Source organism: Copadichromis virginalis, linkage group LG16, assembly GCF_057382275.1.
Source record: "Copadichromis virginalis isolate Kocher_CV1m ecotype Utaka linkage group LG16, C_Virginalis_male_GT1.1, whole genome shotgun sequence".
NCBI classification, from domain to species: domain Eukaryota; kingdom Metazoa; phylum Chordata; class Actinopteri; order Cichliformes; family Cichlidae; genus Copadichromis; species Copadichromis virginalis.
In genome coordinates, this window is record NC_140633.1 from 10,256,001 (window position 1) to 10,328,089 (window position 72,089).

At 42.5% G+C, this 72,089-nt stretch overlaps 1 protein-coding gene across 1 annotated transcript; it reads right to left on the reverse strand.

The window, feature by feature from the left end:
- Positions 1-861: 861 nt before the first annotated feature.
- arhgap20 (Rho GTPase activating protein 20) lies at positions 862-34,012 on the reverse strand. The gene is made up of 15 exons (XM_085435249.1): positions 33,681-34,012; positions 31,063-31,148; positions 23,790-23,966; positions 22,509-22,658; positions 21,933-21,974; positions 21,586-21,670; positions 21,361-21,438; positions 21,059-21,125; positions 19,203-19,412; positions 13,355-13,545; positions 12,582-12,746; positions 11,766-11,869; positions 11,144-11,333; positions 5,327-5,438; positions 862-4,006 (listed from the first exon to the last, which is right to left on the reverse strand). The coding sequence occupies exons 1-15, from the start codon at positions 33,771-33,773 to the stop codon at positions 2,346-2,348; spliced, it is 3,411 nt and encodes a 1,136-aa protein (XP_085291375.1). The 5' UTR covers positions 33,774-34,012; the 3' UTR covers positions 862-2,345.
- Between the last annotated feature and the right edge of the window lie 38,077 nt (positions 34,013-72,089).

Below are 72,089 nucleotides of genomic sequence, written 5' to 3' on the forward strand. Positions count from 1 at the left end.
TTTGAAGACATTTTAATAAATTCATTTACAAATTAAATTCACTTTATTAGACACACCTGTTCAGCTGTGGTAAATGGGCTGATTCACCCATTCACACAGATCCCTGCTAGCATGTTTTTCTATGCTTTTTCTAAGAGCTTTCTCTCTAACACTTGATGCATTAGAGAGCAACTTGGGGTTCAGTATTTTGCACAAGAAGTCTTGCATGCAGTGTGCCGCAGCCAGGGATCAAACTGTTAAACTTCCAACCGATCTGCTGTACCTCTTGATCTACAGTCAGCCGAGAGATGTGTGCAGCAACAACAGAAGATTGGAAAATAAATGTTGCCTGGTCTGATGAGTCTTGATTTCTGTTGCAACATAAGGATGATAGTGTCAGAATTTGGCAGGAACAGCATGAAAGCATGGATCCATCCTGCCTTGTATCAACAGTTCAGGCTGGTGATTGTAATGATCTGAGCCTGAACCAAATTAGTTTACTTGGAGTTCACTGCACTTAAATGCCTCCACTGTCACCAGATCAGGAGATCATGGTGGTGCAGCAGACAAATCTTCAGTAATTGTGTGATGTACCAAAATCTCTGGGGGATGTTTCCAAGCAGCTTGTTAAAGCTACACAAACAATTAAGGATGTTGTGAAGGCAAAAGTGGATCCAACCCATTACAGCAAGGTGTACCTTACAGCAAACTGGCCTCGGTTTCCGAGCAGAGCCATCAAAGGGTGGAGTGTGTCCACACGCTGTTCATTTGTTTGCAATAAATGTTAATGATGATCCTCATCCTGTATCCCACCCTGGTGATAGCCACAAAACTGTCACGCGAAACCACCCCTGTGAACAAATTTCACATTTGACTGGCAAAGTAGTTTCACGAGAGCAACATTTATTGAAATCAATTATATTTTGGTTCTTGTGAATTCCTGCTGGAATTCAGATGTACACAATATACAAAGGGTGCATTTGGTAGCAAATACTCTTTCTATAAAGACAGCAGCAGCAGAATTGGCATGTACAAAAATACACATTTGATTTCCTCACACCACACACCACATACGAAACAACAAGATAATATATTTATATAGAGATTTATACATATATATATATATCTGCATCATAAATATGGAGAACTATACAGGCTGAACACAGTTCTGTAAAGGAGATAATAATATTAATAATAATACAGGACAAAGTACTCCATGAGATCATTTAAAATGGCAGCACATGACAATGGCCTTACTTCTGTGTGTGTGGTCCTGTGAAGAAGCTATGTAAGAGATAACACTGTTTATTACTGGTGCAAACTAACAATAGCTAACATTATCTGCGGGTATGTATTTACATACTTTTCATCACGGTAATAGACAGTAGAATAAGGCCATTTACTGTTAAGTGTCACTATGGAGTCAACACTGCAGCGCTGGAACAAAAAGATCATACATGTATGGACAAAACACACAAACTGGTACATCCAACTCAACATGCACTTGCTCAACAAGGTGTCTCCTTGCGATACCCAAAGGGTCCTGATGAGGATAATTAAGTGTTTTGAAAGCAAAACTAAATGCGATTTCTCTTTCAGCGGCACTGATTTTCTTTTGGCTCAGGACACGCTGACAATCAGCAATGCTTTCTTTTACACACACACACACACACACACACACACACACACACACACACACACACACACACACACACACACACGCAGATATCTTCTCCTTCCAGGTCAGAGATATTAACCAGACTTACTGAGGACGACGCTGTGCTGTGTGTCTGCAGGATGCTTATACGAACACAAAAACTGCCCCCACCGACTCACTGACTCAAACACTTCAGTCACTGGAAAAGAATTAGTTCACTTCATGGTTGCGATCGGTCACGAGCGGCACGAATGTTGCTCAAGTTTTTAATGTTACTGTTTGTACTGTCACGGCCTTCGTTTCCCATCAGCTGTAATGGATGTTCTGCTTGCTTTCTAAACATTTTGCAAGCTTCCCGAACATGAAAAAAAGGATTTCTTTGTCGTTTCTTTTTCTTACTGCTGACAAGCTCTCCAGACTTTCATCACATGCTGAAAAAGAAACAACCATAGATCTGGAAGGTGCACAAGGATGCGGTGAGAGAAACATTTTGTCCAGAGAAACCAGATTTTTGGTGTTCGAGACGCTACACTTACGCTGCATCTGTACCTCATAAAAATCTTAAACCGCTGATGTACCATTACAGTAGTCAGCAACAGGTTAAAGGAGTATATGAAAAATAATACAATAAAAAGACAGTTGTGTACAAGTTACAATATCACATGAAAGTCAGTCTCCCCTGTACAGTTTGTCTTTCCAAAGTTCCTTTTTACACATACGATTCTTCTGCAAAAAAAAGTTGCTCAAAGTCCTCCAGCCGCGGGTCACTGCACCGCCTGTTCTGCCACTCCTTCTTACCCTGCACAATTGCTAGCGTGACCTCATGACTCCTCTGCAGGCAGGCATCCACATCCTCTTGACCTTGTGAGGAAAAGTAGTCCCTTACAGCCCTGGTGGCAGAGGGTGACAAGCAGAGGCGCGGCTTGGCGTGGTTATCTGACGCTCTGCCGTCTTGGGGCCGGGCTTTAGAAGCAGGAAGTCTGTCTAAGATAAGGCTGGGGCCACGGTTAGAGTTCACATTGACCTTAGCAGGCTCAGATGCTCGGCGAGGAAGGGTCTTCCTCCCTCTGTGGATGTCCATGGCAGGAGTTAGAGAGTGGGACTTTTGTCTTTGGAGGACCAGAGTGGTGGCACTCTGTCCAAAGAAAACACCTTTTGGGGGCTGCACGCAGCCACCTTCAGCCAGCCTCTGTGCGATCTCAGCTCCTGGGTTTGGTTTGAGTTTGTTAGGAGAGGTCTGGTCATGGAGCTGTCTCAGATCTTTGACTGTCAGAGGCTTCTCTGTCGCACCGTAAAAAGGAGAGTGGCTGCGCTGCAGCTGCAGCAGAGCCTGCTGGTAAGATGGAGGGCTGCTTGACCTATGTCTGCAGTCTTGATTTGTCACCATGGCCTCCTGGGCACTGACAGAGAAGCAGTTAGTGGTTGAGAAGGATTTCCCGTTAACCACGGGCAGGTCCTCCTCAGTGTGTCCACTATCGGGCTGCCTTAGCGTCAGGCACCGGTCCCTTTTAAGCCACGTGTTAGGGTGGAGGCCATGAGAGTGGGAAGCACTTTGGCAGGTTCGAGGGGGTTGGGTGGCTTGTGGCCAATGAGCCAGCGCTTCTCTCTGAGGGGGAGAGCTCCTTGAGGACTGCTGTGGGCGTCCAGGAAAAAGGGGGGAGAGAGGAAGGGGTTCATTTAACGGAAGTGGCACATTTGTGGCGTAGTCAGTGGAGTACTGTGAGAAAGCAGAGTCTAAGGAGCTGAGGGAGGAGCCGGTTGGTGAGGTTGCCGGTGAAGACAGACTGGAACAACTGGCATCCAGTCGCAGTGGCGGTGGAGGGGCATGCTTCGTCTTCCTCCGCCCGCTGTTCTGGATTTTGACTCCTCTCTTCTCACAGCCATCCTCTCCCTCCTCTTTCAGCTGCAGCCCGTTCAGCCCCTGTTCAAGAAAAACCTCATCCACATCTGCTTCCCCTTCCATGGCAGCATCGTAGCTCGCCTTCCTCACTGACGGGTGGCGGTTATCAGCATGAGCCAACACCATGCTTGAACTCGGCATGCTAGCCAGGGCTAAGGCCGGTTCTGAGCTCCTCCTCAGTCTCCTAGGACCCTGCGACGAGCCGTTGGCGTGGCGTACGCGAGGCTGTCGAACCACGGGACTGAACCTACTGGGTCTGGCCAGAGGCGGGAGCTGCAGCAAAAGGTTAGAATCGGGGTCAGGTTCGGGGTCGCCATCACTGAGCGTGATGACAGAGTCACGGCTGCAGCTGTCCGGCTTGTCTTTGTCGCGAAGCGGAAGCTGTTCCTGGAAGGGAGACTCGGGATCATCGTTCAGCTCGTTCTCCAGACTGTCGTAAGACGAGTCGTTCATCTGGAAGGACGACACATCTGGGAAGAAAAGGAGAAAACATGGTTCACTTTATTAGCAATTAGCAACAGTGCCATTTTTCACTGTAAAGAGTCGCTTTAACTGATTGGTTGCCATTGCTAGAGGACAAAAAAAAAGATTCAATTAACTGAGAGCATTTCCTGAGCTGAATGAACAAAGTCACAGTTCACTGGTGCACATGAGGAGAACAGAGGACAAAGCATATCTCTGCTATGTGCTCTTTGACCCCTGGTGGTTACTTACAGCATGAGGAAGAGCTAACAGCATGAATGAGGATATTCAGTGCTATCTTAATCATGTGATCCTGGCAATCATTGAAATTACTGCAGGTCAATTTGTTGACCCCACTCAACATGACTTAAAGCTCCTGGGCAATTCAGTTGCACCCACACAGAGCAAGCTAGTCAGTCCCAAACCACCTTGATGCAACACAGTGAGGCTTTATCAGTACTTTTTCAGATAATAAATAAAGGATCCTTTATCCCACACACACAAAACACACACACTTGACCTTTAGAACAAATTTGACACAAGAACATCGTCTCCATGTGCATCTGTTTTTCTTTTGTTATGTTTTTTCACAGGACTAGCTGTGCTAAAACCCTCCTAGAACAAAGCTTTGCCACAAGAGCGTCATCAACTCCAGGCATTTATTTTGGGTTAAAATACATTTTCAGAATAACCAGTTAAATCTTAGATAGTAACGCTTAAAATGTTTGGTGGTTTTGCCCCCAAAATAAGGTTTAACAGGCTTTTCTTTCTTTTTTTACCAGCAGGTTATACAACTACATGTGCAACAACATTAGTGGCTTTTTCAGTTTCAGTTGATGGTAGGGGCGAGCGTGCAGAGTATTGTGGAATTTTACCATCTTATGCGTCAATGAAGTAGACTCAATTCAAGATTTTTTTAATGCCACACCTCTCCCTGTAATAGCTCTGGCTGTGCGGTTTCAGTTTGCATTTATTAAGTCAGAAAACTGAAAGCAAAAGAAACCCAAATTGCAAAATCTGTAAATGTTTCCATTACAGTTGCAGCCTGTTTGTTTTTTTATGGGATCAGACTCTTTAACAATGTAGGAATCAAGTCTCAATACTAAGCACTTTATTAGAGAGCAGTATTTTCTAGACCTCTTGGCTTTTTTGTCACTGTCTCAGCCATTCTTAACAGTTTTTTCCTACAAGCTTATACAACTAAACTGGATCACAAAATCATAAAATGTTAAGAAAAAGCCTGTACATCCTAATTAACTGTTTTTAAATTAAATTCCTACTGATATTCTGTCCTTTCTTTATTGTCTGGCCTAAATCTCAGTTCTTACCAGATCCATGGTCGCTGCTGCTGCTCTTCTGGCTGAAGGTTCTGAAGAGTGATGTGACGTCCCCCAGGAGGGTGCTGCAGTTCTCTATTAGGAAGCGAACAAGCTCACAAACCTGCAGGAACAAACAGCGCCTGATTATTTCATGTTGTCACCAACATCTTCACTTTGCTCTACTTCGGTGGCAAACGATTAGTTTTCACTCTTATAGATTAAGAGGTGTTTGTGTTTACAGATTCATTTGCTGAAGCTGGACCTCACGGAAGCAGCCAGTTCAGCCATAATTTAGCAACACAGAAAGTTTACTGTTATGTGTCTGTGCAATACCGATCGGACTCACAAACTGCAACGTGAAACACAAAACGTGGCGTCGTGACTGGGTTGCACCAGCCGACAGCTTGTGTCAGTGGTCCAATAAAAGCGATGTAGAGGCAAATCGGAGCAGAGAGAGGTCTGCCTGCTGCCACCACATCCCAGGCGGTGTGTAGGTACCAACTGCTGATTTCATTTGAAATTACTGACACAATCCATTTTTAATAAGACTAAAAACCGGAGTTTTGTGCAGCCATGGTCGTGTGAACGGCCTGTGTCATATTTTTAACTTGATACTTGTACTTGATGCACATTCTGCAGACATGTAAGTATTTTTAGATCTCACACCTTTCTATTTATCCAATAGCATTTAAAAGTGTAGATTTTCACAGCACCCTGATACATTTCTGATCTTTTAAATTGCTACACTCCTGCAAGATCGCTGAGGTCTGCGGATCAATTGCTCCTGGCTGTCCCGAGGTCCAGATTAAAGCACAGGGGAGATCCGGCCTTTGCTGTAACTGATTCGAAACTGTGGAACAAACTGCCCCTTCACACCAGGACCTCCCCAAAACTGGACACTTTTAAAACCCATCTGAAAAGACACTTTTATTCCTTGGCTTTTAAATCAGAATGAGTTTGTATTACTTTTATCTTATTTCTTACTCAAATCTTCTAATTTTATGATTCTTTTTCTTAACTCTTATCATGTCTCCCTATGTTTTTATTTCTTTTAATTATCTTAATTGTACAGCACCTTGGTCAACGTTTTCGTTTTAAATGTGCTATATAAATAAATTTGACTTTGACTTGACAGAAAAGCAGGAAACGGGTCACGCAGATGCTCAGAACAACGTCTGAGAAGCAGAGTGCTTAAACTTGTGTGTGGTTGTTAATACTGTAGCTACTGACTTGTGATATCACTGCTCTATGATATAGTGACCCAAATAACTTTGTGGCACTGTTTTCAAACAGCTGTCAAAAGCTCTTTTTAACATTTTTTTCCCATATTATCATTTTGGGGAAACATTTCTTTTCATTTGCTTGCGTTGATGTCAACCTCCACAGTGAACGGGAAAACATCGACTCCCTCTCCTCCATCCATTCCTTCTTACCAGCCCTGGAAAATGTCCTGATAATACTGGCTATGACATCATCAGTTGGCTTTGATACCGAATACAATGTAGGTGTAGTTTTTTTCCCCATTTTGTGTGCTTTTGTGTTGTTTTTTTTACTTAAAGCCAATCACGACTTTTCGCAGCAAAATCACGGCCACAAATGTCACAAAGGGGCAAGAATCTTTGAAAGGGATCCAAATACCAATCGTTCGCCGCTGAACGACTAATTTAAGCACATTCAGTTGATATCTTCAAACACTGTAACGCTGTCTGTGCTTTATGAGTTTTATCAGCCCAGTTGGAATCCATCCTCAAACAAATCACACTACTTGGCAGAAACCGCTGCCTTTAAAACTAAACAGACAAAATTTACACACATGACGTCCTGTGACACAAATAGTTGGCAAACGCCGGGGCCACTGGGAAATTTCCACTGAAATCTGCCTGATGTGTACATAAATAAGCCTGTGACACTATGGAAATACTACGCCGGTAAACACTCATTTGTTTGTTTGTGGGCCAGATGTTGTCTGGTCTGTGTCTGCACGGTGTCCGTATGCGCCAAAAAACCGTCGTCTGTCCAAACAAGGAGTAATCAGGCTGTGCTAAAAAGTCCTTTAAAATGGTTTTCTTTCCTCTAAACCCAGCGTTTTATTAAAGCTTGAAAAAAATCCACTTTTTAAACTACCACTCACAGTTTATTTATTTACATTTAAGCTAGCAGATGATGATGATGAGCTGTACATTCAGAGTTATGTAACGCAATGAACTCCACAACTGTTTCTTTGAAGTGTTCAGGAAGCCAATCATCATCACAAACAACTTTAGTCGAGGTCATACATGCACGCTATCAATCAAACGGTGGCGTTCGTGATCAACAGCACCCAGTCAATCTGAATTATGTCCTAAATCCGTCCGTTTACAAATGAGACATAATTTAAAACTGGATGATGTGGTTATTTATGACTCGTTGAACTAGTTTTTTTATTTCTATTTTCTATAAAAACAGTTGCTCACAGTTTGCTGCCGCAAAGTCCTGGAGGGTAAATTGCTCTTCCAGCAAACTCGGGTCAGGTTTTTAAAGAAGACAACTAAACATGTGTGAACAGGGTGCGAGTTTTGGGAACTTGCGATCAATATACAGGACCTGCCGCAGTTCCAACCACCAAAAACAAGTCCCTGCCAGACCTTGGCAATGATTTACATAGATCTTGTTGCAAATCTCTCCCGTGACACTGACTTTTTACATCTGCATGGGAGGCAACAGAAAGGTAATTGTTGATTTTCAAACAGAGCTAACATTAGGCGGGTATTTAAAGTTGATCCGCCTCCAATATTTTGGATATAACATATCTGATCAAGACTTTTAAATAACCCAACACTGACAACCTAGGTTTCTTTGGAAAGGAGGAATTGGTGCCATATGGCCATGATAAAACACCTAGACCTTGGATTCCTTCTTTTTGTTCTCGTTAGATACTGGATCTATAGCTCTATCTATGGATAATGGCATTAATAAAATTTAAATATTACAGAAAACAGGTGAGAAAGATCCTCCAACCGTGTTATGGGTGTTGACTTTGCATAGTATGTCAACCAGAGGGCAACTTCCCTGTTGGCAACACGCGTGTTTCGAATGAAGCAAATAATTAGCTGATATAAACCAGCAGCGTAAATAGGAGGCTAGCATCACGAAGGTGTAAAAATCTACCCTGAATCAAATCTGTGCATCCATCCACTGTGGCAACACTCAGCATTCCTCACTGTCACCCAGTGAGAGTGAGCACTGCTACGTGATGCAAAGCACTGAACAAAAGGAGCCTGTGGGCATCCAGGAGATTTTCACTTATTCATCCATCAGCAGCCCATTCAGAACCTCTTGTTCACCTCAGTGAGATGTCATCTTTAACTCTCTCAAGCATTCAGAAAACCAGGAAATACGAACTCTATGCATCATTCACAAAATATGTATCTGTTGCATGAACTGCAGATTCCTACTGTAAGAGTATACAATAGTACTGCAAGATTTGGAAGAAATCTTCCAGTATTTGGGTGTGTATGTGCGTAAAAATGCTGCAACTGTGCACGCTGGAAAACCATCCGTGCAGCATTCTGAGCTGGGTATCACTTTTCTGTGATTTTACTATAATATAGAAAAGCAAAACAAAGCAGAAGAAAAGCAAAAGTTGCATTCTCCAGAGCCAAGCCTGAGGAAAAACAACTTACTTCTAAATGATTTATCTCTTCCTGTCTCCGTTTAAAGTTAGACGCAAACTGCATTTACCTCAGATGCTCTTTAAGGGATATGTTCAGCCAAAAACCTTTAAATTATATGCTTCATGAAAGCAGGAGGGACACGAAGGCTAAACTGAACTGGCCAACAGTGAGCACAGACATGTCCTCGGAAAAGGTTGAAAACCGGCCAATACACATCCACGATCCCCCCCAAAAAAGTTTTAAATTGGCCCCTGTCTTTGACTGCAAGGTGGGAATGCTGAAAATTTGTCTCCCCCCCCCCAGAAAATAGCCGCCTGTGCTCGAGACGAACACACAAATATGCGGTGTGCGAGAGGGAAAGTGTTATCAGGGGAGTATTTGTGAAGCTGATATTTAAGTATTTGTGGGTGATGAGGGTATTTTTTGCCAACGAGCACTTATGTGAGTGTGTGTGTGTGTGTGTGTGTGTGTGTGTGTGTGTGTGTGTGTGTGTGTGTGTGTGTGTGGAGAGAGAAAGAGGGTGTTTCAGTGACACAATTTTCCACAAAAACATCCCAGTCCTCAGATTCTGTAGGAAATTCTTTGCGTGTTTTCTCAAATGAACCTCAACCACTTCTAGACAAACACGCACACACACATGCACACACACGCACACACAGATTGGAAAAGATAAGCAAAACAGCCACCCAGTGAGATTATGTGTAACTAAATAACTGTAACTTTCCAAACAGACCACAAATCAGCAGACTTTGTATGCTTAGGGTTTCAGTGACTATATGATGGGCTCTGGTGGGCGAGGGGCCTTCCTATGTGGGCTCTGGCTGTAGAATTAAGCCATTCCAGGCCAGAATGGCTGGCTAAGACATACGGTTGCTTCACTGCAGACTTCACTTTATATACACAAAAGTACAGAGAAACTGCAGTGATATTCATGCAGACTCTACTCCAACATTGTCACAAAGTAGTTCGAGAGGTAAATTAAATTTCCTGTTTTTGTTCTTGTTTTTCTTTACAATTAACGAGAATTAACCCCGGTGACACTCACCAAACTAGATGCTGTGCATGTGTTTCTCTATACGAGAAGCTAAACTTGCCGAGTCTTGTTCTAAACTGTCAAAGATCACATGTGAATGAGACTGACAGTGCGCGTCTGTGGGACGGGGGTTTGCGTGTGTGTGACTGCTGTGTGGCAGTGGGTCAGCTCCTGATCTGAGGTGGGCAGTCACGTCCACGGGGAAAGCCTTCAGTCTGCAGACAAATGGCTCTCGGCCTGACGTGAAGTATGCATGTGAGCACTTAGTGTACGTATACACCTGTGTCAGTGAAGCCTCTGTAACTTAACTGTCAGTCAAATTCAGGTCTCTGCTTGGTCACGAGCAGTTTGCTTCTGTTTTTTCCCTCCAAATGTTAAATTCCTCGCACTCTGCAAACTGCCTGTGGAAGCAGATCAGAGCACTTTGGCTTTTTGAGAAACGCATTTTCTTGCGAGCGGGATGATAACAACGATACTACTCTAATCTCTATACATTAAGAAAATTTAGCTGCAGGCAGCAGATCTCAGGGTAGTATGTAGATGGGAAACAAAGGAAGTAGGTCTCCTTGCTCTGTGTAACCTAATCCTCCTATTAGCACCTCTGAAAGTCTTTAAGTTTCATGCTGTGTCTCGTTTATTTTGCATGTACAAAAACCAAAGTGTAGAAATTTGTGGTTTTTCCAGAGGTTCTGTGCAGAAGTATTTCTTGGCCCCGAGCAGGCAAACTGCTCCGCTGTTACACTGAGACTCATATTACTCCAACAAACATCTCCCTCAACTCTCAGCAAGAAGGCTGGATAAGCGTTTTCCCCCAACATGTCACATTATTGTACTAAATGTGACCAGCCAAGTTAAAGATTTTATATTTGGATAAGTCTCTAAAGCAGGGGTAGGCAACTCCAGGCCTCGAGTGCCGGTGTTCTGCAGGTTTTAGATGTCCTTGATCCAACACAGCTGATTTAAATGGCTAAATTACCTCCTCAACATGTCTTTAAGTTCTCCAGAGGCCTGGTAATGAACTTATCATTTGATTCAGGTGTGTTGACCCAGGTGAGATCAAAAACCTGCAGGACACCGGCACTTGAGGCCTGGAGTTGCCTACCCCTGCTCTAAAGTGTCCATAGGCCTGTCCCGTCTCACCTTTTTAGTGGCCTCCCCTTCCATCTCAGGGGTGCTTGGCGCCGGAGACCAGAGCATGCTGGGAGCAATGCAGACAGACAGGTTGAAGGCGTTCATCTGGTTGTCGTCGGCACTGCCCTGTATGCAGTGGAGTACCGCGATCACGTGTCGCAGCAGAAGCAGATTGTCACTGGGAAGGAGGTGGAGGAGCCTAATGGGAGTGGGGCAGGAAATGAGATCAAACACATTACGAAAAACATCCTCGGTCCCTGCTTCTTCCTTTCAGTACGGCTGCTTGTTTCTGCCCGGACGAGAATTTCCACTGTTGCTTTTTCTCCTAAGCAGAAGGAATTTTGTTTGTTGCTACTGGAAATACACACATCCCTGCTCTCTGTTTTTAGTTCTCATTCTAAACATAAACTGTAGGTAATTAAAGGAAAAAACCAACAGCGTCTAAGGTGTTGCTCTACCACAGGCCACCAGAACAGCCATTTATTCAATCTTTCCTGTCCTGTGTTGCTGACTTATGTAAAATGCGCGTAGGATTTGCATCTTCTTGTCAGACACTGACAGCTATACGATTAGCAGGACGATCACGGCCTTAGATATCGCATGTTTTAGGATTTCAAGAGAGATCTCTTACCTCTGGACAGCTGGTATCCTCTCCTCTCCTCCTTCCATCGCTTCCATCCACTGGTCATACAGGTCCACGCACAGCATGCTGCCTGGGATATTTCGCAGGAAGTCCTGTATGCAAAACGTTTATAAGTGAAGCTGAAGAATGCCTTATACTGACAGACAGGCATTATAGACTGGAAACAACTGTCAAAGGGATTTTTGCTGCTCTCACTTTTTTATGGCTTCATCTGTGGTTGTGGTTCTTTCGATCCTAGCTTGGTGGTCGTATAATAATCACTGAACAAATCCAATTATGTTAGTGCATTTTTACTTGTGAAATTAAAGTTAGGCTACTGGCACAACAGGTAGGAGTTGTGATGATTGCTGACAGTGATATATCTTCCTCAAGGATACTTTAGCATGCAGACTGGAGCAGCCAGGGATTGAACCGGTAGACTAGTAAATGACTTCCTCTCCGTCCTGCAATTTAAAGGGCTACAGCCACCCCTTCATATCACAGGAGGCTGACAATCCTTGCACTCTATGTGGAAAACAAGTGAAACAAAATTTAAAAAGGGAGTTGGACCATCTCTAAAAAAAAGAAATAAATGAAGAAGAAGAAGGCCCGAGCTACTCCCTGGATGCCCGACTGTATGACAGCCGTTTGGCCTGGATCCTGAACAATGCTGCACCTTGTGTGTGTGACTGGCCGTCTGCCTGGCTATGCAGAGACAGATTATCCTGTCTGGACTAAGGTGACTTTGGACCAACATCAGTCGTGCCTGTTTTCAGTTTCAAACAAGAAAGAGAGACGGGGGAAGAGCTGTGTGTGTGTGGTTACCTTGAGGACAGCAGCGATGACGAACACAGACTGGTGTGTGATCTCCGCGTCCTCGCTCCCACTGTCCAGCCTGTCTCGGAGCTCCCGGCAGGCTTTTGCTCCAGCTGAACGCCTGAAGACGCCTCTGGTGTATGGCCCCTCCAGGTACAGAAATGCCAGCATGTCCTTTGGGGGAACATCGAAACAGAAGGTTACCAACTTGTTCAGTTTAATAACAATGTCATTTGATGAAACAGGAGAACTTAATGTCAGAGATTACACAAGCGGGAGCTTAGGAAACAGGCCCTAATGGCAGAAGGCATTTCATTCCACTGAGGTCTTAATTGCAAAGAATTCCTGCCAGAATTTTTATCTCGATTTCAATTTGGCACCTCCCTTTAACAGATTCTTCTGTGGACCAACAGGAGGAACGTGTCTGAATCAGTGTTTCTACAAAGAACGAAAGAAAGACGTCTCTCTTAGAGGACACCTCAGTGAGAGGGTCACTCACTCCCAATAAGAAGAATGTGTACATTAAAATATATTCTGTTTCCAGGAAAAAAAATCTGATTTAATCTAAAATGGAAAATGGGTCCGCCAATTATTTTAAGTGGTTGGTGGATGTATTAAAGTCATAGAATAGTAAGATTGCAGCAGTAGAAGTCAAATAAAATGCTCCTAAAATAATCTACTTTCTCACACCCTCAAGTCTCTCGTTCCCTAACTAAACAGTCAACCTGTGTTCCCTCAAGTCAGGGTCCTGACCCCTGTTATGTGAACTCCACTCGGCTTACCATGACAGGTTTAGGCAGGCCGTTTTCTGGAGAGCAGATGGAGCTCAAGGGCTGTCCGAACAGCCGACCGTGAGCGGCGGAGAGCAAGGTTGGGGACAGGGGCACGCCGTCCAGCTGTGTGCTCGAACCTCTCCAGAAAGGCCAATTGATCAGAGATCTCTTTCTCTTAAAAGACTTCTGCTGACCAGGCTCTGTGGGTAGGAAAATAAAAATAGAGGAAGGAGAACTTTAGTTTGAGATATAATCAAACTTTTGTTGTTGAGTAATGGATGGCGAATGCGCCCCAAGGTACGTTCAGGAAACCAAACTGTTTGATTCACATAGCTTCAAAAGTGCAGACTCAGAAACTGTTTCGTAATGTTTACTTTTGTGGGCTTGAATTTCGGGCAGAACTGCTTACGAATTGCCCATCAGTGTCAGATGCAGGAGCTTTTCATCATGCATCATGCTAACGCGCTGCTCATGGTTGAGAAATGAAAACCAATGAAAGCAGATGTGATAGACGATGGTTTACTCTGTTTACTCATGCGGGTGCGTTTAACAAAACCTCATAGCGAGCTGATATAGGTCACATCTCTGCTTTCCTGTCTCAATAAAGGCTAAAAAGAACATGTGCATGTGACTGCGTGTTCCCTTTCCTAAGTTTTTGCACAGCAGTGCAAAGGCACAATGTCTGCCTGTGTAGTTCAAGCACCAGCTCAGCATGTTTTTGCATAGCACGTGTGCACTGAAGTGCCTATAAATAAGAATGTACATTTACTTTAGCGTGTAATTAGACATCTAAAATAAACAAGCAGTTTAAAAAGCTAGTTTTAGCATGATTAACTCCCGTGGAGCGCATTAGAATTACAATTAGCTGCTAAACAGAAGAAATGTATATTTAATAATGACTTAATTTCTTTGTGTTTTGGACTGCTGATTAAATAAAATGTCACTCCGGGCTGAAATGCATTTCAAAAACCTTGATTCATATCACAAATGTTATGATAATGACTCATTCGTCACTAATTGTGGCAGCACTGCCTTTCTGAGCCACCGCCGACGTTTTTAGACGGGCAAAATGTGCAAACAGTGCATTAAATCTCTTAAAGGGCCATTGTAGTGAAATGTAATTGTAGCAGCTTTGAATTGCCAACAATCTTGAAATGATAACATTTATGTTATTAAGCGTCGGTGATTTGTATCCAAGGGTGGGACTCAACCTAACAAACAAAAGATTCTTTCGGTGGGCGGGGGACCCATCGGCCCCGAAAGGGCCCTCAGAATACACGCCATACCTCACATAGAATTCATTATTTAACAATCTGCCGTGGCGTGATGCCCAAATACACTCTGGAACAAAGTTCAACAGTAACAGATTTACTGGCCTGTTCTGGCACTTCTCAGCAGGCCTTTGCCATCAAAAAATGAAAAAACATGACCTTGGTGTAAATCAGGTGTTACATCATTACGGCTCTCGAGGCAGGGAACCGTTTTAGAGACAGTGGAATGAGGAAACAGACACAGACGACATGTCTGGGTGGGCAGTCTCTGTCATCTTACACTAATCTTCTACTGTGTTATAAAACAGGTGCTAGATGTTGTATTTCTCTTCATTGACAATGAAATTACCACAGACATGACTACACAGTGACGTCAGTGTCCTGTAATAGAAACCCCAGATTACAGGTGCTGACATGTTAGTAGTTTACTTATTTCATTTTTAGGCAAGTGGAATAATCTTTCATCTTTGCATAAATGCAATAATTCTATGCGATTCTTAGTTTTTCCAAATAACCAAATCAACACTGCCGGTGTAGCTAGGGTTGCCAACTCCCTGAAAAATAAATAAGGGACACCTCGTGGCCAGGGCCGGGCGACCCAATTGTCTTCACCCTTCCCAGTGTGGTGAATTTTCTAGCTCTTTTTTTGTGTGTGAAATTATTTTTTTTAACCATTTGACTTGAAGTTGATTTAAGTAGATGCATATTCTATTCTTTGTGATATAAACACATGTGAAACAAATGATCATTTAGCCATTTATTTTTAGCTCAAAATGACAACATTAACACGATAAAACAGGTCTCCTTCTTAAACAGAAGCCTGTCATGCTTAACTTTTGAGAATATAAGTAAATCTTTCTTTAAAAGAACTCTGTCCTGCTTAACTTAAAATAATAGAAAACAATAGAAAGAAAAACATTCTTGTAACAGTGCACATTTAGTGCATTTAGTATAATTGGCTTCAGTTGAGGTATTATTTCAGCTTTTCTAATGCTAATCAGCTGCTCCTGTTTGTAAACCCACTTGCTCCCATGATTACGCATCTTAACTCATCATCATTATTCATCTATGTATTACTTTTATGTATTAGTCATCTATTTGTTGTAATCATCTATCCTTGCAGTTGTTTATTACACAAAATAAATTATATTATCACACTTCTGGCCACATAGCGCTGATATTCACTGCACATGCCCATATTAACTTTTTCCAGCCAGGTGTTTTCCTTTTCCCATTCTTCCCTTTCTCTGAGGGAAACAAACATTGCTGCTCTAATGCTGGGCTTACACTGTGCGGTTTTAGGCCCATTTTGAGCCGATTTTGGCCTTCATCGTGCGTCGTGTAGTATACGTGGGGTAACGAGAAGTGATTAACACCTCACGACCAGCTCCCGATCATCAATCGCTCGTGAGGGTGTCACCACAGGCGCTCACACTGCTCACGCGCAAACGTAAACGTTGGTGTAAAAGATGGAGCAGCACGGCTGTGCAGCCTGTGATCTGGACACAAGCGATGGAGGCACAACTTGTAGAACTTTGGAAAGCTCATCCGAGCCTTTTCGATGTGGCATCACAAAATGATCACGACCACAACAACCGTGAAAATAGTTGGATCTACACTGCTGCTCAATCACAGCTGCCTGATCAATGTTTTTCATTAGCAATTTAGCAAAGTTGATGGTGGTGTGTGTGTCTGTGTGAGTGAAAGACAGAGAGAGAGCAAGCAACATTATTTCTGTTATAACCTTCATTTTATGGAGGCACAGTGTGAGCACTCAGGTCGCATCAGAGCATCTGGTCGTATAGTGTGAGACCCTGCATCGTGACCTGCAAACTTCTAATCCCTGCGAGTCAATCGTGCAGTTTGAGCAGGAGCTGAATAACGCGACTGAAAAAAATTGCACAGTGTCTGCCCAGCTTTAGGTGTACTGTCGTCCGAGACTTGCACCGCAGTGTCTGCGTTTGTTTCCCTGTTGGCCATGCTTCTTGTTGTGGTCATTTGTTGTCTTCCGGTATTTTCTCCGTAAGCGACCTTTCCTCGACCAATGAGATGAGTGGTAATCTGAATTGTCATACTCGTAAGTGTGCTGTCAGCTCATTGGTCACAAAGCAGGAGAGGGGCTGGGAATTATGTTTTCAAACAAAGCGTTAATTCCATTAAAAGTTATAGACTACTTTTGATTCTCACTGTATTACGGGACAAAGTGCGTCCCTTATTAGCTCAATACGGGACGTGTGCTTTTGTTTCTAAATACGGGACGATTCCGTATTTTAAGGGACGGTTGGCAACCCTAGGTGTAGCTAGCTCCAGAGGATGGGCCAACCTGGCTCTGTCAGTGTTGCCAACTTAGCAACCTTGCCGCTATACTTTGCGAGTTTTCAGACCCCCTTAGTGACTTTTTTTTTTTTTTCAAAAAAAGCGACTAACGACAAATATGGCGACTTTTGCTGGTGTTATTAGGAAGACGTATGACCACTTTTTGACGTGAAAGCACGTATCGCTCTTACTCTCAACAAGCAGCGGTGCTACCGTGGGCACCTCGCCCGTGCCGAAGCCCTCACAGGCGGCGGATAGTCCTCACGCAACACTCCCCCCCAGCTGCTGTCAGAGCAGGAGACGTTCACCCCTACGCATCCTGCAAATGAACCTCCAGTGAGCGAAGCCGCTGCTCCAGCCCTGACTGTAATGACGTCAGTTCTTCTTTTACTCTTACTTTTTGTGGATCACAAGCTTTAAACCTACTTAAAACACACACACACACAGACTTTTTTGTGTGTCTATGTGTGTGTGTGTAACTCCGCCAGAGGCTGTTTTGGGTCACAAGCCCGGATAAAGGAGGAGGGTTGGAATGACTAAAAAAACAATAATTGCTAAAAGAATTTAATTTGTAGTTCCAAATATATTCAGAATGCATTTAGGGTGTTTTTTACTCACTTTACGTCTCGTCCAGGATGCTATTTCTCTCTCCTAAAAGTTAGGTTACAATTACATAAGCATGACAAATTATGCAAATTAGGCGATGACGTCATTTAGCGACTTTTAGGACAACCAATAACGATTTTCCTTACTGAGGAGTTGGCAACACTGGGCTCTACTGAACTGTAGGAAATGAATGCTTTGACAAGCAGACTTTAAGCCACTTCCAAGGGTGGACATGCCAGTAATATGGTTCATATTGTAATGGGAACATAGAAAATCTCTTCTTGCAGTTGAATGCACAACAATACCTGTTTTTATAGGTCTAGTACAAAATCTTTGCTCATTTTTCAAGTGCTGAGACAGCATAGATCTGTGTTGCTGTGTGCAGTGGTTCTTTATCCACGTTCAGCCTCACTCTCTGTTGCTGCCATGAGCCACCTCAAAGGCTTTTTGTCCAGTTACAGTATCTCCCCAGTAGACTGGCACAAACTGGACATGAAGCATGTTGGGGAACAACTGGAGGAGTTTTATTTGTCATACACCCGCTAGTTGTTAAACATGTACAACTTCCTGTGTGATTGTTTGAGAATAAATGGCTGAAATGAGGCTTTTGTCAGGGCTACAAGCCAGTAAACACATATTCGTTAGCTTTCTGGTTGGGCGCGAGCAATTAGGCATGTATGGTGGCGGGGCTGTTATGGAGAGATTACGTAAGACCCTGTTGTGCCTGAAGCAAAGGAATCTGAGGCAAAGCTTGCGGTTGGCAAACTGGAGCCTACTTGACTGGAAAACACACATTTTTTTTCTCCTCTGCTTCTTCCCGCCACTAAACCTCATCATGTCCTTTTTCCATCCTGGTCTCCGTACCCGCAGTTCATCCTCACTCCTGTCCACCGTCATGTTGTTTTTCTTCCTCCTAATTTATCCGTACCTCTCCGCTTTAAGGTCCAAGTTTCAGTCTTTTGGTCTGCAAATCCTTTCTCTCTCTGCCATAGTTGTCTGTTTCTTTTTCCTTCACCTCTACTGACCTTCCACACTTACTCAATAGCTGTGTCATCTCTTTCTACTTTCCATCTTCCTATTCCCACATTTATCCGGTCCTTCTGGGGTTTCTTCCTCTTTGTCTGTCCGATGTTTTTCTTATTTTGACACCGCGTCTGTTCCAACCCCTGCTGTAACCCACCGCTCCATTAAAATGCTCTTCCCACCGTCGATGACGCTTTTTTTCCCCTTCTTGTCCACCTGCTGATTCAAACTGAGGACTAACAAACACGACGGTAACCTCAAAGACGAGCACAAACATACTGAAATGTTTTATATAAGTGGAACTCGCTCTGGGAAGTACTTTCAGTTCTGTATTAATACTTCTGTATCCTCATATTTCCTCTTGTGGTTTCACAGAGAGTTAGATTTATGGATGGATTCCTCACAGTGACCAACCATGTACTCAGAAAACCTAAGCTGCCACGGTAATGACAAAAACAACAATGTTTACTTCTCTCACTTCATGAATATTCCGTGGTGCATGAAGGGCCATCATCAGAATGCTACCGTTTTAAACCCCAAACGATTAACTTTAAATACTTAATGGTGGATGTAATTTTAATACCTACTACTAATAAACACAACCAAAATACCAGACACATACTGACTATGAAATCCCTTACCTAAAAGTTGAGTCTGCCCAAGGACAGCCTTGTTGGGTTTCAGTATAAATTGGCACTGCGTGTCTGGAGGGAGACACTGGTCCAACAGAAGAACCCCTGGGCAGTCTGTGGGACTCAGCACATCCTTCCCTCCTCCTCCTCCAAGTCCTCCACAATTGCTCCCAACGTCTCGAATGTGGCTCATCTTGATGCTGAAGGGAAACTCGTGGCCTGAATGAAAGGTCAAAGTTTAGCGCTGGAGGGCCTGGTGTTTGCAGTCTGTGCACCTCACATGATGCTTTAAAAAAAAGGGGCATATACAGCATTGCATTTTGCAACACAGCGTCATAAATTCTGTGTTTGCGTGTCAGGAATTCTGTGTGGACTACAAAACAAAAGATTATGGTAACACAAAAAACCCACAAGAAAACCACGTCCTCTGAAATGTTCCCAGATGGTGAGTTTTGAACCACTGATGCATGCATAGAAGTGAGAAGTGGAGAGTTTTTTTCTAAATACTCATTGAGGAAGAGACGCTGTGTTTCTAGATGTCAGTACGTTTTGTTATTCACCACATCCTACATCATTACCCAACTGTTGAACTACTTCTTTTAAGGGTGCCTTTAAAAGGGAAATATTTTAAGGTAATCAAATTCAGCCATATCTATTGTGTGTCCCAGATGTGACTGGAGACCCATAAAAACACAAGAAAGAGACCTTGTCTCCTTGTTCCTTTTCTCCGCAGATCAGAAAGTGTGCGTCTTTGAATGAGGTGCTCAGATTTGCAGCTGGTTGTGACATCAAAACTAGATAAGCACATACCCCAGCTGGTCAGCAGATCTGCCAAAATAGGACAGTGAGCCATTGTTATTTCCTAGCTAGAGCAGCTTCTCCAAACTCAAGGGCCAAACTGTTTGTTCTACGAGCACAACGTGCCAGCAAGTGTTAACAAATTACGCAGCTAATGATATCAGAAGGCTGAGGGAGAATAGGAAATTATGGGAACCAGTAAACAAAAGACTGTGTGTCAGTTACTGCGTTTTTTATGTTTTCTTTTGTTCTCTGGTCCTTACTGACCTCAGATTGTTTTTTTTTGGCTCCATTTTTACTCTGCTTACTTCTTCCCTTCTCTGTACTGAATTTTAAAACCCATGAAATCCCAGCAGGGTCCCTCTTGTTTCTGTGCTTTTCATTTTCTGCTGTCAGACAACACCGTGCCTATGAAGTAGCACGCGCAAACCATGTTCCAAGCTTCCCCTCTGCACTGATAAAAACCTGATTTTATAAAATCATGATACACGCACGGAGGCCTACGCTGTGCAATGATTTGGCCTCATTTAGATCTAAAATGATCACTTAAAGCAGAGGTGTCCAACTCCAGGCCTCAAGCGCCGGTGTCCTGCAGGTTTTAGATCTCACCCTGGGTCAACACACCTGAAGCAAATTAGTTCATTACCAGGCCTCTGGAGAACTTCAAGACATCTTGAGGAGGTAATTTAGCCATTTAGATCAGCTGAAAACCTGCAGGACACCGGCCCTCGAGGCCTAGAATTGGACATCCCTGACTTAGAGAGAAAGCCAGAAGCAAAATCATGGCTGCATCTGATATATGAATGGATTACTGCGCCAACTGGCTGCTGCAGTCATTCATTCACAGAGCGCTACCTAAAAAGGCCGTGGGCATCAACGGCTTAGTTGGATTTAAAAACGCCGATAAAACTGCGGGGTCTTCATGAAGGCTGAAATAAAGTTCTGTTTCATAACCAGTTCGAGGTACCTGTGAGACTTACATAAACTCATTAAAAAGGGGTATAATGTGACTGCTTTAAGCTATTTTTTATTATTTTGTTTTATACAGTGATGTCAGTAGGACTCACCGATAAGTGGATATGGAGGGTCATCCTTAATGGAGTTCACCCACAGCCGGTGGTCTTTAACGCAACCCTAAGAAGAGAAAAAGAGAATCACTTTTAATGAGATTGCAAAAAGAAACTCCTTTAGTAAAAACTGCTCTGACACCACTTCAGCCATCAGGTTTTGCACTGTTTCACAGAGCTTGTGAATCCCAGAAGGTCCATTACTGAGAGCCTCGAGAGAGTTTTGTAGCATCGCACGACAAAGTTTAATATCTAGCGATCATCAATCACTGGATCCTGAACACAGGCCTTCGGTTACTTACTGATATGCTGAACTGCAGCAGAGCCATGCGGATGACTTCAGTGGTGCTGTCTGTGTTGCTGACCACAAGCGTCTTGGCCTGGTGGAAACATTTTTGGGTAAACATCACGGAAATATGTAGATGTTTGTGTGATCCGTAAGTTATAGTGGTGCTAGAGATGTTATAATAGCTGTTTTTGTGCTGACAGAGGCAATGAAAACTCACGGGGGATGAAGGGAAACTTACATATGCACAGTTTCCAATATCCTTTGCGAAGATTTTCAGAGGAATGGTCTTTGGGTCGTCCTTCTCTTTTCCCTCACTTATCCGACTGAGTTTGGTGGAAAACAGGGAATGGGAAGGAGGTCAGTGTTATAGCGAGAATATTGTTTTAGAATAACACTTTTGTATAAGTTTATGAATTTGTCTGTTAATACAAAACATTCATGCTGTGGAGGCTTCAGCTTAATCATTTTATTCTTTAAAATCAAATCCTTTCTGGCCTGTAGAGGGGAATCTGATTTGCAAGGAAGAACTTTAAGCTAAACAAAGCATTAGGGCCAAAGAAAAAGAACCTCTAATCAATATGTTACCTGTTGACGAGCGCCAGCCACTTGTCCTTAGTCTCTTCAGAGCTGAAATGAAATCAGTGATGTTACAAAACACAATCAGAGGAAAAGTAACTGTCGCTCTTGCTTTGTTATGTAACTCCCGCAGTTAAAAACCAGACTTCCCCCTGGAGCCATGACTGGATTCCTCTTGATGGAAAATATAATGGGTGTGTTTGTGAATGGGTACACAGGTGTAGATGCTGCTAAGGCAGGTGCTGAATACATCTGTACGTGCTGCATGTTTGTGCCTGTGTGTGGTTACTCGCTCTATTTTTACTGAGACAGCTTTATGACTGAAAGCTGCCTTTGTGCTTAAGCTTTTTATGGATTTTGCGGTGGGGTTCTCTACTATACTGTACATCTGCACCTCAGTACATTGCGTACTTTTCCAGAAATATTCAGGAGTAAGCGGTTAACGGGCTGGCAATGAATACTTTAGAGGAAATTGAGTTACCTCAAGCTTCTCCTGTTTGATCGAATCAAGATAATTTGAAAAAACATGGCTACATTTCACCTTCTAGGAATTCCTATTCTTGGATGTGAACAATTTGTACATACCTGAAGGTGGCTACACAGTTACAGGTGGGCCAGCCCATCACGAAGCTCCTCTCGGGGTTCGTGCTTCCTTCGCACACTTCCTCCATGCAGTTAGCCGTCCACATCTCGCAAACCCGGACCTGAGCCTTCACCTTGAAATGAGTAGGAGACCTGCAAACAAGCAAAACAGCATGCTATATTACAGTGTTTTGTGATAAATGTGATAAGTGCTCATATCTATCAACTGGTTTCAGGGATTCAAGGCATTCCACAAGGAACTTTTTGGGCATTAAGTGCGGAATCTGACTTAGTTTTCTTTAAATAACTGATGTCCATAAACCTCCTGTGGCATATGGCAATCTAAAAAAACACTTAATATAGAAGCAAAATATTAAAAGATTCAGCTATTCTCAGACGTTAAACACAGGCATGCTCAGTAGACATGTATTTATGTGCCACAGCATCTGTAATTATCGAGGGAGATGATCCGAATGCATACATTTGGCAAACAAACACATACTCTCTGCTTTATGGATATAAAGGCGCACGCACACAGACACACACACCACTCAACTTTTAAAAATTTCCCCTCCTCCCTCTTGCTATCACTATCTTTCAAACACATACACACCAACACACATTCCTCTAACTCACCCTGGGTTCAGCCACAATGTATTAAAGCCAATTATAGCATACACTCTCTCCACTGAGAGGGTCAGCTCCGCCCACTGGCACATGACTCCCAGGACAGACCGCAGCCATCCTGCTGTGTCTGCACTGAGGGGTTTGTGTGTACAGTAAGTACATACTGTAAGTGTGCAGAGCTTGTGTGTTTATGTGTATGTGTGAGTGTGTGTGTGTTTGTGTGGACCTCAAAATTGTCTATGTGCTCTTTGCTTTCTATATTTGAATGTGCTTGTGTTGTGTAGTTTGTGGGTGGGAAGCCCCATACTTTAGGCCCAAGGCGAGCCAGTTTGGCTTTGATCTGAGCCAGGCTTCATATGGATTTAATTGGCTGGGAAATAATTATATGCTGGGGGAAAAAATGAGGGACAGAGTAGTAAAAGAAGCAGGAGAGTATGTAAAGAGAGACAGGGGGAAACTCCATCCTTCACAAATTTTCTTTTGCTATGACCAGCAGAGAAACAACTAGGAACAATGAAATGTTGCACGGCCGCTTTTTGTTCCTATTTTTCCCTGTTTATGTCACTCTGTCTCTATTTCCTGTTCCGCCCCCTCTCACACTCACAACCACGTATAAACATCTCCCTGTCATTTCACAAAACACTGAAAGAAACTTACTTGGCCTTGGTGACGAGCAGGGTGTCTGTGAAGAGGAAAAGGTGTCTCTCCTGGATCTGCAAGCCGGTCTTTAGCTGTGTTTGGGCGTGACCCAGGAACAGACGGCCTGGACACTCAGCCAGGAAGGCCTGGACTAGAGGACAAGTCTCTGGGCTTACTGGCGTCAAGCAGCTTTCCCTGGGGGGACAAAACCGAGACAACGCAGACGCAAGGAATGATTTACACTATTGATCCCCAAAGGAGAAATTTGTGGTTTGGAGTATGTGGAAGCATGCACTGAAACAACAGGTTTGGAAACACAGTTGGACTGAATTTCTCTTTGCTTCGCTCAACAGCTATTGCAAAATTGCCACAGAGCTCCTGAATAGCTCACAGAAGCTGCCGAGTGACAAGAATAAAAAAGAGTGAAGAAACATTGTGAGCTTGAAACACCTAAAAAGTGAGCAAAGCAGTTGTAATCCACTGTGAGGATAGAAAGAGGAGATTTAAGTAACTCGTCTGAGCAAGACACTTAAGAAAGTGTGCACCTTTCTTACTAATGGATCCAAATCAGGCTCCCCCAGCCCCTGAGATACCTACCACCATCACGAAACTCAAGAATCAAATGAAAGACTATTAGCTTAGAAGGATGCAATTCAAACACTACCTCCCTTTAATTTGGATTACCACCAGGAAGACGTTAAGGCATAAAATGTCTGCCTGGCATCATATGAGGAAACTAGCTCCATCCCGGTAAACACTGAGGAAGCTATTACGACTTTAAGGTCGGGAGTCAATGCTTTGCGGTTTTGAAACAAAACCCATGGTATAGCTCAATCTGAACAACCTTGAACGTTTTGTATTATATTGGCCACAAGACCACGACTTTATTTCCACATACATTTGGTTTGGTGGAGTAATACTTTATTCTTTATTCCTGCATATTTTCTTGTGGAGGGTTTTTTTTCCTCCAAACTTATACAGAATGTGAAACAACCAGGAATGGTGTAAGTGAAAGCAGGAATCCCACGTAGCATGTGAGCCAAGCTGTGAAAAGGCTTAGCTGACCCTCCAAATTTGAGCATTCCTCCTCATTTTTCTCCTCATTCCGACTCTTATTCCCAACGCACGTAATCTAACTAATACAAAAAAAGACAAGATTATAGTTTTAGAACATCAGGGAAATTGTTTGGCTACAAAGAAAAATCAGAAGGGCTATTTTTTAAGACGAGACAAAATCATTTTTTAGAGGAAGAGGAAATCATTTGAGAGCTCCATCCTTTCCTGTTTATTTGGAGGTGGCTGATAAAAGACCCAAATATCCACTTACATACACATTTTAAATCTTTCTCCGCTTTTCTTAGTCTCTTTCATGTAAACAGACGTGTGCAAACACAAACACACACACTAATGCATGCACACACCCTCTTCTTAGGATAGTTTCTCACCCCCGATGCCTACCAGGACACATGCAAGGACACACTTTTCTGCTGCAAAAATCTGAGAAAGAACCAATATTTGGAAGCCAGGGAAGATGAATCTCTTACTCGCCAAAGTCCTTCCAGCTACAGCATAAGCAGTTACGTAATTAATTAACAAAAACCAGACGGCCACGCTAGAGTGCTTTCATATTATTTCTCTTTGTGTGTCATCCAAAAATAAATTCAAATGTGGGCTCAGTAAATTTAATTAGGTTCAATGAATTTAGCCAGCAGAGCATCAGTGATTCAGTGGAACATGTTGGCCTGCAGAACCAGGATCCAGGACAACTACACGGGCACACTCACAGCTTAAAAATAAATACTTTCTATGTGACGCAGTTTCATTTCTTTTGTCTATTTACCCTTACCCTCCAGTCATATAACTAATGCATTTCTTTCTTTGCATCGCCTTCATATCACAAATATAAATTCTCCAAAGCACAGCTGATAGCTGGCTCTCATTAAATCTTTCAAGGTGGCACCATAACGTAATGTTGCACACCCCCTAAAACAGAGAGGGACACCGAAATGTAGTTGAGAAATGCATCTGTCAGAAGAGCCCACACACACGCACGCACAGATCAACATGGACAATAACACCTTCCTGTAAAGCCTCTTTCACATCTCACTTCCCCACAAAAAGGGCAACATCTTCCGTATTCACCGCACATCCCTTCCTCCTAAATGTTAGAGTGACAGCTGAATCGGACGGATGAACAGCTAATGGCTCCAATGTGCATCGTGTGATGTTGATAAATTGAGCGTCCACCCCGCCCGCGCATACATGGCCACCTTTGTTCAGGCACGGCTCCGTGAGGAGAACTGTTGACTTTCTAAAACACGATATGGGAGGGGGGAGCGGGAGTTGTACAATGAGCTGCACAACGCCGCATACTAATGTCCCCGCATGAATATTTAAGCAGGAGCGGGAAACATTTCTGCATGAAAGTCTTATAAGCATAAATCACCCAGTCTGACAGTCACAAGTGAGTTTCATTTACACAGCAAAAACTGACAGATTTGTGAAAAAATGGCTCCTAATCATTAAACGCCTGATTGATCAGGAGTTGAGCGTATCGAGAAAAGAAAACGACACCATGAAACCGAGAACTACGAAGTTATAAAGCTCGAGGGATGGAATTATGAAAAGCATGCGTTACAGAGAATGAAGAAGACAGAATCGGTGTTCAATAAAAAGGCCAAATTTGAATCACAAAGAAAAGCATCCTCATCACTGAGCCAGACTCTGTTAACTTGTTGTGACGGCCCAAATGAAAACCCATCTGCAGAAAGAAATGGAGCTTTTTCACGTGTAAAGAAAAGCCTGGCTGTGGCATCTCCTCAGCCTCGTGCAGCAAAAGCACCGAGTATTTAAATCATGAAGGAAGATAAGTAAAGCCTTAGTCATGGACATGAGTATGATCCATCAGGTGTGAGTGCTACATACCCAGAGGGAAAACAGCTGGACAAACAGCTGGAACTTTCTATGCTTGTCTTGTTTGTTGCTTAGCTTTCTTTCCACTCATTGTTTCCACTTTCTTTTTACCACTTATTTCCAGTTCCAGGTATTTCCCATTGTAACGGGATCTTAGTGGGGCTAGATGCGCTGTTTTGCTTATATTGCTGTGTCTTGATGCACAGTTTAAAGTCTCCCCAGCTGTCAAACAGTCAGCCTAGACAGAACAGACTGACTCCCTCAGGGCAGAAATGACACTTATATAACTCTGTCCATCTGCTCAGCTTTGATAATAACCCTGAGAAGAACGCTGAGTGTCATTTATGTGTCTCTGTGCATCATCTGTGTCATTAATTTGTCTGGAGCTAATTTGTCTTTGGTGGCAAATCTGCTTTTCCTGTATTAAGTCAACACATGGCGAGAAGAAGCAAATAAATGGAAATGTGTTCAGAGCAAACTTTCAGCCTCGCTCTTATTTCTCATGAAACGCGTAAATTCTGACAGGGAATAAAAATAAAGATAGGACGAAAAAGCAAAGGCAGAGATGTCCGTGTTTCCTCTTTCACCGCCTTAAAGGGGAAGCCCAAGCCACAAGAAATTAAAGGGGGAAGAAATCGAAAGGAAAATAATGTAAGAAGCTAAATATTTTATTCATTTTTGTGACCATTCATTAAATTTCAGCACAGTTCAGCAGTCTTCAGTCAAAGCTAGTTTCTTCTTTTGTCTCCTCTGCTCTGCGCAAAGTGAAACAGAGAGCAGAGGAGAGACTTGTGAAGTGCAGATAACGTTTTTTAATTTGGAGACCCCCTTCCCCCAACTACAAGAGATGTCACCCGTTGAACCTTTGCATATGTTTCTGTACGAGGAGGGTTGAATCACCAACAGCCTGACCTCTTTGTCCCAGATAAAAGATCTTCAGACAAGCAACAATTGGCATCTCTGTGCACGAAGCAGTGAAAAGAGACCGTCTGTTAACAAGCGGATTTGGGAAGACATCATTTTTGCATAAACACACTCCACTCCGCACCATCGCCCGAATCACAGTGGAAGCTTTTGTTTATCGTGGCATAAAAACCCCCGAAGGCTGCAGTAAGACTGGCAATAAAGAGATTACTCACTTCATTACTCACACATTTCTGAATTACATTCCTACTATAGTTGTAACTAGGTCAGGAGCTTTGATTTGTTTTTATCTGTATAGGTGCCTTTTTCCTTCTACAGAACAACTCCTTAACCTTCCTAAAACCTGAAAAGGGGACTATTTTGCATCTTTCTATTGCTAATTAGACCCCTAGAAGAATGGGAAACAAAAAAACCAAAAGCTAAAAAAGGCTAAAAAGCTCTACAGATTTGAAGGAAACTGAACAGCCAGGCAACATCTCATTCAAATACACTATAATAACCATTAACAATAACGCACTAACAACTCACTACTGCACATAAAACAATTAAAACTTGACCTTTTTTTGCTCTGCGTGCATCAGATAGGTTCATAGGCAAAATATAATGTTAGTTCATCCTGACACCAGTGCCCTGATATAGACGAGGAAGCACACACACACACACACAGACACACACACACACACACACAGGGATGAGGTCAGAATCAGGAGCTAGAATTGCCTAGGGGCTGTCAGCCATGATATCCTTAACAGAGCTCATTATTACAACCAGGAAATGATTTTTGCATGATGTGCAAGTGGGTGTGTGTTCTTGAATTTGTCATTTTGAGATCCAGATGTCAACAACCAGGAAAAAAACTGAAAACTGAGATGTTTTTAATTTTTTTTACATTTCTAAAAGTCATTACTCAGAAATAAGATTAGATTTAAGATTAAGTAAAGAGCCGTGTGGTTGTCACATTTATGTGTGCGCGGCTGATAGCACGTGAAAGTGTGAGGTCAGGAGGGGTCCATGTGTATAGATTTCATTGCCTGAAGGTTGAAGGAGACCCTTAATCCCCCGCACTGTAGTTGGGAAGCAAAGGGATGACGTTATACTTCGAGATGAAGTGTGAGAGTTTGTGCACGGAGGTGATGTAAATGGCTGCGCTAAAGGTCCAGAGACCCTTCCGGTGCCTCTTAGGGCTGATGGGAAACACAGGCAAGGACGCATCTCAGGGACAGAGGGGAGGGAAAGAAGAAAAAATAATCTCTTGTGAAAAAAGACACACTCCAAACAATGGAAACTTCACCGTGCCAAATTTTTTTTTAATCCTTCGTTTTGTTTTTTGTTTTTTCCCCCGGTACCTCAGAACTCAGTTCATTGTAGCACTGTTATTTTAAAAAAGTGAACAGGAGCCAAAACTCAGCGCTGTTCACTGACTGCACGAGTCATGAGCAGAGGAAAAAAAAGGGGGGAAAGAGTTCAGAGATGAGACAAAAAAACAGAACAGAAACTCAAATCAAAGCCTGAGGTGTGTTTCACTCTGTAGCTGCTTTAGCTGCTCTGCACTGTTTAATATTTAAACCTGTTTTTTTCCAGCTGTTCTCAATACTGAAAAATGAACTGACTGTGAGTGAGTAACAGCTTCATGAACAAGATGAAAATGCCAGACCAACAGGACACTCAGCAAGTCAGTGCTATTCTCAGAGAGGAGCTCTTAAGCATAAAGTTAAAGACTTGACAATAAATCCTAGCCTATAAGGGCAAGAAGTTATCAACTAGAACAAAAAAGCTGCTTACAATAAAAATTTGTGCAAGGAGAGTTTGTAACAGCAGTAGAGCCTTTTTAAAGAACACAGCAGTGATACAATGATGTGCAACCCCACTGCCAAGACCTGCTGGCACATGGATATTCCCATTCTAACTGCTTTAATTGGGGCTCCGGGGTTTTATAACAGCCTGCATGTGGTTTGCAAATCTTAACAACAACAAATATGCATTCATAATAAAAAGTGCCCAGTTAATAAAGAAAGAAAGAAAGAAAAGCACCTGCTGCATGAGAGTCACATCAGCCTTTACCTACTCTCAGTCATCTAAGCACTCTGCTGGTAGCACCCTGCACACACATATCCGGACCTTAATAACTACTTCACACACTCACTGACATGTTAGGTTCTGACCCCAGCTGACCTCCACCGGCCTCTAAGCCTCCTGATGTGAGGTCAGGGGTTAAGGGTGACAGCAGAGAGCGTCAGGTCAGCTCACACACACACACACACACACACACACACACACACACACACACACACACACACACACACACACACACGCACACACAGGTCAGACTTGGACAGACTCTCAGGCAGCCTCTGTTTGTCTTTCACTCAATAAATGGTCTCATGGTGTCTCACTCTGCATCCAAACAGAGCATCTAAGTTGTCTTTCTAACTCTGTTTAGCACATATGCACACACAGACACACACAGACACACACAGACCCTACAACAACACTGGCCTATTTAAGATTTTGTCGAAATCGTGAAGATTTACCATCCTGATCTCCATAAAAGCTGCCAACAGCAATTCTCTATAATGTAACGCTGGCAGTGGGAAGGCATCAGGTTTATTCACCAGGCACTCGCTTGTAGGTGAAATCATGACAACATGAAAACTTTCTAAAGCCTCAAAGTGTTTTGAAAAGCCAGCCTGCCTCAAAGTGTTTTTCCTCTAAAAACCCCAAAAAGCTGGCACTGGCAGAAAATTAAACAGAGTGCATAACAGAAACAAAGTTTCTAGTAAACAAATACCCTTCCTGGAGGGTTTGTAATAGCTTATTTCCGAAACTGTTGAAGGAGGATGAAGGGATTTGTGAGATACGAGGGTGATGAAAAGCCCGATAGTTCTGATGGAAGTGAGGATTTAAAAGCCCTCGATGAATGAGTCAGAAAGGCCTGGCAGTCTTAATGCTGATGTCTGAAGACACTGAATGTGACAGAAAAGGGGAGAGATATCTGAATCTAAGTGATGAAATTAGACACTTTAATGTGTGTCTGAAATACTAAACACCTCAGACCTGGAACCAAAGGCTTCCACTTTTGCTCATCAGAGGCATATATTTTCTAATCAGTGATTTTTATCTCAGCCTCGTAGCTATACTTTCTTTCTTGTCACCTCATCAAACCCACAGGTAAGTACTTTCTAGGAAGTTTGTGAGTCAGTGCAAATATCCATCAAAATGCATGAAGTCTAGAAAAGTTATGTTTAAACAATCTAGAAAGTCTGTACGTGCAAAAAATAACAGGTTACTAGGCAAAGAAAGCAGGAAAAGGATTTTTTCAATACATTAAATTCAGTTTATAAAGCCTTTATAAAGCATGCATGGTAGGGTCAATAGTTTATGAAGAAAAAGGGGAGAAATATGGCACACAGTGGTGACAGCACCTCAGCAGCTCAGTATGTGTGTTTGCTGATACCTGGATGTGCTTCTTGATCTGGTGAGTGCTTTGCTGATGACGAGTGAAGGAGCTGACTGTCGTCTCTGCGCCAGGGTCTTCATCTTCTGCACAGTCAGAGAGAGAGAGGTGGGTCAGAGACATTACTTTGCGTCACTGTTTTCGGTTTGGTACAACACGCAATGGTTACAGAGACGGAAGGCAAAGTACACAGTCAGCACTGCTCTGAGCTGGCTGTTTAGCTGTGGTCGATGCAGGAAATACAGGACTCACAGAGAAGGGAAGAAAGCGACTAATAGGAGAAGTGACGGCAGTTAAAAAGGAGGGAAAAGAGGAAACGAGCGAGATGGAGGCAGACAGAAAAATAAGTGACAGCGAGACAGAAAAGATGGCCGGAGCTGGGAAATATATCATCGGCGTGTGATGTTTATGATGGTTCACATATTCCCACTGTGGCACAATAAATGGTGCGCTCACTCACAGAAGTATGACAGGCATCTTTATGTCCGCCACAGCTATTTCATTTAAACCTACAGCATGCCAAAACCTTGTTAGCTCACAATACCTCCCCCTCCTCCTCCCCCACGACGTACACTACAGTGATTCAATCAGAGGAAGGCAAGAAATAATTAAAGTAGCGACCCAAATTAAATAAGACTCGGATTCCTGGAATCTTTTTGGAGTTACTTAAGGGTGACATTCCTCTCTTAACAAACTCCTGTTAGTAATAGAGGTCAGAGTTGCTACAGCCCAGCCCAACATGCTGTGAGTTATTGGACATTTGGAAAAAGGAAAGAAGCATCAGCTTCAATGTGCTTATTTTCTTTTTTTTTTTAAAAAGGAACAATAATTCACAGTGACACGTCTTGCCTGAGATGAATATCTGACACCTACAAATTAGTTGAATTGACTTGATGGTTTTGTGGAAACCCTTTAAATCGGGTTTGGTTTTTCCATTAGTTTTGTGTACGGTAAGTTTGATAATTCAGTTCGTTTCCACGCAGATTTTCAAACGCACCAGCGACGTTGGTGACAGGTGTCATCTCGTTGTTCTGCCGTGGTGACTGACACGAGGCAGGACACCCTGAAGCCTCAAGTCTTAAATTATGCAGCCTGTGTGCTAAAGCCAAAGAGGAAGTCTGCACTGTAAAGCTGCAGGACAAGTACACATTATGTACCTGTCATGCCTGTCACGTACAATTCAAGAAAGCACATTCTCACAGAAATATCCGAGAGGAAAAAACAAGTCCTACTCAAAGAGATGCATGTGGAAACTCTATTTTCATGAGCATTTTCTCACTCGGTGAGGCTCTGGCTGACAGATTGCATTTCTCACAACTTCCTAAGGCTGAGCAGAGCCCAGTGTGTTGCAGACAGGCCAAAGAGCAGCAATTGCTCAGAGAAGGGAAAGAGAAGAGAGGGGTTGGGGTGGGCTACAGCAACATCATTTGTAAATCCATAACACTATTTTTCACTATAAAATTCAAGGCCTGGAAAGTGGTGAAATACTTAGAAAGCACCAGTGTACTGTGCAGAAGTAACTAGTGGAGATCATATGAGTACATATTATATTTGCCAACCATCACGCACATCCTGTTAACCTATGGTCAACTTTTCTAACCCAGTTGTTGCTTTCAGGAGGCATTGCGGCACTTTTATGTTCACACTTAGCGCTCACATCCTCCCATGCTGAAAGCTACAGTTACTTGCTTTAAACAGGCGTGAGGAGGGGGCGCTACGCGTTCGTTCAGCAGCCGCTGGGAATCGTCTGCTCTATCAGCGACGAAGATCTGGAGGGAAATATTTACATGAAATAATTGTAATGCATAGCCCTCGATTTACAGCACAGGCGGTAATGTGGAATGACACGCAAAATTGTGTTTATTTTTCCCCTCTTCTGTTTAAATACTCTATGCTCTCAGTGAAGAGAAGCCACGCAACTAACCGAAGCGCAACATCCATGCCCGTGTTGCCTGTGAAATTAACAAATAATCGCTCTTTATATTTTTTTTCTGTTGTTTGGCTTCAGCCATACTTTCTGCACTAAGCATGAAAAAACAAAGTAATGACCCGTTTTGTTTTTCAAGAGTTTTTCTTGGGTAAAAAGTTCAACTTTTTATAGAATAATAATAATAATAAATCACAAGTTGGAAAGACCAGAATCCAGTCCTCTGGTTTTGCTTTTCTTTTTTCCACACTTAAGATTACACTATTCCACGTGCACAGGGTGGATCCACACAAGTCTTCAAGGACAAACCTTGATCAAGCCTGTGAAAAACTGTGATCACATAAACGCTCATACTATGTACAATCACAATGACATGGACGAGGAACAGTCAAGCGTCTTAATTCAGATCCTCTAGACGTGCTGCGCAGCGCACAGATGAGGGTTTAAAGACTGATTTTTAAAAATACATTTAAAAAAGACACATATCAGAAAATAACACAATGAACAAGCCAGGAACAGAAACGTGCGTTCGGTCTTTTAACTCACTCTTGCAGATACTGCTCTGTGTCTTACATCTCATATTGTCATTCAAAAGTTAAATAAGACCCACAACAAGCGCACCCGATGCGCAAAAACGCGCACACGTGAACAGAAAGTGCGTCTAGATAACGTTACATTACTTCAGATGTACCTTTTTGCTGTCGGGAAGCGCCTTGCTCTCTCCCGTCAGAGAGTCGGACCTGTTCTGTCCCATGGTCCCCTGCTGCGGTGACATGATTTCCATCAAGGCTGTATAAATCCACGGGTCCGCGCGCACCCACGGTATATTCCCATGATACGTAAGTAAGTCCAAAAGTTTATCCGGCGGAGAAGGGAGAGCGAGCCAGAAACGAATCCATGATGGAGAGGTCTGATCTGAAGTATGAAAAGAGGTGACTGCTCTCTTCTGTCTGTGTGTCTCTCTCTGAGCGCTGTTTGCTCTGAGCGCAGCGGTTACGGTGTACTTCAGCTCACTCTGAACTTCAAAGTTAACGACAATGAGGTACACAGCTTCCGTCCGTGCTTTTCAAAATAAAGTCACTTTTCAGCCCATCCAAAGATATCACGAGACATTTTTGTAAATCAAAAACAAAACTATAACATATATATATATATATATACAAGTTGATATAAAAATAACAACAGCAGTGGTGAGTGGTGAATATTGCAGTGTTTGTTCAAATTAGAAATTCAGTGAGCGTAGACTAGTTGAAGAACAGCTCGATGTCTGTGGAGAGAAAACAGCTTCCGGAAGCCTGAAAGTGGTTTAATAAATTCCAAAGCAGAGGCGGACTGCCCGCTGGAAGCACTGGGATATTTCCCGGCAGCTAAAGGGTCATTTGGCCTACCGTCAACAGTCAGCTCGACTGTAAAATAAACAAGTAAGATTCTCAGTGGGTTCTCAGAATCCACACATCAAGCCACACTCTGCTCTGGCAGATAAACTCTGGAAGCAGTGCGCACAAGACGCGCACAAGGGCGCATGTGCAGAGTCCAGACAAGGCAGGCAACATTTGATAATATTTCAGCTCCCTAAAGCATAGGTGTCAAACTCTGGCCCGCAGCCTAATTACATTTGGCCCGCGAAGCCATTACCAAATTACTATTAGAGCTGGCCTACTGGTATTATACAGCTAATATATATATTGTTTAGTATTAAGCTTAGCTTGCTCCATATTCAGTTTTTCAGCAAAACTTGTTTGAGTCCATAAGAAAAGATTCATTCTTATATCTAGAGGAAGATATATTTTTTTCCAATAAATATTAGTGTTAGCCCGCAACTTTGTTCCAGTTTTGAATTTTGGCCCACTGTGTATTTGAGTTTGACACCCCTGCCCTAAAGTAAACGATTGTCACAAGGAAAAGCAAAGATTAACGAGAGAAAGGAAGAATTCGTTCATTTTCAGGAAACATGTGTGAGCAGTTTTGTGTAATACTTCAATCTAAGATAGTTAAACTTACTTTGCGTCTCACTCTATGAAAAGGTGTCTAAATAATGACTTTTTTGGGCACAGTTATGCTTACAGACTCCACTTTCCTATAGAAACAAGACAAATGCAATAAACATTAAACATTAAAATATGAATATAACTGGTCTGAGAGGCCTGGAACAGAATCAGAAGAGTAGCCTGAATAATTGTTTCAGTCCACCGGTGACTCCAACATCACTGATGACTGGTTGATGTAAAAGGAACAAATTTGTGGCAGAAGCAAGTATGCATTTGTGAGAGAGGGTGGATGTCAGTGACAACACTGAAAACACTATGATGGCACCAGGATGCTAAAAATTATGATTATGTAAATTATTGCTTGCAATGTCCCTTCCACAGACACACGTCAGTAAAAACAAAATAAAAGAATCTTGTTTCAAGCATTTGAATTGACTTCAGTGCAGTTTTTGTATTGCAACAAAAACTGATGTCAAATGAAGACTTTCTATCTAATTATTATAAGTTGTTCATATGAGTGCCAAATTTGGCCCTTTTATTTTGAAGACTGCCCGTCATGGCCTAATCTTCATGTTTTGACCCAGTTCTGTTGCTAAAATCACGCTTTAGTTTCACTCTTAAACCGCCCGTGTATATATGCATGTGAGTGTGTTTTCATTTGAAGCGCCCTCCGTGTTTTCTTTGGCAGTCGGTGCCATATAGAGGACGCCTGTTTCTGCAGTACAGTAATGCAGTTTACAGAGGATCCAGTTCAGGTGTAAGAATGTACTTCCAGGGCCAATAATAATAATAACTGATGAGGAGGAATCTCCACAGTATTTTTATTTTTTTTTAACACAGGCATGACGCTTGACTCATTTGAATTTTAGCTGCAGCTACAGTAAACCTCAGTGGGATACCTTCCTCTGTGGATTGAGAGTGTTTACTTTTAAAAGTCTGAAGTCAATCAAAAAGCACCCAACACCACTGAAGCTAAACTGATTTATTGAGTCTGTGAACTGAATTTTAAGCTCTTGCACATGTCCACTGGTTTCACGGTTAGGACTTACATATACAGGAGAAACCAGGGAGTATAAAATCAACAGCAACATGAGTGTGACCTGATATAAATGATATCTGAATACATCTGTATTTTTGTGCCACTGCGGTGTGTTTCAAAGCTTTAAAAAGCGTTTGGCTCACCTGGAAGAACATGTAGGTACCAAGTCGTCTTTCTTTCTCTTCTTTGCCTTGCTGTCTATGAAATTCCAAAGCTAAAGAACAATAACGGCCCACTGTAGACCATTGTCTCTCCTGCACAAATGTAAAGGTATGCAGTGATTGTTCCATCTTATCTGTCCTGTGAAAAGTGGCATGCATCGAATGATAAGAACACATTGATAGTGTTTGACCATCCTCTTTGATCACGTCACGAGCTACGTGAGACAGCAGCCGGGGAACCTGGATTCTGTCTAGAGAAAATAGCTTGATGCACAAAATGCTGCATTCCTTTATTCTGCCACTAAATCAATGCTTTTATTCCAGAACAGAGTGCGGCCAAGTCATATTTGTCCCTGAACCTAAACTGCACTTTGTGCACTCTATTTTTTAGGGGTTAAATGACTGCCTTTGCTTCCTGCTGTTTGGAGGGACCCAAAGCAAAAAACAAACAAAACAAAGAAAAAAAAACACCAAAAAAAGAAAGAAAAAGGAAACAAAAAGAAAAAAAGTTAGACTAAATTGAGGGTGTGTCAGAAATGTGGTTGGAAACACCAATGGTTGACCATGACTGCCTCTGCACTGCACTGCACTGCTTTTTCTTTTACCACCTAAATGTTCCACTTTAGATTGCACCAATAAAAAGTGTGCTTTGGATTTTGTTTTTGGTAACCATGGCAAAGCAATACATTTCTGCACGGTAGCTCAAAAAGCACACTTTTAATTCGTGCCAGAAATCCAAATTGGGTCACGAATCTCTGTGTCAGACGGCAGCCCCAAACTCCAACCAAGCTGAACCAAGTTTGCCCAAATGGCTTCAGGTCAGAAGAAACAACTGGGAGCTTAATCTGCTCTAGGGATTCTGTCCTGGCATGAAACACAGACCTTCAATACGTGTCCTTGAGAATTTCATCTGACGTTTTCTTTGAAGTGTGGGAAGAGGGAATGTCTCTGTCACACCCAGGAAGCTGGGCTATTGAAAACCTGAAGGCGAGGAGAGTATTGACTTGGACAACAAACAGTAGATTCCTGAGAGAGACAGTGAGCTGGAGAGAGTCCAGGGTTTTGACAGGAGCTGTTTATGAAAGATTCATTCATGTCTTTAGAGGGTTATGGTGTTAGGCTTTCACTTTGCATTTTAAACACATAGCAGAGTGTCTATTTAAAGAGCTCACTTACAAACACACATATTCGTGTACGGGGAGGGGTTGATGACAGGCTCTAGTGGATAAACGGATAGACGGATTCAGGGACAGATAGATGTGTGTTAGATGACGGAGACACTTCAGGCAGACAGGGAGTAACTGTGACCCAAAACGGCATCCACCACCGTAGCCTCGACCGCCACTGCAGCAGCCACTGTCGCTGCTGCTACTTTAAAAAGCCAGACTTCCACGTGGCTGGAATCTTTCTTGAATAATCAATTATTAGTGAAAAGGAAAGTTTTCACAAAAATCTATTCAGTTATGTGAGAAACTAAGTAAAACCTTACAGCTTCTATAGGAATTAAGAGGGTAAGTAGCAGCCAAGTGCAGCAAATCAAATTCGCTCAGTTAACTGATTACCAGTAGGTGTGAGCACCGCTATAAAAGCAGAAATGTTGACAGTTTGTTGCTCTGGAACATTTAGGTGTGACTTAAAAGATTGTGCATTGCTCATAGAAATTGTAAAAACAAAAAACATAAGAGCTACAGCTCAGACTCTGCAGACCTCATTTAGCATGTGAAGTGTTAAAGTTAATAATAGTACAATTAAAAAAATACTGAACAAGTATGGCTTGTTTGAAAGGGTTGTCAGCACAAAACCTCTTCTCTCTAAACAGAACATAGTAGCACAGCTTACTGTAGGTCTGCAAAGTTGCACCTGATCAAACCAAAGGACTTCAGGAACAATGTCCTTTGGACAGACGAGACCAAAGTGACGAATTTTGACGATAATGTGCAGCATGACGTTTGGTGAAAACCGAATACAGCATATCAGCACAGAGACCTCAAAACACGTGGTAAAAAGGGTGATGATTTGGGTTTGTTTTGCAGCCACAGGACCTTGGGCACCTTGCAGTCGTGACTGACCATGAACTCCTCTGTATGCCAAAGTTTTCTAGAGTCAAATGTGAGGCCATCTGTCCTAAAAAGCTAATGCTTGGCTGATACTGGGTCATGCAACACAAACACAGCAGTAAATCTACAACAGAATAGCTGAAAAAATAAGGAATCAAAGTGTTGCAATTGTCCAATCAAAGTCCCGACGTAACCTGATTAAAATGTTGTGGTTGGACCTTAAGAGAGCTGTGCGTTAATGAATACCCACAAACCTCAATGAACTGAAGCAACAATGTTAAGAACAATGGGCCAAAATTCCTCCACATTGATGTTTGAGGGACTGATAAAGAGTGATACAGAAAACAAATATTTCTAATTATTAGTACTAAAGTTGGTACTATGGGCCGGCTGTAGCTCTGGAAGGAGAACAGGTTATCTATCAGTCAGAGGGTCAGTGGCTCAACCCGTGGATACTCCAGTCTGTATTTCATAGTATTAGTAGTAGTTAGGCAAGAAACGGCTTCATTTATGCAGGGAAAATATTGTTCATGGAACAAGAATAAATTTTGCCAGGACACTGGATTCAAACCATTTAAATCAAATGCTTTGCACACCCAGCATTTTCCATAAGGCATGTTTCTTTGTTACAACACTCTTGGTGTTTGGCCTTTTTGTGTTCCTGCTAATATGTATATTAAGTGTTTGAAAAAGAAAATTGTGCTCTCTTTTTTCAGATGAGGACAGGCACAAAGAATTTAAAACCCCTAACTCTATTCTGATTAAACCTTTACGGGGGAATTCCTAATATGTTTATAGTGAAAGCTCATCTACAGCTGAAAGTGAAAGCTAGTTTTCATTTCCACTGTTTGGGTTTTCCCATACTGAGCCCATCATCTGTTTACTCCTATGGGATTTAACCATCCAGTCTTTAAAGCCTCTGAGACCAATATCAGGATTAGTTTCAGAGAAAGAGAAGGCAAGAAATTTTAGCATCTCTCTTTGCCATAGTCAGCGTGTCTCTGTGCCTCTCGGTTTGTCTAAACACTGTGGCGTGGGGAGGCCGAGGCATATCAGACCTCGGAGACATGTGGAGGAGACAGACGGAGGCGGCCTGGGCGAAACAGACTGTGACAAAGCCTGCGGTGAGAGAGTGAGTCAGGTGGAGGAGAGCGAAGAAAGATGTCTAAACAATATTGTGTTGGAGATGGAAATTGTGGGTTAGCTGGCAACTGTTTCTAACAGATCTGTCTCAAGTGGTGCGCCATTTTCAGGGCTGATTTTAAGCTTTTTTAAATTACATAACAGTCAGGTCTCAATCACGTTAAGGCCACTTTAAAGCAGACTATGCCCCACAAGTTGTACACCAAAAGGCTGTTTGTTTTCTTTGTTTCAGGCCAAACTGAGAACTTCCTTTGGTTTTCTATTTGCCTGTTTACTAGATAAAAGACAGGGTTTTTTAATCATAGCACTTTCACATTACGGCACAAAATTAGCTGTTTTTTAGGACAGTATTTAGTATATATATCCAGCCTATAATCCTGGAGAAATTGTTCTAAAAGTTACTTATGCTTTCTATAATTATCTTGTGTGTTGTGGTTCATACGTCACATTTCTTCTCGTTTGGAGTAAAGCTGTTATGCTCAGTTCTGCCACATGCGTATGTTCAAGGGCTCTACCAGAGTAAAATTCACAGTAACTGACCTTGATGTAGATCCTCAGTTCACACTCCATCCACTGTCTTAAACATATTGTTTCAGCTCTCGGATTGGCTGCCTCTTGCGAATGAAAGGTTGGTCCAGCAGGTGGGTGGAGCTGCCAAGTTCACAACCTGAAGCCTAATATTTTGTTGGTCCCCCTTTTACTGCCAGAACAGCCCCGACCCATCGAGACATGGACTCCACTAGGCCCCTGAAGGCATGTTGTGTGTATCAGACTAGGCCACCTTCTCCCATTGCTCTCTGCTCCAGTTCTGATGCTCACTTTTCTATTGTTGGTGCTTTTGGCAATGGACAGGGGTCAGGATGAGCACCCTGACTGATCTGCAGCTATGCATCCTTACATGCAATTGAACCCTTTGTCAAACATGCTCCAATCCTTATACGTGCCTGTTTTTCCTGCTTCCAACACACCAACTTTAAGAATAAAATGTTCATTTGTTTCCTAAAACCTCTGTCAGTGTGCCCCAGGGTGGCTGTGGCTACAATGTAGCTTGCCATCACCAGTGTGTGAATGTGTGTGTGAATGGGTGGATGACTGGATATGTAAAGCGCTTTGGGGTCCTTAGGGACTAGTAAAGCGCTATATAAATACAGGCCATTTACCATTTACCATTTAAAACATCCCACCAACCAACGGGTGTCATGATAAGAGAATAAGATTTATTCATGTCACCTGTCAGTAGTCAAAATGCTATCTCTGATCGGTGTATAGCTTCAAAAACAGAAGTTGCTCAACTTTATTTATACGTTATTACATACATTCCCTGTGTAGGCACCTCTTAAACTGTTTTTCCCCTTCTAAAGCCACATTAATGTAAAAATCTACATGCTGCTAATGGAGAGATGCCAAACCCATTGTTTTTGTAACAGTGAAAATAAAGATCTATTCTGTTCTATTCTACTCTATTCTTTATTAATGAAAAGAGGAAGAGTTTAACTAATCTAGTAGAGGTATGGTGAGTGCTGTAGAGAGACTGTGGAAGCAGCCATTTATAAAAAAAATTTTTGCCTCACTCCCTTTAAGCCAGCTTTCTTCTTACTGGCGGCTCTTTGCAAACAGAGGGTCTAAGGACTGCCTCTCCAACTTGTAAAGCTGTTTTCAGTACATTAAAAAAGGTCAAACAATCCATTTTGTTGCCCTGTCCTGGGAACAAGCATAAAACTCTGAGACAGAAAGCAAAAACAACCCAAAAAACAATTTCAATTGATTGTTGAAACAAGGAGGATGTGTGAAAAATGCATTTTTTTTAATGGCCATTTTGAATTGTGTGAAACCTTCTGTTGTCTAAAACGTTGCTGTCTGAGAAAAACAGACAGACAGACAGACAGACTGTCATTCACTCAGTCAGAGATACTGAGACTGAAATCAGAGAAACAGACGGTCTAAGCCTGGCTGCTGGCCTGCTACATCTGCTCTCTAGTTAGGTGCGCACACACACACACACACACACACACACACACACACACACACACACACACACACACACACACACACACACACACACACACACACACACACACACACACACACCCTCCTGCCTTCAAACCCTCTAGCCCTTGTAATCTGATTAGCACAGTATCCCTACAGAGTGAAAGATGCTACTGATGCACTGAAGGTTTGTGCTTTATAGTTGTTGTGACGGACTCTCTGTCACTATATCACTCGCTTAGTTTGCAGTGTGCATTGCATCCAGTATCTTAACAATACGAAATATATCAAGCTAAACTCAGATCCAGAACAAAGAAGCCATTTAGAATACATTCATTACGCTTTAATTTAATTCCGTTTATTTTCCGCAATTTGGACTCATTTAGCTTTTGAGACTTGGCTCATAATCAGGGATTCCTTTTTCCTGCGTATATGGGAGAGTGTGCACATGTTTTGCTTACATGTGTTTACGCGTGCTCGCCCACAGATATCTTAAGGATGCAGCAACACGGGTTAGGTTATTTAATCAGAACTCAGAACTTGTGCGTGGTGCAGATTCAACCACACCACATTTCTGTGTTACAGAGCCAGAGATCCTCTGTGCACTGGCGCTGTGGATCAGCCAATGTGGTACTGGGATGTTGTGGCACACGTGCGCCTATCCCTGGATATCCCCCGTTTCTATAAAATCAAGTATTAAGGGGCACTATCTATGTGCACCTGTGTCTTAAAGTCAGCTAATTTAAGTAAGTTGGTGTGGCTTCATCACATTCCTCCAAACTTAGAAAAGGCGCGTGTTCCTCTTTTAAACGTCTCCAGGGTGTGAGTGACATTCTCTAGTGTGAGCTATTCGAGGTATGCAGCTGTTTCAGATGAAGCCTACCTGAAAATTTGCACGTTGCGCTGCACCCCACCCATCTGCTGCTCCTAGCATCTCGAAAATTCTCGCTCTGGAGAACGCAAACTATAGCCTCAAAACGCTGGTGAATTTTTAAAACCCGCTTTCTATTGAATGATGGATAAAATCGGAACGGATTACAACACGCATTGTGCTGTCAGAGGCGCACACAGAACTGCTTTTATAGGTACCGAGTCTCCAGCATCGCCGATATCGATACCGACACTGATGTGTTTTTAACGTATAGAGGTAGCTCATGTAGGGGACAGCAGAGTGCCGTAATTTATGAGGTGAATCATTCTGAACACATTTTAATGACTATTAAATCACATTGATTTTTTATATCACATTGATTTTTTATGTCCACAATAATGACTTAACACAAGAAATACACCTTTCAGCTTTTCATGTATTTGAAAAAAACTGTCGCTTTTGTGTGTCTGTCTCTAAAGCATCACTGGTCAGTGCCTGCTGTATAAATGTGACAGGGGCTATAAAAAAAAACGCAGATGTGTCGATCAGTACAAAAAGGTTCAGACACTTTTCATTGTGAATGATTGAGTTATATTTGTTCATTAACCCCTGGGGGGTCTTAGAAAAATGCATACACTATCGGACCTAGAGCCACAAATCGACCCAAGACCCTCCAGGGGTTAAAGAAATAAAATAATTTAACACAATTTGTGGATGACATGCTAAAATTAGAGGATAAAAAAATATGATTGTGTCCTATTGTGCTGGTATAGCTCTGATACCAATACCTGCATGGATATTAATACTATGGATATTTGGATCAATCCACACACCTCTAATTCACTGTTCTCTTCAGTTTTATGTGCTTTACACATTATTTTTTCAATTAAATTGCAGCTTCAGGATACCACCTGTAGGCAGTGAATGATCAGTTTTGGCTAAAATGCCAAAGAAGGCTAAAAATCACCTTTTTCCAGATGTTTATAGCACTGTTTAATTTGAGTGTTTTACATACCTGCAGCATCAGGCACCAGCAGAACCTTTCCACAGGCTTCTCCAAAGTAGGAGAGTTGTGCACATTTACGCCCGCAGTCTGGGTCAAAGATTAAATATTTATAAATTATACTGAACTTGGAGAACTTTTGATCACAGTGTAATATAAAAATGTCTGATGGTTATACTGAAGCTTCCAAAGTGTTGATTAATCCATAGAGTGGAAAACCTGAAAGCGTACTGTTCTTATTATTCCAGGATCGCTGCAAATTCATGGTCTGCACAGTTTGATACACACCAGTAATACAACCAATAACACTTTAATCATACATGTTTAATAAAAATATTAGCTCTATCAATTACTGCTCTTCCACTCTTAAAGTAATGAAACCATTGCACTTACTCAGCAGTCTGTTTCGGAAGCACATACTGGAGCTACAGGCTCAGATCCCTGCAGGCTGACCCTCACGACCCCATCCACTGAGCAATGACATCTTCAAACAAAGGTAATCTTTTAACTGCACTTTGCTGCCATATTCTTCCATAAACAGTGAAAAAATGCTTCAGTGTAAAATCCATATCTGATTCTTTTCTTTCTCAGTCAAGAAAAGGAAAAGGAGTTACTTCAGAATTGTTGATACAATATATCACGAAGCTGCCAGGAAATGTTGCATCTATTTTTGGCAGTTTCTGACTGTAATGTTTTGAAACTTTGTCATCTAAACAACACGGGAAACATCACTTCAACATGTCTTTTTTTAGTATTTTTTTAGGGAAAAATGTAGGAACAAATCCCTCCGGGAAATGACTATGACGGGTATGCGCAGAGGTCACCCTTAAATCAGCTGAGCAGCATATTTTCCCAAAGTAAACACGATCACGTTTGACCCGTTTGCACAGCAACACAAAGAAAGGATAATGTACAATCAAAGACAGCAGATAGGATTCTGGATAATTCCTAAAATGTGAACTGTTTAAGTAAAAACGTGGTCATGTTTACCCCCGTAAGTTATGGCACTCCCAAAATATGAGAGCCTAAAGCAAGAATTGCACTCAAGCAGTTTGACCTTGGTGCAGAGGATCAGCTGGCCAGAGATAATGTGCATGAGATAATTCAGTGCACGACTTTTTCAGGTTGCTGCACGTTTTCTTAAAACCTGTATATGACGAGTGGATTGCCAGTAAAGAGCAAGCAGAACAACTTTTTGGGCAGATCTGCTGGAAAACAGCATGTACAAGCACGTGTCTTTGTCCATGTCAGAATTGTCCAGAACTTGATGTCAAACCCTATTTGCTAGTTATTCTTGAGCCTGAGGGTCTCTGTGCCACTGAAAATGTATTATCTTTGCATGCTAGACTATGGATAGTTAGATAGTTAACTTGGGTTACCACCCGTTCTTATTCTACCAGCTAGAATTGCAGTCAGTCTGCCCCACCCCCTGCAAGCCAACACTGTCGCTCATCAGGCATTTAATATCTGTTCCCATCCGGTCCATCAGCTGAGCCCTCTCAGCAGGACTTGAAGTGCTGACCCCATCAGCCCTGCCAGCAACTTGTCTGACAGCTTGATGAGGTGGAGCGAATAATACAAACTCATTGGAAAATCTCTCTCACTTCAGTATAATAGCTCCTCTGGTCACATTTGAGTGTTAACAGCAATTTGTGTCATTTCCTTTTTAATCTGACAACTTTGCTGTATTTCAGTTCTCCATCCACATTGTTTTAATGCAGCGGCTGTGTGTTCTGTTTATGCAGAAACTATACAACACTATACACACTGCAGGTATCCATCATTTCCTTCCACTTCTAACGATTTTAATTGTCATCTGATATGCTTTAATTGAGTTAATAACAACAACAATAGATGGAAAACTTTCCTGAACTGGTACCCAGCTAGATACTAATTTGCATAAAAGATCTGAGCATCTTCTTTTGAAGGGCAGTGAACAGTGCTGACTCACATTAGATTGTGAATAATGTGTCTGGAAGCTCAGCCGGGAGACAGGAGGAGACAGAGAGTCACTCAGGGATTCATAACACTGGTTGCTCTCTCCTGGAGGAGTCAGACAGGCAGCAGAGAAGGAAGCGCTAATCAATCAGACACTTTCAACTGTGTTTATGTACACTTCAGTCAGCAGCCTCATCCTTTTATCACCAGAGGCGTATGTGTGTGTGTGTGTGTGTGTGTGTGTGTGTGTGTGTGTGTGTGTGTGTGTGATTGTAAAGTCCGTCTCCCAGAGTTTGGATGGATTTGTGCACATTGCTTGTGTGTGAGAGTCACGTCAATCAGCGCATGCTTTCACAGCATAAGCCAGGATCAGTGTGTGAGCCCCTATCACTACCAGCCGAGTCTTATCAGCCTCGGCAGGGGTTAAAGGTCAGGAGGTCAAAGTCTGCATTCCTATGTCCAGGATCCTAAACTCATAATGAAAAATGAAATCGGAGGAGGGTTCCTCTGGGCCTTGAAAGTTTCACATTTACGGACAGTTAAGTGTTCCCCAGAGGAAAATTTAACAGACTGAGTTTCCTTTTGAGGTTGAGGAACATCAGGTCAAAGGTCACTGGAAAACAGCAAAAGACTGTGTGCTGAATATGAATGTGAATCAGGGCTTATGTAAGTGCTAATCAGTCACTGGTTGAAGAATTGAAATCTTCACCTTGGAAAGTGTCGATAAGGTATTAACTGAAGTATTGTAGCTACAGTAAGATTACAGTGTTATATTTATGATATAGACTTGCTAATAGGTTATACGGCATAACTAGACTAATCCAGTAATGTGTTAGCAAGATTTTCAAATTAGCATTATCTGAAAAGTATCTAATGAAATAAATGGCCTGGCCTGTATTTATATAGCGCTTTACTAGTCCCTAAGGACCCCAAAGCGCTTTACATATCCAGTCATCCACCCATTCACACACACATTCACACACTGGTGATGGCAGCTACATTGTAGCCACAGCTGCCCTGGGGCACACTGACAGAGGCGAGGCTGCCGGACACTGGCGCCACCGAGCCCTCTGACCACCACCATGGTCAAGTACACAAAGAAAGTGCCATATTTTTCTCCAAGTTGCAGTGGATTATAAGTATTATAAAATATAAACTCACTGCAAACAATGCAAGGTAGATCCCTTAAAGCTATCAGGGAATGGCTGATAATAAGCTTCTTATTTGAAATCCAGTATACACTTTTGTTCTTTCTCATGTGATGTAAAAAGGTGAATTTTGATAAACCAGATTTCTCATCATTAACAATTTCAGCATCTCATTTTTGTTTGCTAGTTTTAGCTTATAGCTAATTAGCTATTAGCTAATTAGCTGTTAGCTAAATCTTCACCTTTTCTCGTAGGAGATTAATGTTTTGTTATGGCTGTAAATTGTTCCTGTCAAATAAATTTGAATTGAAATTAAATGGAAATGAAGTGCAGGATTGAGTTTTCTTTTTCATCTCTTTTGTTATGTGCTTTATTAAATAATACAAAAGAACAGCACACTGCCAAGACCCTGCCAAACCCTCAGCCAGACAATTTACACTAAAGTGCAGAATAGACAGAGCACTTTTATAATAGTTTGTATGTGTGGAAAACAATTTGACTGGACAGAGAAGGAACGGCTCCGTAGATCTCTGTTGGAATTTGATGGGATTTCACCCCAGTGTGGCTTCACTAACCCTGCAATAACCAGCAAAGCAAGGCCTGGATTTTATTAAAAGGCACGATTGTGTGTGTGTGTGTGGTTGTGTGTGCATTTCTTAATTAGACTAGATGGCACGCCTTGGCTATGCAATGCCAGAAATAAACCAGGATCAGGACCAGAATTATAATGTTGAACTTTTTCCAGTTTCCAGCCACAATTAACCCGCCCTAATTTAAGAGCACTCTTCAAACACACACACACACACACACACACACACACACACACACACACACACACACACTATGCAGACAGATGCTTATTAGTCACATGCTAACTTACACACAATCACAAAAATGTGTTGGTTGGACTTTGACAGACACACGGAGCTTTCTCCCTTCTGCTTGCAGGGAACGCCTGTTGCTATTTTTAAGCGGGCAGCGGAGCTGCTGCGAGCCACAAGCACTGGAATAGCTTCTTGCTGCACATTCAGTCATGTGCTCTGTCAAAACAAAGCCTGAGAGAAACGTGTGCATGTGGCCAGGATCCCACTGTAGATAGAACTCTGGACTGATCCCTGAAACACAACCACCCCACTGTATCAACATCTGTTGGAATATACAGAGTTTTATGTCTGTGAAGGTTCTCAGTCATCCAGGTCATCGTAGTCAAAGGAGCTTGCAAAGAAAAGCGTCTGGACTTCTTTAAGTTGCTTGAAGACGTTTCACCTCTCATCCGAGAGGCTTCTTCAGTTCTAAGGTCAAATGGTGGAGAGTCCCAGATATAAACCTAGTGCGAGTTTCCCCCCACAGAGGGACAAAAGGACCCCCTGATGATCCTCTAATCGCCTGAGCCAAGGTGTGAAACTGGGTGTGGGTCCCAATCAGCCATCTGCTTCTGTCTGTGATAATTTATTAATCCGTATGGCAGATTCTGTGGCTGTGATGAGGTCCACTATGGGCAACTGTTGTGGAGAAATGGCAAAATTGAGTCCTTTGGCTAATACTCTTTTTTCAGGTTCAGTGAGAATCCTGTCTGAAAAGTTCTTAACCCATTTCTCCTGACTGACTTCAGGTGTGTTTTCTTCTCTGGGTTGTGTAGGTTCAGGATGAGGAGTGTGTGTTTTTGGAAGCAAGGTGTGAAATTTCCTGCGTTGTCTTTCTTTTCCATTAGAGTGTTGGGCACAGAATCTGCCATACGGATTAATAAATTATCACAGACAGAAGCAGAGCAAATCAGGATGAAAGTCTCAGCCACGCTCTCCAGTGCCAAAGTCCCTCCATCCAACCTCACAATACAGGAAAAGAAGGCCGTCGCTTCCCTGAGCAAAGACCACAACATCATTGTTTTACCAGCTGATAAGACCTGACATGGGCTGCCCACATTCAGGTCCAGACCAAAAAGGCTAGGCAGCGCCTGTATCACCTACGACAACTGAGGAAGTTCAGGGTCTCTCCAAAGATCCTCAGGATTTTCTATACAGGCGCTGTGGAGAGCATCCTCACACAGAACATGACATCGTGGTTTGGGAACAGCTGTGTGAAGGACCAAAAAGCTCTCCAGAGAGTGATCCGTACAGCAGAACGCTGCTGCAGGATTGCTCTCCCCCCGCTTCAGGACACCTACACCAGGAGATGCCGGACTAGAGCAGCGCAGATACTGAAGGACCCGTCCCATCCTGGCAACAAACTGTTCCAACTTCTGCAATCTGGTAGAAGGTTCCGCATCTTCCGGGCAAGGACAGAGAGACTCAAGAGGAGCTTCTATCCCCAAGCCATCCATGCTCTAAACACACACACCCGCCCTCTCACATCATCTATAATTGACTGAATCAGGACTCTTCCAGACACTAAACCAAGGCACAATGTACATGTCATGATCCTGGGTCCTTTTGACCCAGCGTTTTGTGTTTTCTCTTCGCGATTTTGGTTCTGTTCTCTAATTGGTGTTTACCCTGTTCCCCCCCGTGTGTTCCTGTTTTATTGTGAAGGTCTGCGTCTTATGTGAGTGTTTTCAGTTTGCCTCCCTGGTCTCGTCATGTTAATCACTCCCAGCTGTGTCTCCCACCTGTGTGTAATCTCCCTGTGTTCTGAGTGTATTTAAGTTGTATTTTCTGTCTTAGTAATTGTTAACTCAAAAGACACGACGTCGTACTCTCATTCACAGCGCTTTATTCGTTCCGCCATTTTACATACGGACCACAACAACAACACTTCGCGGGCAACCGTACTCTCGCGATAAAACAGAAAATAACAAGTTAACAATCTCCCTCTTTCTTAAAAAAATAAAATAAGAGTATAAACACACCCCTGTAAACATTTGTATACATATATGTATATATTTATATAAACAAAAAAAACATTTCAAAAGTGCTTTGCTTTACTTAAAGCATACTATCATTGCACACAATAAACAATGGTACATTTGAATGCAAAGACAACTTTGTAGACAAAGGATTACAGTATCCAGAGTCCTTCATCTAGCGCCTTTAGAAGGGTTAAAGGTGAAACTCCCTTTTTCGTCAGACAATCAGCAAGTTGAGATTTTGAATCTGACCAACAAACCTGTCTGATTTTCTTGGCTTGTATGAGCTCTTTAATGCTGCTCATTTCTAGCCTCAGTCTCTTCTCTGTAACCTGCTTAATAGACTTGAGTGCATCAAACAAGGAATGATTATCAGTTACACAGATCAAAGGAAGAGCGTTTAGACCAGTGTTACCAGTTGTAAGCTCAGAAAAAAGTGTTGCCAGGAAGACAGCACTGTCTATTCCATCTGACATGGCAAGAGTTTCTCCTGCCAGTGTACTTCTGACCACGCGCCTGATTTTTTTAGACTGCCAGAAGAGAGGACAAAACTTTCCTCCTTTACCCATAAGGACGATTAATGCCCCTCCTTGAGTACCGCCATCAGGAAGGTTGCCAAATGAAGCATCACTGAAAACAACCAATGCCAGATCCTCACTGTTACCCAAGTGCTGAAACTTAAGAGTCACTTTCTCTGCCTTAAGTTTACGGATTACTTTGTTCACTTCATGAATAGACTGTACAGTTGCATCTTTGATATTAGATCCAAGGCTACATGTGTCAAACATAACATCAGGCCTTGTTTGTTTGGCAACCCACAAAATCTGTCCTATTTTTGACCTGAGTTGCTCACGTTCTGTTTCACTTAAGGAAGCCTCCCTCTGTACAGCCCGTGCTGCTTGTAGCTGAACCGGTTGTAGGTTGTCAATGTAAAGTTGTTGATGCACCTCTATTACATCATTAACTGTACAAATGTCCATACCAACATAAGAAAAGCTGTCATGTTCTTCACGGCCCACAAGGAAGGTAGATTTCAGTACAGGAATGATATGAGTTGCAAAGTGACTTGAACCAGCCCAAAGGAAATCATCAACGTGACATGCAAGCACTCCTGTAACCTCAGATTGTTCATTCTGCCAATAGAACACTGCAGGATCAACCTGTGATATTTTACCACCAGTTTTGAGCATAATGTCTTTGACCTTATTGTACCAATAAAGTGAAGCATCTGCAAGTCCATAAACACACTTTTTCAGTTTCCATAGAACATTGTCCTTGCCAGCTTCAGGTGGGGGACGAAGATAGATGTCTCTTGACAGTTCCATTCCCTGCAAGAAGGCAGATTTAATGTCCATTGAATTTACTCTCCACTTGTTTTGACATATCACAGCTAGCACCAGTCTGAGGGACTCAGACGCACATGTTGGAGAGTCTTTCTGTAGTTCTTTAGTATTTACCTCTTCAAACCCCCGTGCCACAAGTCGAGCCTTTGGGACAACACCATTAGTAGTTTCTTTGAGTGTACAGACCCATCTAGTAGACACACATTTTTGACCCAGGTCTTTCACTTCATCAAACACACCATTACTTTGCCAGCTCTCAATCTCCTGCTGCTTAGCAGAATCAAAGGAAATATCTTTTGTTATGAGTACATCTGCATCTCTGTTTTCAGCTTCAGTGCAAAGACCATCAACAAGTGACATGTCTACAGCTTTCTTTTCACCTTCACTACCATCATGCTCAAGATATTGCACATTGTACCAGTTTTTGTATTGCCCTTTTGCTTTTCCCGCTCTGCCTAGCACTCTGGCTGTGTGTTGAACACCGTTGTCTCTGTTGGTAAAAGCAATCAGCTGTCCTGATCTTAACTTTACATTTGCAGAGACATGATCAGTGGGTGTAGAGGGCTCATTTTCAGTTTGTGTGACAGACATGTTTTCTGTAGTGTTAGTTTCTCTGTCAATAGTGATGTCTTCTTCCTCACTAATACTCTGTTCCCCATCGGGTGTGTCAGTGTCATCATTTTCAACTGCGTCTTTGTTGTCATCATCAGTAGTACTGTGTGGTATTTGTTTATCTCCAGTCCGTGAATCCACTTTAGTCAATCTTGACTGGTGTACTCTTACAAGAGTCCCCCCAAGTCTTACAAATACAACAGTTCCATCCTGCCCAATAACTACACCTGGACCCTTCCACTCTGTACAGTCGACTCGTTTGTAGTATACTTTATCTCCTGCCTCATATTTGTCATCTGTAGGCCTAAGTTGTTTGCGTAGTGCTCTCCTGATCCTTTCTGAACACTCTGCCTCAGTAAATGCTTTCCTGGAAGCATGTAATGCTGAGATATGTTCAGCTACTCTTGCACTTACAGTTGTGCCCTCTAAGGCAGGTGGCTTATCCATCAACACAGAAGGAAGGTTGGGGTTTTGGCCAAACACAAGTTGATGTGGACTATAACCATGTACATTAAGCATACTGTTTTTGGCCATAAGGGCCCAGTCTAGCGCAGTGTGCCAGTCACATCCTCGTTCCTTTTTTACCTTCAGGAGGATTTCTGTAAGTGTCATGTTATGTCTCTCCAGTAGTCCGTTGCTCCAGGGACTATACCCCGCCGTTGTTTTTACCTCAATGTTGAAGTTTTCAGCCATGTCCCGAATGTCTGTGTTGTTGAACTCTCCGCCGTTGTCTGTGTAGAGCCGTCTGGGGGCACCGTGAATGCTTATCCAGGTGTGAATGAAGGAGTTGACGATCTCTGCAGCTTTCTTTGTCTTTACGATGCTGCCAGCACTGAAGCGTGTGAAGTGGTCGATGATGTGAAGGTACCACACATTGGGCTCCAGCTCATGTAGATCCATCGCTACTGTCTCATTATACTCAGAAGCCAGGGGTAGACCAACAGCAGGTCTCGGCTTGGTTTTGCAATATTTCTGACAAATGTCACAGTTACGAACTATCTCTTGTAGAATAACTGCACATTGTTTATCTGTATTGCCAGAGCTTTGGATGAGCCTCAATAACCTCTCTGCAGATGCATGACCAAACTGCTTATGAAGTTTCACAAGGACTTTCTGTTTCTCTTTTGTAGACATTTCAGCAGTTACCATGAGAACTTCATTTTCATTGCAGCTTTCTGTAGTATTTTCATCTCTAATGTCCACACAATAGTGTCCCGAACTAGTGAGCTCTAGGGGTTATAACGCTGTTCAAAGTCTATAATGTAGTCTGCCATGGACACGCTGTGGTTCTTTGCAATGGAGTCAAAACACGAGTAGGCTTCATAAGCGCAGTCTTTCTCTTCTCTCTGAAACGCCGCGTCAAGTTTTGCAAGTAGTATTTCCATACCGTCATCTTTGTCTAAATCTTCCGCGGGTATCTCCATGGCCTGTTTCTTTTTATCCAGCTCCGTAACCCGTCTCCAGATATTGACTTCATTCTTCCAGCATTCGTATGGCCTGGCTTCATCAAGCTTTGGTGGTACTTTGTAATTGGAAACCATCCTCTGCTACCAATGTTAACTCAAAAGACACGACGTCGTACTCTCATTCACAGCGCTTTATTCGTTCCGCCATTTTACATACGGACCACAACAACAACACTTCGCGGGCAACCGTACTCTCGCGATAAAACAGAAAATAACAAGTTAACAGTAATCGCTGGTTCGTCTGTGTTGTTTCCCCTCGGTCTCCCTGCGTCTCTTCTTGTGTATTTCCCCGGACCTCCCTGCATCCTCGTTTCTGAGCTGCCGCCTTTTGGGTCCTTTTCTACTACTCCACACGGCTTGCCCCGCAAACCGTGACAGAACGAACCAGCCACCATGGACCCAGCGGCAGTCAATCCATCCGAGGAGCTCCAGGATGACATCGGCTACAATGTGGAGATCCTCCTCGGGCTGTGGCTGGAGAATCCTCCGTACGAGCTTCGCCGCGCCGTGGAAGGTCGGCTACAACGTCTCTTTTCCGGCTACTGAATTCACTTCCTCCGACCATACAGGCTTTTCTCCGGCACACACCTCACCTTCTCTCAGCCACTCCTGCCTCGCTGCCCGACTCGCCGGATGTGATCTTGCCCGGCCCGTCGGAGCCGTCTGCGGGGAGGAAACGCCGATCGCGCCGCAAGCGCGCCACCCCACAGCCGGACGTTCGGGCTTCTAAATCGCCGGCTGTGGTGAGTGAGGACTCTTTTTCATTTTCAGACTGCATGACTGTTCATTCAGGGGCTGCGTTTTGTGTGGCGGATGTCAACGCGAGCTGCTTATCGCCTGTGCAGCTACCGGCAGCTCAGTTAGCTCCCCCGCAGCCACTCTCAGCTCGGTTAGCTCCCCCGCAGCCACTCTCAGCTCGGTTAGCTCCCCCGCAGCCACTCTCAGCTCGGTTAGCTCCCCCGCAGCCATTCTCAGCTCAGTTAGCTCCCCCGCAGCCAGTGCTACTCTCAGCTCAGTCTCCTGTGCCTCCTTCAGCTCAGTCTCCTGTGCCCCCTTCAGCTCAGTCTCCTGTGCCCCCTTCAGCTCAGGCCCCAGTAGCTCCAGTGCCGCCTGTAGCGCAGGCCCCAGTAGCTCCAGTGCCGCCTGTAGCGCAGGCCCCAGTAGCTCCAGTGCCCCCGCTACCCGTAGCTCTGGCTCCAGCAGTACCGGTTCCACTCATTCACTCCATGCAGGGAGGAAATTTAAGGTCCAGTCAGGGAGTTTCTCGCGCTTTAGCTGCTTCAGGCACCGTTCTGCACTCCAGGGCTTCCCCAGAGGCTAGGTCTCAGTCCCCAGCTGATTCTGGACCCCTGAAGATTAAGCAGCCCTCAGAGAACAACTCCGTGTCAGTGCTGTCTGAGCAGGGCCAGTGCTCAGCACAGCACCCATTGCCTTCATGTCTGCCAGAGGACTCCATGCCTGCTGGCTTTGTGATGGCTTCTGCTGGAGGGTCCAAGGGGCCCGTCCAGCCTTCGTCTCGTGTCTCCGCTGGAGGGTCCGAGGGACCGCTCCGGCCTTTGTTTCCTGTTTCCGCTGGAGGGTCCGAGGGACCGCTCCGGCCTTTGTTTCCTGTTTCCGCTGGAGGGTCTGAGGGACCGCTCCGGCCGTTGTCTCCAGTCTCCGCTGGGGGGCCCGAGGAGCCCGTTCAGCCACCTGTCTCAGCTGGAGGGCCCGAGGAGCCCGTCCAGCCACCTGCTGCAGCATCATCACCATCAGCCTCGTCTGGTCCAGCCTCAGAGCCTTCAGCCTCGCCTGGTCCAGCTTCATCTGAGTCTTCGTCCTCGCCTGGTCCAGCTTCATCCGAGTCTTCGTCCTCGCCTGGTCCAGCCTCATCCGAGTCTTCATCCTCGCCTGGTCCAGCCTCATCCGAGTCTTCAGCCTCGCCTGGTCCAGATCACCTTCGCCTGAGTGGCCGCCGTTGCCTTCCGCACGGCCGGCCCCCGGACCGCCATCGCCTGAGTGGCCGCCGTTGCCTTCCGCACGGCCGGCCCCCGGACCGCCATCGCCTGAGTGGCCGCCGTTGCCTTCCGCACGGCCGGCCCCCGGACCGCCATCGCCTGAGTGGCCGCCGTTGCCTTCCGCACGGCCGGCCCCCGGACCGCCATCGCCTTAGTGGCCGCCGTTGCCTTCCGCACGGCCGGCCCCCGGACCGCCATCGCCTTAGTGGCCGCCGTTGCCGTCCGCACGGTCGGTCCCCCGAACTGTGTCCACGTCGCCGCCGTTGCCATCCGCACGGTCGGCCCCCCGAACTGTGTCCACGTCGCCGCCGTTGCCGTCCGCACGGTCGGCCCCCTGAACTGTTTGGACTCCTGTGCTGTCGGCCCCCTGAACTGTTTTGGACTCCTGTGCTGTCGGCCCCCTGAACTGTTTTGGACTCCTGTGCTGTCGGCCCCCTGGACTCTTCTGTTTTGGGCTCTGTTTTTTCCTTTGTTCTGGTGTGCTTCGTTTCTTTTGGTTTTGGGCTCGTTTTTTGTTTTAGTCTTTTGGCCTTCTGGTGCTCCGGTTTTGTTTTGCTTCGAAGAAGATTAGATAACCTCATCCTCAGCATGTAACTGCTCTTAGTAATGTCAGAGTATGATTTTTAAATACAGTCGTCAATGTTTTAAAAGTAGTTTAATCGTCCATTTAACGTGTACTTCATGGTAAACAGGTGGACCAGTGAGTGTGCATTTTTATATGACACTTTGACATCACACACATTAAGTAACGCATGTCAAGGGGAGTTTTGGGGATTTGGTATCTTGTTCGAGGATACTTTGACATGTGAAGCTGACCTTACAATTAACCTGCTCTGCCTCATGACTAGGGCTGCCACGATTAGTCGACTAGTCACGATTACGTCGATTATCAAAATCGTCGACGACTAATTTAATAGTCAACGCATCGTTTTAAGCTTTGTAAGATCCCAAAAGACGCAGGAATAAGTAGTAGGATTTAAGAGTGTAATAACAGACTGAAACAGAAGATGGCAGCATTGCATGTACAAAGATGCCAGCTGCCGTTAAACCCCGAAGAAGAAGAAGTTGTGTCCCATAATTCATAGCGCGGCCCAGCTCAATTTCCAACAACGGCGGCAGCTAGTTAGTTTTAATATTACTCTTATTATTCTTTCTGGGTCACAAAATAAACGTTTAACATGTTTTCAGGCGAAAATGTAGCTGTATAAACCTCAAATATCTGCTCAGTTTATCAAGACACCACATATTTTCAAAAGCGCTCCGACGTTTTCGGAGACGTCTGTTACCCACTAGCTCGATAGCTAGCCGGGGTTCCAGGCTCACTAGAGCCAGTGAGAACACCGGACTCCCGGCAAATCGTTTTCAAATCCACCGCCGTCTTTCACTACTCAGGTTAAACATGATATATAAATCACTTGGATAACTTTAAAATGTTATTGTTTGGCTTTTTTTTATTATTTTATTTGTTCCTGAGTAAATCGGTTTGGCTGAGATTAAAGAGATGCTCGAGAATATACTCCGGTGTCCTGTTATATTTTAGATAGCAAGGAGTTTATTAAACTTCACCGAAACAATCTGCAAATTTCATTAAAATTTAATAAACTATCATCTTGTCTTTATTTTTAGTTAGCACATACCTTAAACACTTCAAGCTGTAAGATAATAATACTTATATAAGAGCAGATGCATGCTGGTGCAATAATCTGTACGTTTATGTCCAATGGATGATGATCTGATTAGTCGACTAATCGCAAAAATAATCGGTGACTAGTCGACTATCAAAATAATCGTTTGTGGCAGCCCTACTCATGACTGAGAACCTCATGAACCAAAAGTTATCAGCACTGATAACTGAGCAGCACTAATAGAATCCTTTACACTCCGTGATGTTTCACCTGTTAATAAAATCAATAAAAAATGGTTCTGCTTGGTTGGCACCGTGCTGTTTCCCACTTCAAAAAAACGGTCCTGTATCAGTTTCAGCTCAGCTTGAATGGCTCTGATCAAGGGTGTCAAACATAAGGTCCAGGGGCTAAGATCAGCCCTGCAAAGACTCTAATAAAGTCCACTGGACAGCTTCGGAAAATAAGACAGACCATTCTCACTTCGTTATATACCGACGATTTGTCACGTCCCGATGCGCTTCATGGGAACGCAAAAAGTGACCTTCTGCGTTCCTATGCTACGCGCCGATTTGTGGATGAAATCCAGTAGAACAACGGTCCTGCAGTAATAGACATTCCAGCCATGTATTCAAGCCCTAACCATAACCGCCACTCTAATGACGTTAGTGTTTTCCAAAGCGATTTAAGTAAAATAAACGTACATGTGTAGATTCATTCCAAATGGTTCTCATGTGTCCTCATTTTTCCAATCTCACAATAAAGGGACGTGTTGGGTGCCTGAAAGCGTGATATACTGACAATTTGTCACAAAGCGTAAAATGTTACGCTTTGGGAGTGAGAACGTGTTGAATATGAAGGTTATAATTTTTAGACTTTTAATTGTATTTTATAAGTTTTAAATTTTTTTCCATGATAACGACCTTTCACACGGACACTCATATGACGCCATAGTAAAAAAAACTAACAAACAAAAAACAAATAAGAGGAATTGTCCTGAATTATTAATTTTTTTTACTACTATAGAAATTTCCATTGTTGTTGTTGTATTTTAGTCCACAGCAATTTAAAAATAGGACATTTTCTGTGAATTAACAAAAAATTTTATGTTTTGTACTAATAGTGAAGTCTGAGCAATGAGTTACCAGAACTATTTCTGTAATGTTACACATTTATTTCCTAAGATTTAAGGCCCGAGAGTTGTGGTGACAGATTTCTTTCCTTTACTGGAGTTGAACTTTCCTGTTATGCAGAAAACATGAGGTTTACTGTTGAAACTGAACATATTTTTCTAATATTCAGATATTCCTGGGATTAAGTGTGCAAGATCAAAGTGTACAGGGAGTGCAGAATTATTAGGCAAGTTGTATTTTTGAGGAATAATTTTATTATTGAACAACAACCATGTTCTCAATGAACCCAAAAAACTCATTAATATCAAAGCTGAATGTTTTTGGAAGTAGTTTTTAGTTTGTTCTTAGTTTTAGCTATTTTAGGGGGATATCTGTGTGTGCAGGTGACTATTACTGTGCATAATTATTAGGCAACTTAACAAAAAACAAATATATACCCATTTCAATTATTTATTTTTACCAGTGACACCAATATAACATCTCCACATTCACAAATATACATTTCTGACATTCAAAAACAAAACAAAAACAAATCAGCGACCAATATAGCCACCTTTCTTTGCAAGGACACTCAAAAGCCTGCCATCCATGGATTCTGTCAGTGTTTTGATCTGTTCACCATCAACATTGCGTGCAGCAGCAACCACAGCCTCCCAGACACTGTTCAGAGAGGTGTACTGTTTTCCCTCCTTGTAAATCTCACATTTGATGATGGACCACAGGTTCTCAATGGGGTTCAGATCAGGTGAACAAGGTGGCCATGTCATTAGTTTTTCTTCTTTTATACCCTTTCTTGCCAGCCACGCTGTGGAGTACTTGGACATGTGTGATGGAGCATTGTCCTGCATGAAAATCATGTTTTTCTTGAAGGATGCAGACTTCTTCCTGTACCACTGCTTGAAGAAGGTGTCTTCCAGAAACTGGCAGTAGGACTGGGAGTTGAGCTTGACTCCATCCTCAACCCGAAAAGGCCCCACAAGCTCATCTTTGATGATACCAGCCCAAACCAGTACTCCACCTCCACCTTGCTGGCGTCTGAGTCGGACTGGAGCTCTCTGCCCTTTACCAATCCAGCCACGGGCCCATCCATCTGGCCCATCAAGACTCACTCTCGTTTCATCAGTCCATAAAACCTTAGAAAAACCAGTCTTGAGATATTTCTTGGCCCAGTCTTGACGTTTCAGCTTGTGTGTCTTGTTCAGTGGTGGTCGTCTTTCAGCCTTTCTTACCTTGGCCATGTCTCTGAGTATTGCACACCTTGTGCTTTTGGGCACTCCAGTGATGTTGCAGCTCTGAAATATGGCCAAACTGGTGGCAAGTGGCATCTTGGCAGCTGCACGCTTGACTTTTCTCAGCTCATGGGCAGTTATTTTGCGCCTTGGTTTTTCCACACGCTTCTTGCGACCCTGTTGACTATTTTGAATGAAACGCTTGATTGTTCGATGATCACGCTTCAGAAGCTTTGCAATTTTGAGACTGCTGCATCCCTCTGCAAGATATCTCACTATTTTTGACTTTTCTGAGCCTGTCAAGTCCTTCTTTTGACCCATTTTGCCAAAGGAAAGGACGTTGCCTAATAATTATGCACACCTGATATAAGGTGTTGATGTCATTAGACCACACCCCTTCTCATTACAGAGTTGCACATCACCTAATATGCTTAATTGGTAGTAGGCTTTCAAGCCTATACAGCTTGGAGTAAGACAACATGCATGAAGAGGATGATGTGGACAAAATACTCATTTGCCTAATAATTCTGCACTCCCTGTATGTAGCCTAAAAGTAAAATGAATTTGACGATTCTTCATTAGATTTTTTTCAATCATAGCATATAATCCAACAAATAAAAGAATCTGCACCATTTTCAGATTCTAGTTTTCATGATGCATTTTCAACATGGAGAAAAATGGCACGCTCCATCAAGGCTAACATCCCATCTATCACTTTTTAAAATGTAAAATAAGGAGAGTGATAAACATCTCTGTCACACTTTTAATAGTTTAACATAGGGCTGTTTTTCAGTGTTTTTTGACCTGTCTTTCTATCAGAGAGAAGACAAGACTGAAAACACACCTTCACCTCAGCTCTCACCTTGGACACATCACTGGGACATTAACAGTGGAAGCTCTAAAACTTTGCTTGATATATAAAGTTGCTGAAGTTTGATGTTGTAACATCAGGGTAACCCTTGGGCAAAGTTGCATTTTTAATAGTAAGCAAAAGGCAATTTTGTCTGATGTCCACATTTCTGGTCTGGGTGGAGAAACTTTTGTTTAACTGATTCCTGTTTTCTTTCAATTGCACATTTGGAAATATGTCGCAATGACAGAAATAGCACTGAGGCAAAGTCTCATGATTTATACAGTGTGCAAATCTTTTTGCTCATCATGTTCTGATAGACATAAAGGGGCACAGCAAGTAATTGAACTCTTGTAAAAGTCCTGAATATTGTTCAGCTCATTTATATTGCATGATTTTATGTATGTCCTTTTGAATTTCCACTTATAATATTGATATTTGGATCTATGTTTTTTTTTAGTTTTGGTCCTCTGGGAGTGTGACTAGAACACAGAAGCTATTTTGGCTCATTAACAGTGAACAGCTGAATGTTTAGAAGAGATATGAAAGAAGACTTTGTTATTATCGTGTTAGAAAGAGTGCATTTGTTTCACTTTTTGTTCTGAGAAGCTGATGTTAAAATACAGTGTTGCTATGCATTGTGGTTTGAGCACAGTCCTGCTTGATATGGTGCTGAAGGTTTTGTGCTTTGCACCAAGTCATCTTCAACACCACAAGACCTTTGAAGATCATTTGTGGTTATTAGCAGCAAAGTTTGTGTTGTGTCATAAAAGTGCAACATTATTAGTCATCCCCTTCCTCTGACTGGTCGTAATGTTTTCATGGACGATTTTTGTCTCATGCAAATGCGTGTGTGTGTGTGTGTGTGTGTGTGTGTGTGTGTGTGTGAGGAAGAGAAAGAGAAAGCTTGTCTGTGATTCTTTTAAGATGGTCACACAGAAACTAGCAGACAGTTCTGTTTACTTCTTAGCAGAGTACCATAAAGGAGCAAAAACACACACACACACACACACACACACACACACACACACACACACACAAAGACAAATGCAAGCATTCACTTAAGTCATTAAAGCCTTTGTTGCCATAGCAGTGCTCCAACTACTGTGGAAGAGAAATAGTGGTATCGGATAATGAGCACAGAACTAAAATTAGCTCAGTTTTCGATCTTTGTCTTTTTGTTTCTCACTGAGTGTTATCAACACATTGAGAGTCATACTGTCTTAGTCTTCATATGTGAAAAGTCTTATCTGAAGTTCTTACAAGTCTAGCTGAAATGCATATGAGCGAAGTAGCAGATTGCGTTCTGGAGATGAGATTGAAGTATTGATAAATGGGCATACAGAATAGATGTGTGCAGACGTGAATGCACAGCTTTCGTCAAACTACGTCAAACTGAGTAACTGAGAGAGTTATATATGATTTCTATATTTTTAAGTCAGTTTGGGATCAAAAAATAATTGATTTCAAGTCCAGTTTGACCTCAGTTCTGCTTTTCAACATGTTAATCCGCACTGCCTCTGACATCTTGCCCACAACAAAGATAAGTGCAATGCATTTGCTGCTTTATTCCCGTTATTCCCTTCTTGCAGCTGCATTGCAGGGCATCTTTCTGCAAAAGAAAAGATGCCTTCCTGTCACTAAAACAATTAACCACGATTTATCTGCTGCAGCAACCGCAAACCGTGACCCAAACTCATATCAGCCGCCGCTGCTCTCTACTCACCCACAGTGCCAAGAGCTGTCAGGGCTGTGGCGTTTCGCAGAGCGTGGCTATCTGTCTGATCTTCACCTAGAAAGTATCGGATAAGATTTAAAAGGCACGGTGACGATTGCTGGTTAAAACACCGGCTCTCATCGAGCAAGTAACACAGGAAGCTTTATGTGATATCAGAAATTATGCATGTCTCATCTTTGCACTGTAATTTGCTGAAGTTTCAAAATGTTGAGCAAGTGCAGAGTTTTGGCCCGCATTTAACTTTTTAAGATTCATGAGGTCAGAGACGTAAATGAGAGGAGAAAACAACCTAATTAGAGCCGGAATCCAACAAAAACATGCAGCCAGAGTCATAATAGCCTTGTTCCAAATACAGTATTTGTATTTTACTTATCATAAACCTCTAGGAGGTTGAAAGTTTGGAAGTCACCATTTCAGCACACTGTAATCATTATGAAGCTTGTACAACTTTAACAGAAACCAAAAAGCTTTATGGCAATTAAAGCAGACTAAACACTACAGAGCAGCTGAGACTGTTTACCTTTACATATTGCAATCACAACACATGCGAGTTTGACATGGTTACAGTGCCCCTGCATCAAAGTCTGTGCACTTGTATAGAGCACCAAGGAAATAATTAGCGGAAAGCTGACCTAAAATGTTTCTACCACATTTTCTTGCATGCAGTATATATATATCAATCCACTCTTAGTTTTTTTTTTCAGTTTCTTTTCCCTTTATAATCCACCAATCAGCTGACGTGCTGATGAATCACAGATTGTTTTCTTTTCTTCTTTTTTTCCTGTCCACGTTTCCTTCCTGCTAGCTGTGTTTTTTTCTCTATACAACTCTTTCCCATCTGTATCTCTGTTAGCCTTTCTGTCTTTTCTGAGTGTTTGCAGCGTGTGCAATAAGTGTGCGGACAGACCCGTGCATATTTTGCACTAGGTCACCCTCAGAAACCCATAATAATAAGCCAACATAATGACCAAATTGCTTGATGGATGGCTTGGGAGAGCAAACCACTTGTACGTGCACAAACATACACATTTGTGCACACACTAAAACAACAAAGCAACAAAAAAAAAAAGCCCAGTCTAGGCTTTTATCTCCTTTAATGCTCTGGAAACCATCTGGAGAAGCTCCGAGGCTTTCTATCAGCAGATCGAGGGAAAGCTGTGTTTGATGGTTGCTATAGAAATGCAATGACTGCTGAGTTGTTTCCATGCACACATTGATTCTTCACTTCTCCTTCCTTAGCTTCTTTGTCATTTTAAAAGCTTTTTAGTGCTGAAGTGTTGGTCCTGTCATACCTCGGACTCTAAGAAGAGTTTCAGGGTTAGCCACTATATTTGATAGATGAATTCAAGTCTATTATTCAGTCCCTTCAGGAGCATGTTGTTACTGAACTAGCAGCTTTTGCATTTGAAGGTTGATGGCCGATGCATGTTATTATTAACATGCATGCAAATTATTGTTATTATTTAAGTTCATTTATGTCCTCAGCAGCCCCGGACACAGCAAAAGCTGTCATCCCCCTGCTTTCTGCTTTCAAGGTTTTTATTGGTTAAATATCTTCACACTGCAGATGCTTCATGTCACAGCGGAAGATGCTTGTATCTAAAAGCGCATGCTATTAAACATGTCTGCTATCTGACATCACAGAAACAGTAACAGTGCCTACTGATTCACGATACTGAGGCTAATGGATGGTCTGTTTTTGCCAACACGTTGTGGACTTTTCTATCATTTTTTTTCTTTATTTCTTTTTTAATAGAAATAGAGAAAATCTTTAGAAAAGACTGTGGCACTGCAAGCATGTAGGATGCCCTGTAGACAAGGTCTCAGATAAGGTAACCATTATCAGAAAACTAAGTAAAAGCTGCACTAATATTTATATCAAAGCATGAGTACATTAGAATCTTTGTCTAGAATCACCTTATTTGCAACTAATGCGCTGTGTTTACATTTTTATTCACATTATAGAAAGGTTCAAAGTTCTGCGTATTCTCTCTGGATTTCACACTAGATACTTGTTGCCATCCTGCAGCCACAGACCACATGACCTGGTGACAGGGGGTCATTTTCTGGCGACTAAAGGCACAGTGCGTCTATTTTTGTCAGTTTATTCTCGGTGCATTCAGCAGAGGGAGCTGCCTCGTTCACTGTAGCTGTAAAAGTTTTTCAAGTAGCTGCCAAGACCTACGAGGTGCCATTTCATCAAAAACTTTATTCCCTTTCTCCTTGGATCCTCTCCTTTCTACCTTTCATCTTCCGTCTCTTTTCCTCCCTCTTTAATTACCGACGGCTTCTTTTCTTTCCGCCCTGGTCCCCATTACCCGTCACCTTCTCCCCCCCTCCTCTCTCTGCTCTCTAACCTCGGAATGCAGGGTCGGTGAGACATAATCCACCCTCCCCCTATGTGCGTCTAGCCTAATGCCTCCTGCTACCACCATGACGTTTCAGACTTCACAACCTTCAGTGTCATGCCGACTTTCTGAAGCTAACAGGAGGTAATGCAAGCTGACGTTCAGTCGCATATTCTTGCTGCTTTTAGAGAAGCAAAGGCCTGATGATGGCGTATAAGGAGGCCTCACCAAGCCATAATGGACCCCCATGATCAGGTGAGGCTTGAAAAGAAATCAGGCAACTCCTTGGATCTGAAATGCTTCCTCTGTTGAATGCCTCACACAGAGTCTCAAACACTACATCACAACATTAGCGCTCACAATATTAGATCCAAGTCAAGTCATAAGTAAATCGATTCAAAAATCTTCTCTGCAAGTCAAAGATCAGCCTCTTCAGTTAAATGTATGCTTTTAGGACAGACTCTTGTCTAGTCTCAGGTCTTTGGTAACAACGTTTGCCTTCCTGACCCTGTTTTGTTTTGACACTTGAATGTTATTGTTCTCACGTCTCAGGTCTTCAGAGAGCTGAGTTCTCAAAAGGTCACAGTGTACAGCAGTCTAGCACATGGAAGGTCTTAAAGGCTTTTTTCTTTCATTTTAAACACACTGTCTAAAGTCTGAAATTTGCATGTCTCTTTTTGCAGTTTTGTTCTAACACATTTAGCTCAAGTTGTTAAGCATGTGTGGGTCACTTCACAGAAATACTGCGCTCATATATCAGTTGGTGCAGTTACTTGTATTTTCTTTACTCTTTTCAGCTAAACATGCTAGGGGCGATCGTGGCTCAAGAGTTGGGTGTTTGTCTTGTAATCGGAAGGTTGCCGGTTCGAGCCCCGGCTCGGACCGTCTCGGTTGGGCAAGACATTTCACCTACCGCCTACTGGTGATGGCCAGAGGGGCTGGTGGTGCGATATGGCAGCCTCGCCTCTGTCAGTCTACCCCAAGGCAGCTGTGGCTACAACTGTAGCTTGCCTTCACCAGTGTGTGAATGTGAGAGTGAATGAATAGTGGTATTGTAAAGCGCTTTGAGGGGTCCCGAAAAGCACTATATAAATGCAATCCATTATTAAAATGCCAAAACTAGTCCACCAGCACCACTCTATTTTTCTAAGTTTGCTTGCTCTCTAGAAGACTCTGGGAAGATTCTCTTGCAAAATAAGAAAACTAGAGGAATATATATTTGTATTACTATTCCTTCTAAACTTATTTCATTTTCAAGCCACTTACTCCCACCTTAATAAATACTTCTGTTTGCCCCATAATAATTCCTATCCGGTCTTTAAGGCTACGTCCACACGTACACGGGTATTTTTGAAAACGGAGATTTTCCGTTTTCGTTTTAAAAAATAATCCCGTCCACACATAAAGGCAGAAATGAAGGAAAACGCTGCTATGAACATGCCAAAGCAACAGGTGGCGATATATTCCTAACCGTGTAGAAATGTTGGCCAATCAGAAGTCTAGAAGCCTTGGTGGCAAATAGTAAACAAAGCTGGGGCATAGAAGCAGAACCGAGTCGTATGTGTGGAGGGACAGTAACTGTGTGTGTATATGTAAGCATTTAAACACTGCAGAGAGTACAATTAACAGTAACAGTATTGTAGAAATTCATTTCACCGAAACAATAACGTGGCGCATAGTGTGACGTCAAAAAAGGCGCACACCTTTGACGCTGCGTTTTCTGCGTTTTTCTCGTCCACACGTAAATGCAAAAACGGAGTTTTCAAAAATATCCACCCTGGCCGGAGTTTTTAAAGATCTGCGTTTTCAGTGACCAAAAACGCCGTTTACGTGTGGACGAAAGGTGCAAACGCATAGAAAAATCTGCGTTTTCAAAAATACCTAGGTACGTGTGGACGTAGCCTAAGTCTGACGTCATTAGCTGTGTCTGGGCCTAAACTCTGCTGCAGGTCCCTAAGTCACACAATCACTGCAGCATCACTGAGAGTTTAAAAAAAAATGTCTAAAATAAAATGATCAATGTCGCTGCTCTACCAGGTGTAACAATTAAGTTTAAAATACAAGCATCCATGAAAATCAAATTTATGAAATTTAACGGAGTTAGACATTAGCAGGGAGTTAGCTCACTAGTTTCCATATAAATATAATATACCATGTTCTGACTGAGGCATTTCTGAAAAAAGTTAAGACGTACAGCTCTGCTATCACTTCCGACATAAATAAAGACAGAAAACTAAACAGCAGTGACTTTTGTAGAGTTACTGAGGTTTGGCTAGCTGCTGATCTGCTACGTGATCGCTAGCAACACAGCTAAGTTAGCATAATATAAACAGTGAAGCTGGAGGATGAACGCTAACTTTTTCCACTCGATAAAAGTTAACTTGAGGGTTCCCGAAGGTTAGGGACAAATGCAATCGCATGGCAGGATGCTGTAAATGGACCAAACTTCAGTCAGGAGAACAACTGAGATAATCCATCCATTCATAATATGAGGTTAGTCATTAATATACTGCTGCATGGGTTGGGCTGTAGTTGCATCATAAGGTTTTAAAAACTGAGCTTTAAAATGATCAGCGGTAATAAAAACCGAGAGAGGCCGACAGTGATCATTGACTGTTTTTAGGGGCTTTTTGAGATTAAACAGAACAAGAAACAAAGCATTAAAACATGCTGCCTTGTCATGGCTACACAAGATGGTACTTGTGATTCCCCCAGGCACAACACAGCACCTGTCAGAAGTGTCCCAGAATCAGCTATCTGCTTCATGAAAAAAATATTACTGATGGAAGATTCAGTAAAATTATGAGTAAATCAGTAATACAGATGAGATGCATCCCCGGGGTGATTCCAAGCTCAAAACAAATCTCAACTATCAACCAACCATTTGAAGGTCTGCTCCTCACTGAGGACAAACCAATAACTTTCCATAAATGCCCTCACTCACTTCCAAGGCCTTAAATTCAGATGAGTCTTCACAAATAAACCACACACAGAAAAACACTTAGATGTTGGACTTATTCACTCAAGAGAAATTAGATATTTTCATATACTATGATTGCTAACTCCCCCTGAATCCTCACATGGACACTCAGGACTGAACATATACACAGGCACCATACACGTCTAAATGCATATACAGTGCATCAGTAAGGCCTGATTTGTTATGACTTAAGGGCAGTAATGATATACCTGGAAGAGTCAAGAGATAACTTTAATAATACACTGGACTTCATGGCTACTGAACTTCAAACTCACTGTATGTGTGTATGCGTGTGCGCATGCTGATGCCTGCATAACTGATGTAGCATCAGACAGCTCACTCATGGTATGAGCGGGCTGTGTTGAACACAAACAGATCGCCCCCTGGCCTCTGCATCACGCAGCTTTGCTCATGGCTTTCCTCCTCTACCAGAGCAAACGTGTTGATGTTTCGAAGCGTATTTTGGAAAATGTATTTAACCTCCCGCTGGAAGGACTGCGTGTTTGCAAACTTTAGCTCCTTATCTGCAAATCACGTATACGCTCCCTTCTTTCAAACTTTTTTGTTTTGAATGCATGTTTTAGTTTTTTTTTTCTTGTATTTCGTCAAATGCGCAGGAAACCGTTCGCTCAGTAATTGCCGTGCAATGTTACAACGAGCCTCTTAAAAACGCGCCTAAGCTGTGTCATCCATCATCGTGAACATTAAGCCTGTGCTCCTTTTTTTTCAGTATTACTTCATTGTTGGACGCTAAATGCTCTGTGAGTGGCTGATTTAAAAACTCGACACTGTGTTCACTTGTAATAACATAAGATTTGACAAACTGCAGACCGGATATTTACTGTAATGGTTTGTACAGCTGATGTAAGTTTCAAAAGCACACTAATTATTTTTTCACATTGTACTAAAAGACAGAATTAAAACTGAGTAACATTGTTCATAAAACTGTTCCCTGCAATATAAAGTTTATGTGACTTGCAGTATATGAAGGAAGCTTTTAAGCACCCACCAGCCCAAAGCACTTTTTCCATGCATTACGACAGTTGGTAATCACCTGTATACTTTATAATCTAAAAATCCTGTCTATGAAGTTGATGTAAAGTAAACAATATCCCATAAACTCTCATGCTGTTGCATGGCCCTTTAGCCATAAGGTATTACACTCTATTATATTCTACTACATCTGTAAAGAATGATTTATTATAACAGCTCAGGGCTCATGTGGGGTTTTTGTTGCAGCATGTTGCACTTTTTTAATCATTATATAATACTGTACAGTTTAGTTTTCACTGGGCTGGCACTGTAGTACACTGTTGGGCAATGAGCATCCACACATTGTGAAGATACACAAATTCTAAACCCATAAGTCTGGGATAAACCAATGTTTTCTTACCAATAACGAAGCCCAGATTTCACAGAAAATGCAAATATACATACATTTATTAAATGCTAAGCAAATTAAAGCAATATTTACTTACATAAGACATCAATATTTAACACAGCTGATTTTACACATTGGCTAAATATATAAAATAACCCTGAAACTGATGGCCTGTCATGCTTTAAGCCTTATTTCTTACCAATGGGCTGTATCACTTAGGGATGTTTGTCCAATAACTTCAGCAGGTTTAATGCAGCTTAAAGACCATTAGTGTGCTCTGTTTCACTGAAAAAGCTGCCAATTTGTTGGGCTTTGTTTCTGTTTTGGTAGAATTACTGTCAAATGTTATTTTAAAGTTCAATTGCATCAGAGTTACTAGATTAACGTTCATGGCTATTATTGATGCTTTTATTTACTATATTAGAAAAGATAAAGGTAAAATATTTAAGTCTAAATACTTTGTGCAGTTTTTCAAATAAAATGCTTTTATTATTATTTTTGAAATAATAACTGTTTTCAACACTTGGATGAAAATTCTTTCCAGTCAATGGCTCCCTGAAGTCTAGATTCATGGGCATCACCACATGCTGTTTCCTCCATTGAGATGGTCTGCTAGGCCTTTATGGCAGCCACCTTCAGTCGTTGCCTGTTTGTGGGTCCTTCTGCCTTCAGTTTTGAATTAAACAACTTTAAATCACTGGACTGAGATCAGATCACTGACCTTGCCATTGCTTTGGGTCATTATCTGTTTGCACTGTGAGGTTCTGTCTGATCAGCTGAATCTGAGCAGTGAACACTTCATAATTCATTCAACACTCACATCATCAATAAACAACAGTGGTCCAGTATCACTGGCAGCCATACCACACCCATGTCGTAACATTGTCTCCACCATGTCTGATAGATGTGTTATGTTTGGATCATGAGCTGTTTTTCTTCTTCTCCATATTTTTCTCTTTGAATTTTTTGTAGTTCAAGTACATCTTGATTCCATGTTTTTTTCCTAACCGTGCAGATTCTTATAGATCTTACAGAACTTAGTGTAACCAGTGGTTTGCACCTATTTCTAAACCATCTGTATTTCCACTGATCTCATGTTGTAGACAATGATCAGACTACCACTTCGAGAGTGTTCTTCACTTGCTGTGAAGTAGAGCTGGGCGATATGAGATTTTTTCATATCACGATATGTTTTTTTCATTTCAGGCGATAACGATATCTATCACGATATAAGCCAAATAACTATATTTGTAAGATTTAAATGTGCCGTTGCTCACAAGTAAAATGTGAAATAATCAGCAGCTTGTTTTTATTTAAATATTTATTTCCCATAATAAGTTCAACAGGGTAGATGTACTTAAGGAACATGAGACTTTTTCAGATAAATAAAGGCAAATATTGCAAACTACACAAAAGGCAGCCGCTAAAGAGTTTAAGTTTCAAAATAGAACAAACGAAACAGACTAAATTGTCAATTCCACTTAGAAACAAAATATTAATTCTAAAAATAAATCTTAGTTTGTTTTACAGAAGAACAGACAAAACTGACTAACTTTTGTCAATATCAAATAAACTGAGAACTAAAAGGAAATTCTCAATCTCTCCTTGTTGTATAGCTGAGCTTTTCAAACAGTTTTAACAGTTACTTTAGTCTGACAAAAGCCGAATGACGAATTAGCGCTTCCAGTCAGAGACTGAGGCTACGTCCACACGTACACGGGTATTTTTGAAAACGGAGATTTTCCGTTTTCGTTTTAAAAAATAATCCCGTCCACACATAAAGGCAGAAATGAAGGAAAACGCTGCTATGAACATGCCAAAGCAGCAGGTGGCGCTAGATTCCTAACCGTGCAGAAATGTTGGCCAATCAGAAGTCTAGAAGCCTCGGTGGGAAAAAGTAAACAAAGCTGGGGCATAGAAGCAGAACAGAGTCGTATGTGTGGAGGGACAGTAACTGTGTGTATATGTAAGCATTTAAACACTGCAGAGAGTAGAATTAACAGTAACAGTATTGTAGAAATTCATTTCACCGAAACAATAACGTGGCGCAGTGTGACGCATGCACCAGTTTATTGTATTTCCAGACTTGCTTTCGGCACAATTTACAGTGCACGCTACTCTGTTTTTTGTCAGACTTGAAATAGCCGAAATACCTTCACACTACGGAACTTCTATGGCTCTTCCGTTCGACAATCTCTCCGGCATTGGAACCATCATCTGTTTTCTCTTCGGTCACGCTCGGTTGATTTTTCTAGTCGGCACACTCATTTCCTCCATTACCCGCTGGCTGCTTCCCAAACAAACACACGTGCGCCTTGGCACTTGTGCTGTACGTAACAAGTCACGCGACGTGACGCTGCGGCTGTGATTGGTTCGGCTCTGCGCTACTTAATTTAGATTGGCTGACCTTTTTTTTTTTTTTTTTTAAGAGGACAAGAGCGGCGAGGTCTATCGCGATACATATCGTTATCGTTCTCGTTCTATCGCCCAGCTCTACTGTGAAGTTGTTTTTTTGTAACCATGATGTAACCCAATGATGGCCTTGCTCACCTACTCTGAAATCTCTTTGGGCCGAATATTTCAAATTACAGTGGAAAGCTATGTGTTACAGTTCAGCACTTTGAATAAGTTTCAGATTTTATGTCTGCTTCATTTGTCCCAGAATATCAAGAAAGCAGGTTTCAACCGACCATGCAACTGCTTTCAGTGAATTGTCCAATTACTTTTGAACTTTTGGCGGAGGGGGGGGTTCAACATATTATTTTGCTTTTTATCTTACTTTTATCTCACTCAGAATGACATACAGAAAATAGTGTCAGAAGAAAATGTTTGTGTCTGAGCACTTGTTATACACGCAAATTAAGAACATTTCTATGCACATAATAATTAATGAGTCCTGATGTTTGTGTTCCCAGTGCTTACAGAGATCATTCAAACACAAAGTTTCTGTTCAATTCTTATTGGCCCGAAATGTGACGACTTTACATTAGGCTACACTATGCTAATTTATCTCATTTTGCATTTGTAAAATCAAACCCATACATAATCCATATATATATAAAAGTTGAGCTGCTAAAACCAGCTCTATTATCTGTAGGGAGATACAATAGGACTCCTCTCAGCCAGGTTTCTGAACAAAGAGCAGGTGGTCTCACAACACACAAAAACAGCATTCCTCTGTGTCTGCCCAGTCTGTGGGCCTCACGTGATGCCACCTGACCTTCTACTGTACACACTAACTCACATTTACACTGCTGTAATCCCATACACGCAAATGAGTGTGTGTGTGTGTGTGTGTGTGTGTGTGTGTGTGTGTGTGTGTGTGTGTGAACACAACACAGTTAGAAATTAAGGGCAACCAGCATAACAATGGTAAATGTAACTTTTTTTTTACAGCACAGTAAAATAAAGGAAGAAATAAGAATGAAAAAGGCAGGCTTCCTGTGCAACATTTCATTGCTGTGTTTCAATGCTATCCACGTGACCCTTCTTAAATTGCAAGTTTATTTACTGCACGGTAATAGAATGAGAGAGATTCCTAGGTGTGCAGCAGACCTGCTGTTGAGTCAGTGAGGACAGGGCTGAGGCCAGCGAATGACACCTGGATAGTGCTACATTAAGTTATAGTACAATATTAGTAATCCTTGAGAAAGCTTGCAGGGTTTCAGCCAGGATTCAGGTTTAGATGTGTTCCATGTGTGCAATTTATCAAAGGTAAGGTGGAGTCATAAATGACATTTAAATGCAGTACTAAAAGGGTAACATATATACATAGTCATTGTTTCTTTCCAAAAGGATTAAGACTGACAAATGCAGCAAAGTTAGAAGCCTGACTAATTTCTGCCAGAGCTGATCTAAAGCAGACCTCACCGTGGTTATTCAGGCTCTCCGTATGTTCCAGCCTGTTATCATTTCCAGGGTGTCAAAGACTGTAGTTTTTGTTTAAAAAGGTGCTGGTGTTTCAAATGTATGCAGATGTGCTTTGGCATCTGTGTTGTCTCTAATTTGCATTTGGCATTATGCTGTGGTTCTGGGAACTCCCTACTCTAACATGTGCATACATGAAAAGCCAAACACTGAAGAGAGGCATTATTAACTACAGACATGTCACAGACAAATGGTGAGGTGGTGCACTGGTCAGCATTGTTGTCACAGCAAAAAGGTCCTGGGTTTGAATCCAGTCGGGAATCTTTCTTTGCAAATTCTCGGCTTGGGTTCTCTCTGG

Excerpts from the sequence above, each read along its gene's own strand:
- arhgap20 (XM_085435249.1), bottom strand. The coding sequence starts at position 33,773 with ATGGAAATCATGTCACCGCAGCAGGGGACCATGGGACAGAACAGGTCC. Across the intron at positions 21,126-21,360 it reads TGCTGCAGTTCAGCATATCA|GGTTGCGTTAAAGACCACCG; the intron begins GTAAGTAACCGA and ends TTCTCTTCTTAG. Across the intron at positions 12,747-13,354 it reads GCCTGCCTAAACCTGTCATG|GACATGCTGGCATTTCTGTA; the intron begins GTAAGCCGAGTG and ends GTTCCCCCAAAG.